Below are 72,089 nucleotides of genomic sequence, written 5' to 3' on the forward strand. Positions count from 1 at the left end.
CCCTCCTCTTCGCAGCCAGATATGTCAGACCCAGGGCTCAACTGTGGTGGGCTGAGGGAGACAGCTGACATGGAGCCGCTAACCTGGCTCCACTGTCCCCTTACTGATGCCTGAGTCTGACTAGATGCGGGTGTTTCTTGCCCAAAAACACCCGCACCACTTGGAAGGGATGTCTCTGGGGTACTAACAGCAGGTACCCCTTCCTCCTCCTCCTCCATTATCCCTTCCAAAAGGTCCTGAGCATCAGGACAGAACTGGATGTCTGCCTGACGCAGGGCCTCCCCCAAGATATCCCTCTCACTGTCGCTGTCAAACAGTAAGAGGCTTGACTCTTGGGGGCTGGGAGCAGGTCCTAAAGGCACCACCGGTGTACTGGTGGTGCTGCTGTGGGGGCTGCTGGGAGTCGGGACTGAGGACTCCGTGGCACTGCTGTGCCCCATAAACTCCACCACTATCCGAGCCCGAGAGGCTAAACAAAGACAAGGACACAGACAACAACTACTAAACTGGAACTAAAACTAAACTAACAGCTAAAACTAAACTTTTTTTTTTTTTTTTTTTTTTTAAGCTAACAGACAGACGCTGACACGGACGATGAAAACAAATACTAAACTAATATAAACTAAACAATAACTCTACTTACACAAACTAATATATGACTAAACAAAACTAAACCTAATTTTTTTCTTCTTTTTTTTTAACACAAAACACACAAACTAAACACACACTAAATTAACCTACCTTGAAGAAATTTACATGTAAACTAACTACACAGAAATCTAACACTAATCTACACTAACCTAGACAAAAAAACAAAGATATGGGCTTTGAAAAAAGCAGTTGGGGCTTTTGCTTTGAAAAAAGCAGTTGGGTCTAAGGTAGTACTATGAAGCACAAAGCTCAAAGGACGCTGGAAAAATGACAGAAGCCGCTCCACTCTCAAAACCACAATGTGAATCTGCAAGCAAATACTGCTGGGAGTGATCTTATATACTGGTCATGCCAGCAAGTTTCTATTGGTTGCTATGGAGGTTGCTAACCTCTGACAACTGTGGTTGCAGAACTATCATTGGCTCAGAGGCATAAGAAGGGCGTGGAAAATATTTGCAAATATTCGCAATACAAATATTCGCAATACGAATATTCGCATGCACAAACTAATCGCCTTAGATTCTCCCCCGATGGTCTCTAATCATACCAGCAATGCAATTATCTGTCGATGGAGATCACTATAATGTGATCTGTGTTTAAACAAGTTTGGGGAAAAAAGCGAATATTCGTAATCGCGAATATTATTCGCGATATTCTAAATATTCGCGAATTCTCGAATATGCTATATTCGCTACGAATATTCGCATTGCGAATATTCGTGAGCAACACTAATGCCCAGACAACCTTTGGCTGTCTGGGCAAGCTGAGAGTTGCAGTTTAACCTTCCTAGTGGTTGCCACAGTAAAGATCGTTTTACTTTCACTTTCAATTCCCCCCCCCACCAACGATTCCCTACCCGATCCAATATCCAGCAGGCTCCAGCAAAGATCCCAGGTCCCCAGGCATCTTCTCCTTCAGGTACGGTCTCCATCTTCTTCCCAGATCCCCTCGACATCCAGGGGCTGGCAGAACGGGAGGTTGCCATGGCAACCCCCTGTCCTGCGCTGCCATTGATCAGAACTCTGTTCTGACTAATGGCAGCGGATAGGAGGAGATCGCAGCTCTGCAACCTCACTCCTATCCCTTAGGCTGATCGGGGCTGTTGCTGACAACTCCGATCAGCCCTATTTTCCAGGTGACCCGATCAGCCCGGAATTGGAGAAAATCGCATATCTGAATTGACATGCGATTTTCTCCAATCGGAGACATGGGGGGGGGTCTCAGGACCCCCCTGGGCGATGTGCCAGGGTGCCTGCTGAATGATTTCAGCAGGCATCCGGCTCCGGTCCCCAACCGGCTAGCGGTGGGGACCAGATTTCCCACGGGCTGTGTCCTTAAGGACTCGGAATGCAGGGCGTATCCATACGCCCTGTGTCCTGAAGAGGTTAATGGGGTATCCAGGAAAAAACTTTATATATATATATATATATATATATATATATATCAACTGGCTCCTGAAAGTTAAACAGATTTGTAATTTACTTCTATTAAAAAATATTAATCCCTTCAGTACTTATGAGCTGCTGAAGTTGAGCTGTTCTTTTCTGTTTAAGTGCTCGCCCCCTCTTCTACTCTGTGCAGTTCCCGAGACCAGCAGAGAGCACTGTTGTCAGACAGAAAAGAACAACTCAACTTCAGCAGCTGATAATTATTGGAAGGATTTAGATTGTTTAATAGAAGTCATTTACAAATCTGTTTAACTTTCTGGAGCCAGTTGATATATATAAAAAAGTGCACTGTGTGGAATTGAAAGCCCCCAAAAGTTACAAAATGGTGTTTTGTTTTTAAATTTTGCCCCACAAATATATATATTTTTTGTTTCACCATAGATTTTGTGATGAAATAATTGATGTCATTACAAAGTAAAATTGGTGGCACAAAAAACAAGCCCTCATATGGGTCTGTAGGTGGAAAAAGCGTTATGATTTTTAGAAGGCGAGGAGGAAAAAACAAAGTGCAAAAATGGGCGAGTCCTCAAGAGGTTAAAGGGGTACTCCGCCCCTAGACATCTTATTCCCCTATCCAAAGGCTGTGACGCCTCCTCCAATAGACTTGCATTTAGGGGACGGGGCGTGACATCACGAGGGTGCGGAGTCATGACATCACGATACTCCGTCCCCTGCACCGCCCGTCATCAGCCACGGAGCAAACATGTACGGGGGTGCAGCAGGAGAGATTGTGGTGGTCCCCAGCGGCAAGATCCCCACAATCTAACATCTTATCCCTTATCCTTTTGGTAGCGGATAAGATGTTTAGTGCTGGAGTACGCCTTTAAGGCCAATTTCATTTTAACATTTTCGTTATTTCCTCCCCGCCTTCTAAAAATCATAACTTTTATATTTTCATCCACAGATGAGTATGAGGCTTGTTTTTTGCGCGACCAGATATACTTTGTAATGACATCACTCATTTTACCATAAAATGATGGCGCTACAAAAAAAAATACTATTTGTGTGGGGAAATTGATAAGAAAACCAACATTTTTAAAGTTTTGGAAGGTTTCGTTTTCATGCTGTACACTTAAAATATACATGTAAAATATACAGGTTTCTTTTTATTCTCTGGGTCAATACAATTAAAATGACACCCCTGATTACATACCTTTCTATTATTGTACAGATTTAAAAAAATCGCAAACTTTTTAACCAAATTAGTGCGTTTAAAATCCCTCTATTTTGCTGACCTATAACTTTTTTATTTTTATGTATAAGCTGCGGTATGATGGCTCATTTTTGTCGCCATGCTGCTGAACAGGTAGGGTCCTTGTGCCATTTCAATCCCCCCACACATGAATTTTATCTCTTCTATCACTTCCTGTGATGTCACGCATATATAATTCATTATGCAAATTAGCATGGCTGTTTTTTTTTTCAAGAATGGTGAAAACCCTAGCAGGCATCCCATTGCATTCTATCAGTGACCGCCTGTTGCTTTCAATGGTCATGATGAATGTGTGGTGCCACGGGTGTAGTGTAAGGTAGATGTGGTGCAGATGTTATGGCCCAAGGGGTAGATGGTATTAACCCCTTCTTGTCATGATGCCAATAGGCCATTGTGGTCTATGGGGATCTTATGCTATGCAAAACTGTAAGATAAGCAGGAGGGACTCGGCTGTACCGTGCGGTGGTCCAAGTCCCGGGGTGGGACGGAGTGTTACAGTGCTGTGGTTAAACTTTACTTACCTGGCAGGCGAAATACCATGATCACCAAGGCGCTCTGAAGAACTCCCAGCATTGTGGTAGAGATTTTGCGTAGTACGATTGCAGTACTTTTTGTTCTCATTAGAACCGCAATTCTCAAGAGCATACCACCTGAAGATCATTTCCTCCCTGCCTCGGAACATCTGAAGAAGATCTTGAAGACTGCAGCTCCGGAAGAAGCCGACGAAGAACTTGGAAGAAGGGAATCGGCGGTGAATTCCGGAACTTCGGCAAAGACGAAGGCGGCACAGAATCTTTTAGAAGAAACTCGCTGCCTCTGGAGAAGATTTGCATAGCTCCTCCCACCCGGGAAAGAGGACTTTGTGAAGACTCTCCACAAGCAAGGAAGCAGAAAAGAGCCTGCTGGAAGAAGCCATGGCCTCAACCAGCAAGTCCACCCAGGAGGCTGCAGGGCAAAGCCTGGAGGTCTAGCCCCAACCACAGCAAGACAGAAGGGCGGTAGAAGCTCCAGCCCTGGAGCCCTGGATGAGGCAGACTGTTGCCTTGAAGCTAAAGCCTGTGGACATTAGGGTGCCGGACATGTTCCACGACGTGTTCTGCAAGAAGATGCTGGCAGATCAAGGCTTCTCCTCGGCTGACACCCTCGGAATAGCAACATTCATGTCCGGAATCTTCTATATCACCTTTGCCACCATTGGAACCTGTAGAAGATACTGGGAGGCGGTGAAAGTGGCGAGTCCCGAATCCCCTTTCTCTCGCTTTGTGGGCAACTGCCCTATTCAAAGAGAGGAGAGGCGGGTGACGGCCTCAATGCGGAACCCACACACCCCAGGCACGGATATCTCGACCTTCCTGAAGCGCTTCTGCACCGTGGTGAGGGAGCCCACCCGCATCCTGAACTCCCTCGGATACTGGACCTGCAAGTGGTCTGTGGTCGTCAGACTGAACAAGAACCTTGCTTCTCCAGATGGACTACAGCACCTGCCACCGACATTCTCCTTGGGCAACTCCACAGGACTTATCTTCTACCCGGACCTGCAGGAGATGTGGCAAGATGGGCCACAAGGGCAAGGACTGTAAGGAGGATGCCTGCAGGTTTTGCCGTGTGACAGGTCACACAACCAAGGATTGCCCCAAGAGCAAGACCTGCAACCTCTGCGGATTGGCGACCCACAGCTACAAGGACTGCCCCCAGAGGGAGAGAACATGGGCATCTGTGGCAGCGAGAGCACCGAAGCCAGCCACAGCTCCGGAGCCAACGTCACGGATGGCCAAGCCGACCAAGGAGGGTAAGAAGGCGAAAGGGCTGGTTGGATCAAGACTTGGATGTAGGTTAGTGCTGGAGATGGATCGCTCGTTCAGAGCTGTAGATGCTATCCAGATGATATCTGTCCAGAGTCATTCACCAGTGGGTATATGGCAGTAAAAGTCCTTTTAGCAATAAGTAGAGTAAATTTAAAAGCAACTAGACGCATTTCAGGGTACTAGTGTTATCTGACCCTTTCTTCAGCAGTCATATTTTCAAATGACAGCAATGGTCTTTTTTATACACAACTCTTTTCAATTATCTAGATTAAAGGAGCAAGAAGCAGTAAAAATGTGACATAGATTTTTTTGTTGTTTTACTGTCTCTACCAATAATTGGGTAATATGGCAGGTAAACGCTTAGTGTGAATATCATATAGGTATAGTTAATGGCCACATAGGATTCAATGAAGAAATATATAGTATAAACATGACACAGTTCTAATGGATATCCATTGATACATATATTTTTAAACCAAGGGATCATATAGTGACAGTACGTTGGGGCGGTGTCAACATCCAATGTGAACACCGCCCGAACGCAAGGCCAGCACTCAGGAAATTTGAAATCAGAAGCCCTACAGACCAGAGCGCAGAAACCACATGTTCTCACAGCAGGTGCATGACTGCGGCGGCAACCGCACATTTGGTGTGAACACCGTCCCAGTGAGAACATGTGATTTCTGCGCTCTTGTCTGTAGGGCTTCTGATTTGAAATTTCCTGAGTGCTGTCACATTCATGTCACATTTTTACTGCTTCTTGCTCCTTTAATCTAGTTAATTGAAAAGAGTTGTGTATAAAAAGACCATTGCTGTCATTTGAAAATATGACTGCTGAAGAAAGGGTCAGATAACACTAATACCCTGAAGCGCGTCTAGTTGCTTTTAAATTTACGCTACTTATTGCTAAAAGGACTTTTACTGCCATATACCCACTGGTGAATGACTCTGGACAGTTATCATCTGGATAGCATCTACAGCTCTGAACAAGCGATCCATCTCCAGCACTTACCTACATCCAAGTCTTGATCCAACCAGTCCTGGCTCCTACAGTCCGCATCAGCTCTGACGTCAGGTTCTGCATACATCCCCTCGATTCCATCAGGCGGCATCACCCGGGCCCTGCGCCGTCAGGACCAGCCGCTGTTTGTGCACGCCAGCACCTACTCTCTGGAATGTATGCCGAATGTAACGGAGCATCAAAGGAATTGGTAAAAGAATTAATTCTGTTTATAATATCATTTGTTACAATTAATGTAGAAGGATCCAACCAGAGACATTATAGCAGTGCTGCGACTATTATTGTTACACTATCGAGGACTGTTTTATCCAACAAAGCCTTACTATTTTTCAATGAACATCACTTTGCATTATAACCAGTAATTATCATAGCAATTCAGTGGCGTATTGATTGTATAATACTTTATTTGTATTTTTGTATTTTTTTTTATTGTTTTTTTTTTTATATTGTCTTTATTCAAAGTTTTCAAGGTAAACAAAAAATTGCCAGTTACATTTATTTGTATATTTAATTAGTAATTTTTCTCTCCCACAAGGGCCCTGTGAGAGTGGAATTTGTTATTATATGTTTTCAATAAACCAGTAGAATAATTGAAGCACGGTCTTATTGTAAGTTTATTTAAACACTAACCTTGAGGTTGGGGAAATTTGCCAGATTTGTAAATTATTTCTATTTAAAAATATGAATCCTTCCAATACTTATCAGCTGCTGTATTCTACAGAGGAAGTTATTTTCTTTTTGGATTTCTTTCCAGTCTGACCACAGTGCTCTCTGCTGACACTCATTTTATTATAAAAATACAAAACTTATCCAATACAACAACAAAAAAAATCACAAGCTTAACCAGCTATAATATAAATCAAAAACAAAACCCTGCCTAACCGACCAGCCCAGCTTTACAAAGCAAAAAGAAAACAAACAAAAACACACTGACACACATACCAAAAATGAACATAAAAACAGCACAACTTGACTTAAACATAAACATAAAATTAGCACTACCTGGCTGTAACTCAAACCATCCATACTCGGGGAAAAATAATAATAATAATAATAAAAATAAATAAATAAATAAAAATAAATAAATAAAAATAAACAGCACAACTTGGTTTATCAAAACATAAAATTAGCACTACCCGACTGTGACTCAAAACCATCCATACTCGGGAAACAAAACAAAAGGGGAAAGTAAATAAAAAAATTTAAAATATAAATAAATAAACAAAAACACATAACACAACAACTGGTCCGACTGCCATAACTATAATATGAGACAATATAAAACAATGTAGATACAAAATCAAATAGATACAAAATCACATTAATAGAAATAAAATATAGTATATAAACATAAATATATGCACCCTATTTACAGAAACCTACAAAAAAAAAAAAAAAAAACAGGAAATCCCTACACTAGAACTGTGCCCTCACCCACACCACCCCTCCTGCACACCACCCCTCCTGCACATGGGTCAGAGTCCATACCGTTCCTCTACAGTTTACAAAGTCCTGTCCTTGTTACGCCGAGCGCTCCGGGTCCCTGCTCCTCCCCGGAGCACTCGCGGCGTTCCTCTCTCTGCAGCACTCCGGTCAGACCCGCTGACCGGGAGCGCTGCACTGACACTGCCGGCGGGGATGCGATTCGTAAAGCGGGACGCGCCCGCTCGCGAATCGCATTCCAAGTCACTCACCTGTCCCGGTCACCGGCTGTCACATCCTGGCATGCGCGGCTCCGCTCCTTAGGGCGCGCGCGGCTCCGCTCCTTAGGGCGCGCGCGCGCCAGCTCTCTAATATTTAAAGGGCCAGTGAACCAATGATTGGTGCCTAGTCCAATCAGTCTAATTAGCTTCCACCTGTGCACTTCCCTATATAACCTCACTTCCCCTTCCCTTCCTTGCCGGATCTTGTTGCCCTTGTGCCTAGAGAAAGCGTTTACAGTGTTTGCCTTACCAGTGTTCCTGACCTCTTGCTATCTCCATTGACTACGAACCTTGCCGCCTGCCCCGACCTTCTGCTACGTCTGACCTCGCCTCTGTCTAGTCCTTCTGTCCCACGCCTTCTCAGCAGTCAGCGAGGTTGAGCCGTTGCCGGTGGATACGACCTGGTTGCTACCGCCGCAGCAAGACCATCCCGCTTTGCGGCGGGCTCTGGTGAATACCAGTAGCAACCTAGAACCGGTCCACCGACACGGTCCACGCCAATCCCTCGCTGACACAGAGGATCCACATCCAGCCTGCCGAATCCTAACAGTAGATCCGGCCGTGGATCCCGCTGAGGTCCCGCTGCCAGTTGTCGCTGACCTTACCACGGTGGTTGCCCAGCAGTCTCAACAGATAGAGCAACTAGAACAACAGTTCGCCCAACAAGGACAGCAGCTGTCGCAGTTGACCGCCATGCTACAGCAACTTCTGCCACAGCTACAGCAGCAACCATCTCCTCCGCCAGCTCCTGCACCTCCTCCGCAGCGAGTGCCCGCTCCTGGTCTACGCTTGTCCCTGCCGGACAAATTTGATGGGGACTCTAGACTCTGCCGTGGTTTCCTGTCACAATGTTCCCTACATTTGGAGATGTTGTCGGACCAATTTCCTACAGAACGGTCGAAGGTGGCTTTCGTGACAAAGTTAAAAAATGAGGCATGGAATCAAAATGGAGAGGAGCTGTCCCCTGCATCCATTGCTATCAACACCCAGTTTAATGTTGATATACTAGTGGATAAGCTAATAAGAAATACAGAAAAAAAGAATAGAATATAAACATATTATGGCAAAGAGAAAGGTGTAAATCAGCTCATCCCAGGCCCACAACTCGAGCACAGAGAATGGTGTGGACTACACCCGAACAATCAGAAGCAAAAGGATGAGGGACTCCAGCTCGATTTGCAGATCAATATGCCACCTTTATTTCTGGACGCTACATGGATCACAGGTAAGACAGGATGTGACGCGTTTCAGCCAGGTGCTGGCCTTACTCATATGAGTAAGGCCAGCACCTGTCTGAAACGCGTCACATCCTGTCTTACCTGTGATCCATGTAGCGTCCAGAAATAAAGATGGCATATTGATCTGCAAATCGAGCTGGAGTCCCTCATCCTTTTGCCCAATAAACATATCATATATTGCAAGACTATGGCCGTGATTTACTAAAATCCAAGTGTTCTTTCTGGAGATTTTTAGTTCTCACTCCTCTTTTTTCCTCGGAGCTGATTTACTAATGTGTCAGCTCATCTTCTGTTGCACAATTTTTTTTTGTGTTGCATGGGAAAATGTGTTGTACATACTCTGAGTTAAAAAAAAAAAAAAACACAAAAAAAAACACATGGATATAGAATACAAATCATCAATAGCTTGTGCCAAGCCAAACAAGCAAGATTTAACGGGAATTAAGCAACAAAATAGAACTAAAAAAATTAAGTGGACTTAGACCATTTAATACAGGAGTTTAATGCCCCCACCTAAAAAAAAATTATGATAATACAATTAAAGGCATATTTTAAAGTTTAAAATGCATTGCATATTCTAAAAATTCTTGTGTATAACTGTAAAACAATGAAAAAAAAAAGAAAAGAAAATATTTTAAGCACTCCCCACCTTGTTACTCTGTGCCTTTTCCAAAATCACTCACTTTTGGTAGTTTTTACACATCCTCTTGGCTGTTGGTTTTTCAACAAACATAATTCACACAATTTACAGAGTGTTTTCCAACTTACTCGGAGTGGTTTTAGCATTCTGGCCCCTTTTAACAAAAACCATGCCAATTGGCACTGATTTACTATGAGTGGTGTGGAGGTTTCTTTGTGGGTTTTAATTCCCTACAATTTTTTTTCTCACTGTATTTACTAAGATTTCCCTCCATTTTGCACTTCTCCCTACATTTAGCTTTTTTTACACATGCTCTGATCTGTAGGGTTTTCTTTAGCTCTGTGACCACGCCCCCTTTTCCCAACAGACATGCCCCTTTTTTGGGTTTTCTCAGTAAAATGGAGAGTTGGTCGGGTTTTTCCTTTCTGGCGTAGACAGAATTCTGGTGCAGACAGAATTCTGGCACAATGAGACAGAATTCTGGTGCAAATTCCGGCGCAAACAGCATTTCTGGCGTAATGTGCCAGAATCTGGCGCACAACCCGACAAAACATTTCGGGATTACAATAGTAAATCAGGGCTATTTTCTCAGTTCAAAAGTGCTTGCAAAACTGTCAGTTTTGTGGTGTAAATTTTGGGCGCACATTTGGTCACACAGTCGCTGTGACAAAAATTTAGGTGGGAAGTCTTTAGTAAATGAGGGCCTATGTCTAAACCACACTATATTACATTCTAAGGGTGTGTTCACACGGAGTAAATCAAGAAGAATTCACACCGAAAAATTGACGGGCGGAAAAATTTATTTTTGCATGAAATTCAAGCGCAATTTGCGCGGAGAAATGGGGGAGAAAGAAGTAAAGGGTTTTTCAGCCATTTCCGTGCAAATTCACGGAAATTTTTTTGCCAATGACTTCTATTGATTTCTGCTAGCGGATTCCGCTGGAAGAATAAACATGCTCGTTCTTCAAGCAGAACGGAATTCAGCGTCGGAATTCCGCTAGCAGAATTTCCGCAGTGTGAACAGGACAGCGGAAAAAACATTAAAGTCAATGGGCAGAGGAGATGTGAATTAATTTGGAGCGGAGAATTCAAGAGGAATTACCCGAATAAATTCCTCTTGAATTACTCCGTGTGAACGCACGCTAAGACAGGGAATAACATAATACCATAAGGTTCTAACATGTTAAAATAAAATCTTGTCATAATTTAAACCATTTGGGTCCCTGGTTTCTAGTATTGAGGGGGCGGGTCGTGACTTCACGAGGGGGTGGAGCTGTGACGTCATGATGCTCTGGCCCCTGCATTGCCCGGCATTACGCACAGACCGAGTTCGCTCTGTGCAGTGATGACAGTAGGGTGCTTCAGATGAGATTGTGCAGGTCCCCAGGGGCAGATTCCCCAGTGGCGGGGTCCCCAGCAGTGGGACCCCGGCGATCAAACATCTTATCCCCTATCCTTTGGATAGGGGATAAAATGTCTAGAGGCAGAGCACCCCTTTAAAAGTAGGTATTAGGAGACTTATGTCCGATGTGCTAACACAGTTAACATATCTGCAGTTTCCAAACATTTTTTCAAACTACCATCACTATGACAATAATGGTTTGGATATTTATACTTGGAACAAAATACCTAATAGGTTTGAATCAAATATATAATTTTATGTATCAATATTGATAAGTCTTTTGATAATATATTTATATATATACAATACAGGAATATGGGTGCACTACTGTGGTAGATGTACACAATGACATTGGCTATCCCTCAACACTGATGTTAAAATTGAGACATTCGCCAGTGTATCCTTATATGAAGGACACACCAGAGCCCGCACACCAACGCCAAGGTTTCTCAAATTGGTGCGAGACCTAACGCTAATCCTACCTGTGCTTGATAAGCAAAACAGGGGCCAGTGGGCAATTACGGCAGCATTTGGTTGACTCACAACTTCCTCCCAGATACCCTCCAGCGTGACTGAGCACACATGCAATGGGAGGAGGGAGGCAAGCTGTAAGCCCCACCTGAGTTGGCTAATATGGGTGCCTGGCCTCACAGGTGCTACCTTAATGCTGCCTTGTAGATATTCAAGGCGCATTAATTTTGGAGTTTACACACCTCCAAATATAAAATTTAAACAAACAACAAAAAACGTGGTCTCAAGACCACGTTTTTTGTTGTTTGTTTATATATATATATATATATATATATATATATATATATATATATATACTACTATTTGTAGGCAGCCTGTCCTTTTTTAATTAAAGGAAATGTTTTCACTTGACTTCACTAGGGACGGTACATACAAAGGGAAGAGTACTTAATCTTGGTATTTTGCATATATGTTTATTATTATTAATCATCATTATCGTCTTTCATTTATTTTTTGCATACATATTTATTATTATTTATCATCATCATCATCATTCCTTTATATAGCTCCAACCAATTACACAGCACTTTACAGTTTTATGCAGCACTTTACTATTTTATGTTCAGACTTTGATTAAAATGACCGGTTTCAAGCATGGTAGTCTATAGCAGGATCTTTATGGAAGGTGATATTTGTATGCTTCAATAAAGTTTTTTTTTTTTCATTTTGCGATCTTTACCATGAAAGCTGATACTTTTTCATTATTTGGTCATACTAGTAACATCTGTCATATATCATAAGATCTGGGAGTGTCCACACATTTTTAAAGGGGTTATCAGGGAAACAAAACCTATCCCCTGCCCAGAGGATAGGGATAAGTGTCTGATCGCAGGGGAACCCCCCCTCCATGATCTAATGTATGGGAATAGAATCTCTCTGCCTAACTTACCATTCTCCTGAATGCTCTGGTCCCCACTTTCGGAAGTGACCCGCTTAACCAATCAGACAAGTTTTGTTCCTGGATAACCCCTTTAAATGGGTTGGGTTTCCTAAATTTGTGTGCCACTAAAAAATAGTCTATTAGGCATAGTTAAAGATCTCTAATAAGTATAGTTGCAAGAGCTATAGATTCCTGATTTTTTATACCTTGAAATCTTAATTACTTTATTGGAAGCTCCCAAGGTTCTTGTCTAACAGAGTACATTGAAATGGTGCAGGATTTCCTATCTACAGAGTCACTTATGTGGCAAGATGGAAACCTCAGTATTGTTATCACTATGAAGCGCTTGTTGAATGCCCTACCTGCGTTTGCTTTGATTTCTGCATAAGCTAGTTAGGTGTGTGTGGCTAATCGCGGCATCCCGAACAGCTGACAGGACAGCGGGAGGGCCCCTTCCTGCCTCCTCGCTGTCCGATCGCCGAATGACTGCTCAGTGCCTGAGATCCAGGCAGGAGCAGTCATGCGGCAGAATCGTTGATCACTGGTTTCTTATGAGAAACCAGTGATCAACATAGAAGATCAGTGTGTGCAGTGTTATAGGTCCCTATGGGACCTATAACACTGCAAAAAAAAAAGTGAAAAAAAAAGTGAATAAATATAATTTAACTCCTCCCCTATTAAAAGTTTGAATCACCCCCCTTTTCCAATAAAAAAAAAAAACAGTGTAAATAAAAATAAAAATAAACATATGTGGTATCACCGCGTGCGGAAATGTCCGAATTATAAAAATATATCATTAATTAAACCGCTCGGTCAATGGCGTGCGCGCAAAAAAATTCCAAAGTCCAAAATAGTGCATTTTTGGTCACTTTTTATATCATTTAAAAATGAATAAAAAGTGATCAATAAGTCCTATCAATGCAAAAATGGTACCGTTAAAAACTTCAGATCACGGCGCAAAAAATTAGCCCTCATACCGCCCCATACACGGAAAAATAAAAAAGTTATAGGGGTCAGAAGATGACAATTTTAAACGTATTAATTTTCCTGCATGTAGTTATGATTTTTTCCAGAAGTCCGACAAAATCAAACCTATATAAGTAGGGTATCATTTTAATCGTATGGACCTACAGAATACATATCAGGTGTCATTTTTACCGAAAAATGTACTACGTAGAAACGGAAGCCCCCAAAAGTTACAAAACAGCGTTTTTTTTCAATTTTGTCGCACAATGATTTTTTTTCCCGCTTCACCATAGATTTTTGGGCAAAATGACTGACATCATTACAAAGTAGAATTGGTGGCGCAAAAAATAAGCCATCATATGGATTTTTAGGTGTAAATTTGAAAGAGTTATGATTTTTTAAAGGCAAGGAGCAAAAAAAGAAAATGCAAAAACGGAAAAACCTCCGGTCCTTAAGGGGTTAAATACCCAGACTCATCTGATCTTGCCCCAATAATCAGCACCATGGGTTCTTCTAAGCAGTTGTTTAGAAATCTGAAACTGAAAATAGTTGACGCTCACAAAGCTGGAGAAGGCTGTAAGAAGATAGCAAAATGTTTTAAGATGTCAGTATCTTCTGTCCAGAATGAAATTAAGAAATGGCAGTCAACAGGAACAGTGGAAGTTAAAGCAAGATCTGAAAGACCAATAAAAATATCAGACAGAACAGCTCGCAGGATTGTGAGAAAACCAATTCAAAACCCATGTTTGACTGCACAATCCTTCCAGAAAGATCTGGCAGACACTCAAATTGTGGTACAATATTCCACTATAAAGAGATACTTGTACAAATATGGTCTTCATGGAAGAGTCATCAGAAGAAAACCTCTTCCATGTCCTCACCACAAAAATCAGCGTTTGAACTTTGCAAATGAGGTTAAAATTAAACTTTTTGAGCAAAGGTACATTTGGAGAAGAAGGGGAACAGAATTTCATGAAAAGAAATCTCCGTCAAACTGTTAAGCATGGGGGTGGATCAATCATGATTTGGGGGTTGTATTGCAGCCAGTGGCACAGGGAACATCTCACGAGTAGAAGGAAAAATTGATTCAATAAAATTTCAGCAAATTTTGGATGCTAACTTGATGCCATCTGTGAAAAAGCTAAAGTTAAAGAGAGGATGGCTTCTACAAATGGATAATGATCCTAAACACACCTCGAAATCCACGGGGGGTTACATCAAGAGGCGTAAACTGAAGGTTTTGCGATGGCCTTCACAATCTCCTGACCTCAACATAATTGGAAATCTATGGATAGACCTTAAAAGAGCAGTGTGTGACAGACTGCCTAGAAATCTCAAAGAACTGGAAGACTTTTGTAAGGAAGAATGGGCAAAGATATCTCAAACAAGAATTGAAAGACTCTTGGCTGGCTACAAAAAGTGTTTACAAGCTGTGATACTTGCTAAAGGGGGCAGTACAAGATATTAACTCTGCAGGGTGCCCAAACTTTTGCAGACAGCAATGATGGAAATAAAATCTAACTTTTGTTGACATATAAGAATGTCTAATCTGTAATTTGATGCCTTTTGGAGATTTTTCCATCTTTCCTTGGCTTCTTTATGCACATTAATACAAATTTTTACCTGGGGTGCCAAACTTTTAATCCCCACTACATGCCTAATTGTTTTAATAAAAAAAAAAAAAGCAAAAATAGTAACGTAAAAACGTTGCATTGATCAGTAGTGCAAGTGAGTATAAGAAACTTTGTACTATACAGTAACCCCCTGACATGCGATGGCCCCGACATATGATAAAATTGACATACGATGGCCTCTCATGTCGGGGCCATCGCATTAACTGCTATCCGACAGCGCAAAATGCTTAAGCTGCTGTCGGATAGCAGTTTAAGCATCCCTGGCAGGTTCGTTTACCTATTCCCGCTGCTCCGGTGTCTTCTTCGCGATCCTCCGATGTCTTGCGCATCTTCTCCAGGGTCGGGGCCTCGCTTTCCGGCGTCGTTATTATGTCACTACTCACGCCGCGCCGGCGCAGCAGAGTAATAACGTCACCAGAAAGCGAGGCCCGGACTCTGCAGAAGATGCGGAAGAAGCCGAATGATCGTGAAGAAGACACCGGAGCAGCGGGACAGCATCGGGAGCCCCTGGGACAGCATCGGGAGCGGTGAGGACCTGGTCCGGAGCGGCGGGGACAGGTGAGTACAGCTTCCTATACTTTACAATGCACGGATCCCTCAACATACGATGGATTCGACAAACGATGGGTCGTTTGGAACGAATTACCATCGTATGTTGAGGGACCACTGTATTGCTTCTACCTCCTTTTATCACCCTTATCAAGCTTAAGTTATTTCCCTTCCCCTAACATTAAATCTTCATTCACTCAGAAAAACAGTGCAACAGTTCAAACTAGATCCTCAGTGAGAGATCAGGTTACATGCTATCCATAAAAGGATATGGAGAGGGAAGGGGGAGAGGTAGATGGGAGGGGGAGTAAGTTCACAGACCAGAGGTAGACACAGAAAGACTGCAAATAGATTACAATGAAAGCAGCAGAAAAGAACAAAGTACAGTAACACAATTCCTAAATCTGACCTGAAGGTTCAGAATATTCATTATTTTATCATCAAAATGCTCCAAATCTGTCTCTCTATCTGTCTGTAAAAAGGGTGAAAAGAGGGATCACTGACCTTTATAAATGACTTCTCCCCATTTTGTGTGCTTGCATTGTAGAATACATTGCCTTGCTTTGTAATGTAAAGTTAATTGTGCAAACTACATTTGTATATTGCATTTCCTTTGTGAGAACTGGCTGCGGTTTCTGTGTAGCGAGGCAACAAGATGTTGGGGAATTCTGGCCTTGTTTGCAATGCTACTGCTAGTTATGTAGGAGGGGCTAGAGTGGGGTCCCATAGGAAGATCATGATTTGTGCATATAGTTTTTTCAAATAAAATAGAAGCAATTTTTCTGCACAATATACATTTGGTGTATATTGTCTTGCTCACTAACCATGTGAACATTTATGATGTGGGATTTGACCCTTAACAATCTCATTTATGCAATGTCTATGTGACACTCCTTTTAGTCTAAAGGTCCACTTATGTGCACAACCTGCATGTGACATCTCCATATATTTGTAAATGTTAGTATGACCTTACTGTCTTTACTGTGTTGATGCCTAAGAGTAATGCATTTAGTTACCTTAAATAGTCTTATAGTTATTGATGTTGGAAAAAGACAATAATGCCACAATGTGTTATTAATTCTAAATGTCTTATGTTGATCCAAAGCATTGCAGACTAGAACTCCTGGGAATTCTTTTCATCTATCATTCATACCTTAACAGGAGAGAGAACAATCTTTTCAAATGCTTTACAAGGCCATATGGGAGAAATTTTTTTCTTATTTCATGGTAATATTTATTTCTTGGTAATAAACCAACAACTAACAACATACTGTATAAGGTCAAGGATCTAAAGAAACTATTCAATGTGTCTAGGTGACTCCACACTGACTATTCCTTCAGGCTTATGTTCTCCTACATGAAATCTAATATTAGGCTTATGCTCCTCTATGTAAAATCTAATATCAGGCTTATGCTCCACTATGTAAAATGTAATATCAGGCTTATACTTTATTATGAAAAATGTAATATCAGGTTTATGCTTTACTATGTAAAATGTAATATCAGGCTTATGCTCCACTATGTAAAATGTAATATCAGGCTTATGCTCCACTATGTAAAATGTAATATCAGGCTTATGCTCCACTATGTAAAATCTAATATCAGGCTTATACTTTATTATGTAAAATGTAATATCAGGTTTATGCTTTATTATGTAAAATCGAATATCAGGCTTATACTTTATTATGTAAAATGTAATATCAGGTTTATGCTTTATTATGTAAAATCTAATATCAGGCTTATACTTTATTATGTAAAATGTAATATCAAGCTTATGCTCCACTATGTAAAATGTAATATCAGGCTTATGCTCCACTATGTAAAATGTAATATCAGGCTTATACTTTATTATGTAAAATGTAATATCAGGTTTATGCTTTACTATGTAAAATGTAATATCAGGCTTATACTTTATTATGAAAAATGTAATATCAGGTTTATGCTTTACTATGTAAAATGTAATATCAGGCTTATACTTTATTATGAAAAATGTAATATCAGGTTTATGCTTTACTATGTAAAATGCAATATCAGGCTTATGCTCCACTATGTAAAATCTAATATCAGGCTCATAGTTTATTACCGTATGTAAAATGTAATATCAGGTTTATGCTTTATTATGTAAAATGTAATATCAGGCTTATGCTCCACTATGTAAAATCTAATATCAGGCTTATACTTTATTATGTAAAATGTAATATCAGGTTTATGCTTTACTATGTAAAATGTAATATCAAGCTTATGCTTTATTATGTAAAATCTAATCTAAGGCTTATGCTGCACTTTGTAAAATCTAATATCAAGTTTATGCTCTACTATGTAAAATCTAATATCAGGCTTATGCTTTATTATGTAAAATATAATATCAGGCTTATGCTTTATTATGTAAAATCTAATATCAGGCTTATGCTTTACTATGTAAAATCTAATATCAGGTTTATGCTACACTATGTAAAATGTAATATCAGATTTATGTTATACTATGTAAAATCTAATATAAGGCATATCCTCCACTATGTAAAATCTAATATCATCAGGCTTATGCATTACTATGCAAAATCTAATATCAGGCTTATGTTTTACTATGCTAACTCTAATATTAGGCTTATGCTTTACTATGTAAAATGTAATATCAGGCTTATGCTTTACTATTCTGTGTTTTCTTTTGATGACTCTTTCATGAAGAGTTATCGCCTGTTGTAGTGATGTCGCAAACATAAAATTTTCCGTTTGCGAACGGCGAACGCGAACTTCCGCAAATGTTCGCGAACCAGCAAACCGGGCGAACTGCCATTGACTTCAATGGGCAGGTGAATTTTAAAACCCACAGGGACTCTTTCTGGCCACAATAGTGATTTAAAAGCTGTTTCAAGGGACTAATACCTGGACTGTGGCGTGCTGGAGGGGGATCCATGGCAAAACTCCCATGGAAAATTACATAGTTGATGCAGAGTCTGGTTTTAATCCATAAAGGGCATAAATCACCTATTATTCCTAAATTCTTTGGAATAACGTGCTTTAGGCAGCACATAGAGCCCCCCTTTAGGCATCACATAGATTCCCCCTTTAGGCAGCACATAGATTCCCCCATATTAGGCAGCACATAGTTAGAGCCCTCCTTTAGGTAGCACATAGATCCCCCTTTAGGCAGCACATAGATTCCCCCATATTAGGCAGCACATAGTTAGAGCCTCCCTTTAGGCAGCACATAGAGACCCCTTTAGGCAGCACATATTTAGATCCCGCTTTAGGCAACACATAGTTAGAGCCCCCCTTTAGGCAGCACATAGATCCCCCTTTAGGCAGCACATAGATTCCCCTATATTAGGCAGCACAAAGTTAGAGCCTCCCTTTAGGCAGCACATAGAGACCCCTTTAGGCAGCACATATTTAGATCCCCCCTTTAGGCAACACATAGTTAGAGCCCCCCTTTAGGCAGCACCTAGATACCTCCATATTAGGCAGCACATAATTAGAGCCCACCTTTAGGCAGCACATAGTTAGAGCCCCCCTTTAGGCAGCACATAGTGGGATTTAAACCCAAGGCCCCAGCGCTGCAAGTCAGCAGTGCTAACCTCTGATCCACCATGCTACCCTTACCATACATCTAATATGCACGGTTGATAAAATGGACAGAGATGTCAGCAGAGAGTACCAGGAAAATTAGGCATGTACACATGGCTCAAAAATTTGGTATTGTTGCAGCTGTAGAAGCACCCAGAAAAATTGCGGCAGCATAAAAAGTGCAGCACCAGAGGACAGAAAAATTAGGCATGTACACATGGCTGAAAAATAAGAACAAGCGCATATCCAAGAGTCCAGAAGACTCTATAATGCAGGATGGAGAAACAGACAAAGAAATTATTTTCTAAGTAAAATTTTTCATCAAATAAAGAAGTTCATCCCTCTCTGTATTTTATTTTTGAAAATTGAAGTTAAAAATCATACGCAACAAGCGTTCCTTGGTGTAATGGTTAGTACTCTGGAAAATTCAAGTTTAAATTATCAGAAAATCCAGAAGACTCTATGATGCAGGACGGTGAAAATCCTTTTCAAAATAAAATTTTTCATCAAATCAAGATGAAAGCAGCGGCCAGAAAAATATCAGCAGCAGAAAAAGTGCAGCACCAGAGGCCAGAAAAATGTGGCATGTACACATGGCTGGAAAATTTGGTATTGTCGCAGCCTCTGCTGTAGCAGCGGACAGAAAAATTGCAGCAGCAGAAAAAGTGCAGCACCAGAGGCCAGAAAAATTAGGCATGTACACATACCTGAAAAATTTTGTATTGTTGCAGCCGCTGCTGTAGCAGCGGCCAGAAAATTTTCTGTTTGTTTCGCCAGACAGAAAGTGCCCTAAAACATTGCGTCTTGAACCCTAGTTGGTGGCGGATAAGTCACACAAGTCATCCGGCATTCAGAGGTAAAATACAGCAGCGTGTGGACCATTTTTAGCCCAAGGCAGCTCATCTGATCAGGCCTTGTTCAATCAAATGTATCGCCCAGTGTCAGTCCCTTCGGGATCCATCCCTCATTCATCTTAATAAAGGTGAGGTAATCTAGACTTTTTGGACCTAGGCGACTTCTCTTCTCAGTGACAATACCTCCTGCTGCACTGAAGGTCCTTTCTGACAGGACACTTGAAGTGGGACAGGCCAGAAGTTCGAGCGCAAATTGCTATAGCTCAGGCCACAGGTCAAGCCGGCACACCCAGTAGTCAAGGGGTTCATCGCTCCTCAGATTGTCGATATCTGCGGTTAAGGCCAGGTAGTCTGCTACCTGTCGGTCAAGTCGTTCTCTGATGTTGGACCCCGAAGGGCTGTGGCGATGCGTAGGACTATAAAAGCTCTGCATGTCCTCCATCAACAGCATGTCTGTAAAGCATCCTGTCCTTAACGGCGTGTTCGTGGGAGGAGGATGATTACTTTCACCTCTTCCTCTGTTAGATTCCTGGTGTGCTGTGACATGACCCTTATACGCTGTGTACAGCATACTTCTTAATTTATTTTGGACCTGCTGAATCCTTTCTGCCTTGCAGTAATGCGGTAACATGTCAGGCACTTTATGTTTATACCGGGGGTCTAGTAGCGTGGACACCCAGTACAGGTCGTTCTCCTTCAGCCTTTTTATACGAGGGTCCCTCAACAGGCACGACAGCATGAAAGACCCCATTTGCACAAGGTTGGATGCCGAGCTACTCATGTCCCGTTCCTCATCCTCAGTGATGTCAGGGAAGGTGTAATCTTCTTCCCCCCAGCCACGTACAACACCACGGGAACCAGATAGGTGACAGGGAGCACCCTGGGATGCCTGTTGTGGTTGTTCTTCCTCCTCCTCTTCAAAGCCACATTCCTCCTCTGACTCACAATCCTCTTCCAGCGTTGCCACAGGTCCAGCAAGCGAAGCTGATAAGGCTGTTTCTGGTGGTGATGGTGACCACAACTCTTCCTCTTCACACTCATCTACTGCCTGATCCAGCACTCTTCGCAGGGCACGCTCTAGGAAGAAAACAAACGGTATGATGTAGCTGATGGTGCCTTCGGTGCGACTGACCAGGTTTGTCACCTCCTCAAAAGGACGCATGAGTCTACAGGCATTGCGCATGAGCTTCCAGTAACGTGGCAAAAAAATTCCCAGCTCCACAAATGATATCCTAGCACCCCAGTCATACAAATATTCATTGACGGCTTTTTCTTGTTGGAGCAGGCGGTCAAACATTAGGAGTGTTGAATTCCAACGTGTTGGGCTGTTGCAAATCAAGCGCCTCACTGGCATGTTGTTTCGCCGCTGGATATCTAACAAGTGCGCCATTGCCGTGTAGGAACGCCTGAAATGGGCACACACCTTCCTGGACTGCTTCAGGACATCCTGTAAGCCTGGGTACTTATGCACAAAGCATTGTACAATCAGATTACACACATGTGCCATGCACGGCACATGTGTCAACTTGCCCAACCTCAATGCCGCCAACCAATTTGTTCCATTGTCACAAACCACCTTGCCAATCTCCAGTTGGTGCGGAGTCAGCCACTGATCTACCTGTGCGTTCAGGGCCGACAGGAGCGCTGGTGCGGTGTGACGCTGCGCTTTGAGGCAAGTCAACCCCAAGATGGCGTGACACTGCCGTATCCGGGATGTGGAATAGCACCTGGGGAGCTGGGGGGGTGCCGGTGATGTGGAGCAAGACGCAGCAGTGAAAGAGGACTCGGCCGAGGAGGTTATGGAAGAGGATGGAGTAGGAGGAGTAGAGGAGGTGGCAGCAGGCCTGCCTGCAAGTTGTGGCAGTGTCACCAACTCCTCTGCAGAGCCACGCATTCCATGCTTGGCAGCCGTCACCAGGTTTACCCAATGTGCAGTGTAGGTGATATACCTGCCCTGACCATGCTTTGCAGACCAGGTATCAGTGGTCAGATGAACCCTTGCCCCTACACTGTGTGCCAGACATGCCATAATTTCCTTTTGCACAATGGAGTAAAGGTTAGGGATTGCCTTTTGTGCAAAAAAATTTCGGCCGGGTACCTTCCACTGCGATGTCCCAATGGCTACAAATTTTTAAAGGCCTCAGACTCCACCAGCTTGTATGGTAAAAGCTGGAGGGCAAGCAGTTCACAGGGGGACCGACCCAGCGGCCAGGCAGCCCCACTGCTGCCCGATCAAGCCCCTGGCTCTGGGCCGCATCACCCCACAGACAAAGCATCACAGAAACAATGGCCACCACAGAGAACCACACCGGTGTGAAACCTGCCATGTGCTCCCTGCCAGAGGGCTATGAGAATGTTAGAAGGAAACCCTTGTGCAGTCTCCTGCTAATTAAAAACGCCTGGGCCGAATGGGTGGAGTGGAGTGCTGGCCATGGAAGAAGGGAGAGACTACAAATGTAATACACAAATAGAGAAACATAGCCACACATCCACCATTTGTATTTTAATCTATTTGCTTCTCAGCATAATTAAAAAACTAACAGGTTGTTAGTATAAATTTTGATCAAAAAGTACAAGCCCACTCGCCACGTCAAGGCCATCTAGTCAGAGTGGGTCCCTAACCTAACACTGGCATAGCGCCGGGTGCACCACCCCACAGAGAAAGCATCACAGAAACAATGGCTGCCACAGAGGACCACACCAGTGTGAAACCTACCATGTGCTCCCTGCCAGAGGGCTAGGAGAATGTTAGAAGGAAACCCGTATGAAGTCTCTTGCATGTGGGCATGGTGTTGCGGTGGTAGTGGCCACCCCCCGGAGCTACGCCAGTTTTGGGTTAGGGACCCACTCTAAATAGGTGGCCTTGACGTGGCTGGTGGGCTTGTACTTTTGATCAAAATGTATACTAACAACCTGTTAGTGTTTCAATATATGCTGAGAAGCAAGTAATACAAATTGTGGATGTGCGGCTGTGCTTCTTTTTCTCTATTTTTGTTTTATAATTGTAGTCTGCCCCCTCTTTCATAGCCAGCACTCTACTCCACCCATTCGGCCCAGGCATTTTTAATTAGCAGGAGACTGCATAAGGGTTTCCTCCTAGCATTCTCTCAGCCCTCTGGCAAGGAGCACTTGGTAGGTATTCACATTGGTGTGGTTGCAATGCGGCGGTCATTGTTACTGTGATGCTTTGTCTGTGGGGTGGTGTGGCCCGGAGCCAGGGGCTTGGTTGGGCAGCAGTGGGGCTCCCCAGTTGCTCCCCCTGTGGGCATGGTGTTGAGGTGGTGGTGGCCGCCACCCGCCGCTACGCAGTGTAAGGTTAGGGACCCACTCTAAATAGGTGGCATGGATGTGGTGAGTGGGCTTGTACTTTTTGATCAAAATGTATACTAATAACCTTTTAGTGTTTGAATTTATGCTGAGAAGCAAGTAATACAAATTGTGGATGTGCACCTATGTTTATTTTGCTCTATTTTAGTTTTATAATATGGATATAGTTTGTAAATTTAAAGGTTTTCTGGTAGCTTCTGTAATGTCTGTAATATAAAACCTCACATTTATCTATAAAAAATTATAATAAAATAATTTTCCACTAATTTGCAGTTTCACAAGTACATAAGAAATGTAATCAGCTTCTTTTGTAAGACAAGGGCACTCCAGAGCGCGATTCATACAGTAACTGTGCAATCTTGGACACATTATGAATCTATGCAACCCTACACACATTTTTACTAGTTTATTCTAACCTTTCATGCCCCCAATTCCCACGGGTTTGACCTTTAAATAGTCAACTATATCACTTAATTTATTTTATTACTATTTTATGAAAGAGAAAGCCTAGCCACATTATTTAGATTATTCCTTTGTGCATGTAGCTCCCCAGCCCAGACTCGACTTCTGAAAGAACAAAAAGCAGGTTTAAAGGGATGTGTAATTGCAACTGTTTCCTTCAGGCAACCTTTGCTTATTCAAGGGAATGTGTATAGTTTTTGAATATTATACTTGCTGGGTATAATGCCAATTACAATGCCAAGGCACTTAAAAATAGAACAAGATTGCTAAGAAAACATATGTTATTTTTAAGTGTGAGTAATTCCTTTGCTTGACATACGCGGTGCCTTCCTAATGCTCTGTTCACACTGCTATCAGAATAAGCATAATCTGAAGCATTCACGTGCGTGCCCCGCTTGTGACATCATGGCCACTACCCCTCAATGCAAGTCTATGGGAGGGGGCGTGATGGCCGTCATGCCCCCTCCCATAGACTTGCATTGAGGGGGTATGGCCGTGACGTCACAAGCGGGGTGTGACCATGATATCACAAGCTCCACCCCTCATTGCCAGTCATCCTGCATGGAGCGAAGTTCGCTCCGTGCACCGGATGTCTGGGGTGCCGCAGCCGAGATCGTTGGGGTCCCCAGCGGTGGGACCCCGCGTTCAGACATCTTATCCTCTATCCTTTGGATAGGGGACAAGATTTCTAGGGGCAGAGTTCCCCTTTAACCCCTTAAGGACCAGACCAATTTTATTTTTGCATTTCCATTTTTTCCTCCTCACCTTCTAAAAATCACAACTCTTTTATATTTACATCCAGAGACCCATATGAGGGCTTGTGTTTTGCGACACCAATTGTACTTTGTAATTACATCACTTATTTTACTCTAAAATGTATGGCACAACCAAACAAGTATTATTTATGTGGGAAAATATAAACGAAAACCACAATTTAGAAAATTTTGGAAGGTTTTGTTTTCACACTGTACACTTTACGGTAAAAAAGACATGTTTTCTTTCTGCGGGCCAATACGATTAAAATGATATCCATGTTATATCCTTTTCTATAATTGTACCGCTTAAAAAAAAATCACAAACCATTTTAACAAAATTAGTATGTTTGAAATTGCCCTATTTTGACCACCTATAACTTTCAAATTTTTCCGTATATGGGGTAGTATGAGGGCTCGTTTTTTGTTCTATGATCTTTAGTTTTTATCAGTACCACTTTTGCCTAGGTTTTGCTTTTTATACATTTTTTATACATTTTTTTTGGAATACAATGTGACAAAAAAGCAGCAACTTTGGATTTATTTTTAATTTTTTACGTTTACACCGTTCACTGTATGGGATAATTTACAATATATTTTAATAGTTAAGACTTTTACGCACGCGGCAATACCAAATATGTGTATTAATTTTTTTTACGCTTTTTGGGGGGTAAAATGGGAAAAACTGACGTTTTACCGTTTTATTGGGGAGGGGATTTTTCAAATTTTTTTACTTTACATTTTTTTACTTTTATCTTTGCACTTTAATAGTCCCCATAGGGGACTATTTATAGCAATTATTTGATTGCTAATACTGTTCAGTGCTATGCATATTATATAGCACTGATCAGTATTATCGGTCATCTTCTGTTCTGGTCTGCTCGATCTCAAACCAGAGCAGAAGAGCCCGGGAAAGAGCGGGAGCTAGGTATGGGGACCTCCGGCTGCCATGCTGGATGATCAGATCCCCGGGGCAGCGCTGCCGCATATGCCGTGATCTGTATTGATCACGGCATCTGAGGGGTTAATGGTGGACATCTGTGCGATCGCGGATGTCCGCCATTACCGGCGGGTCCCTGGCTGCTGATAGCAGCCAGGACCTGCCGCGCATGACGCGAGCACCGGAACGGTGCTCGTGGTCATGGCGGAGCGTAAATGTACGTCATGGTGCGTTAAGTACCACGGCACCATGGCATACATTTACATCCATTGTCGTTAAGGGGTTAAGTTAATCTATTGGAAGTAAAAAAAAATAGGCAAACATAAGGATCTAATGGACTGTGACAAAGTTGTGATGGCTAGAAAACTGGGGCAGAACATTTCTAAAACAGCTGTTATTTTGGGTTCTGTCTTGTGTGCAGTGGTTACCTATCAAAAATGGTCCAAAGACCTAAATGGAAAAAATAAAATAAAATAAAAAAACAGCAGTCCAAGGAACGGCGTCTTGTGGATTATCCTAGGTTATTGAGACCCCTTGTTAGGGGATCACTGTTCACAAGCTGTGATGGTAATGCGCCCCCCTGAAGCATAAATACGTTATGAATATCATCTCTGTGGTGTAGAAGTTGGGATACTGCTGCCAGACTTGAGGGCACACGAGAAAGTTGTTTTCAATCCTATACAAGAATAGGTTAGTAGAAGCAAGAAGCCCCTTAAAGTAGGGCACTGTAGTAATCCCAAGGAAAATTCCAGAAGGCTTGTTTCAGCAAGAGTACAGATGAGTTTTATTCGTATTAAACATACATCCAGTTTTGAACCTTCGCCTGTATGTTCTGCACATGTTTTCCTGGAGGACTTTGAAAATGTTTTCTACACATGCTCAATTTCCGTGGGTGGTCCCCTAAATGGTTCCCTGGATGGTTGAATATACGTTTTCTTGGTTATATGTTCAAAGAAGTAGAATCTACTTGCCTACCTACTTCGTGCTTACAAATTACTGAACAGACTGCCATGTATTTCATCTGTCTTTGGGTGACTTTCTTATTTTACTGTATTGTTTTGCCTTTGTTTATGAATTAAAAAAATAAACAGTTGAAAAAAAAACATACATTTAATTTCCAACAATATGTTTCAAAGGTTGTATCCTCCTTTATCAGATTGGTATCAGTCTGATGATGGAGGTTTTACCCACAAAAAAGGGTCACTGGAAATAGGATGTGTTTTTCATATGCTTAAAACTTCTCTGTGCTTTTGGTGAAACACGCCTTATGGAATCTTCCTTGGGATTAAAGGGATGCTCCGCCCTAAACATCTTATCCCCTATCCAAAGCATAGGGATAAGATGTCTGATCGCTGGGGTCCCGCAGCTGAGGACCACCTACGATCTCTCTGTTGCACCCAGTGTTCATTTAGAGCATTGGGTGCAGCGCCGGAGTGCCAGAGGCTCATGATGTCATGGCCTTGCCGTCACGGGTCACGCCCCCTCCAATAGACTTGCACTGAGGGGGCATGGACGTGACGTCACGAGCGGGGCATGACTGTGACGTCATGAGCCTCTGCATTGCCAGTCATCCAGAAGTTTGCTCCGTGCACCAGATGTCTGTGATGCCACAGCCAAGCTCGCAGGGGTCCCCAGCGGCGGGACCCCCGCAATCAGACATCTTATTTCCTATCCTTCGGATAGGAGATAAGATGTCAGGGGCGGGGTACCCCTTTAATACTGTGCCTACTTCTAAGGGTCTTTTTGCTTCTACTTACCAAAATTGGGCCAAGAGAGGAAAACCAGTAAACCAAAAACATAGTCATGGGTGCCCAGGGCCCAATGATGCACGTGGGAAATAAAGGTCAGATTGTCTGGTCCAATCCCACACAGGAGCTATTGTAGCACAGATTGCTAAAAAAAAAAAAAAGTTACTGCTGGCTATGACTGAAAGGCATGAAGTTTGCTTTCGTTTTCAATAATGGTTCTGAATGCAGAGGGCCTGGCCCAGTGAATATAGTGAGTGGAAGCTGCAACGCATAAAACATGACCACTCACTAGTGTTGAGCGGCATAGGCCATATTCGAATTCGCGAAGCAGAGAGGGATGATCACTGTGATGTGTACTGTGAAAAAAAAAAAAAAAAAAAAACGAATATTCGTAATTACGAATATATAGCGCTATATTCGTGAATATTCGCGAATTCGCGAATATCCGATATTCACGAATAAAATTCGAATTGCGAATATTCGCGAGCAACACTACCACTCACCTCCGTGCTGCTCAGTGTACTGGAGAAGAATCCAAAATAAATCACCAAAAAGTATCAATTTCAAAGTATCTAACTTTTTTGAGAAATTCAAGTCAAATGAGATTTGTGCCAACTCATTTCACTCACATCTTAGCCAAATAAGACCAGTTTTGCAAGTTCGTATGACTCCTAGAATATCCTTGTGATTTCTAGATTTTGACTTCCTAGCTCCTTAGTTCTATAGATCAGATGCATGCATAGATAATAATAATTACTCATAAGTAGACACTGCCTATCAAGACTATGCATCACTTTATTCTACCCTTAACCTGTCCCTGCCATGATCTGTCCTAGGTAGCAGCCCACAACTTTCCTGACTAAGTGAGAAAGGAGAGGGATAGGGAAGACAGTAGGCTCAAAGTCAGCAAAGCAGGGTCAGTACCAGGATATTATGTCAAGGTCCACATCAGCATGCAGGTCCAAATCACAAAGACAGAAGGAATTATCCAGGTCACAAGCCAGAAAGTCAGAATCACAGCAATCCTATATGAAGCAAGAAGGGATGTGAGGCTCAAAGGACCAATCACAGGCATATGTGGCCAGCAGCTGCATGTTTCAATCTGGCAGTGGCCTGGCATTCGTGCTGCTTGCTGCCAGGGCAAACCAGGCCTGTTGAGTGAGGGGCTGGTAGTCATAGGAATGGAGCAATGCCATAGGTGCCGCAGAGAGAATGCCATGGAGAGAGAGAGAGAAGGGCAGGGAAGCCATTTGACCACGGTTAAGAAAGTTCCTTACAGTGCCTTACATTGCATTGCTCAAAAAACGTTCCTGAATCTACTTGTTCCTTAGTGAACGCCCCCATCATAACAAGCACAAGCTCCTAAGTGACCTGCCATCTAACAGACATAACTCCAGTTTATCCTTAACTTTGCTTCCATATTAATAAATTCATTTTAGCTTCTACCCATGATTGTTTCCCAGGGGACTCCAATACACGAATATGGTGTTTTTTACGATTGACACTGCATATTTGACAGTATAATCTATATATGGCAGTATAATCTTGACATAATTAAGAATGAAATACCAAGAAAAACTGTATCCAAATAGCTAACAGGGAAAATATCTGTTTTTTCTTGATCAGAGCTCCATGTTCTATAAAACCTGCCCTTCGCTGGTTTCCCATTGCCTAGTGAATACATATCTTACAGACACGTGATACTTAATTTGATTTAAGGGATATATTGAACGCATAAACAGATGGTTTGCAGCCATCAATTTATAGATTTGGTCAGCATGAGTGTTGAATTATTTTTAGCAGAGATTTAGAATCTAATAATAGGAGTTTTGACCCTGAATCACAAGGTTCGGCAGCTATATAAAACAGAATATTTGTATGTGAATCCAAAAGCGAGTTTATTTTATAAAAAAATGTATTTATATTCTGCTTGTTCTGTGAATAGAAAATGGTATAATATTCTGTTTACTGCAATATGTACGTATTGGTGTCAGAAGATGTAGTATATGTTAATGAAATCTATCAATATATATTTTTTATAAGATGTTTAGTTATACTATAGAAATATAGAGGAAAAAAAAATAAGAGGGAAGGATTGTATAACAATGGAAAAGTGAGAGAAATGAAGGGTAATGAGTTTGCATAAAGGCTTCCAGACTTAGAAAAATAGGTAGTTGATCTATCTAATTTAATGGGGCATCAAGGCAGGTAAGCAGGTACATCACCCGGGGGTATTTAAAAAATATTTCTGCCTAAAAAAACTCCCTTATTCTTGAAAGAAATTTATAATTGAAAATGTCCTGAAGGAGAGGTAATGGTGTAGGAATAAGGATCCTGTTAGTATCTTTAATCTGATATGTTTTGTGTATGTTTCAGAGAATCAAGAACTGGGAAATGTTGGTCAAATATAGGCTTTCTGGCCAGGATAGAAGAAACCAATGAAAAATGGGTAATGTAGAAAAACCAAAGGTGTATGTAATAAGCATTAATTGAGACACAGTAAACCCTTTCTGCTGCATGATCCCAAACTTGAAAATAGGAATATGGTGGAACTGATACTCGGTTACAGGAAATCTGGTCAGGATAATGGGGTGGTCTTCTCAAAGAGGGCGTCTTTTGTTTGTGATGTTACAGCATACGAATAGTAAGTGATGCCTTGACAAAGACTCAAAAGAAGACTGTCCCCTTTCTTGATAAGTGACCTATTGGACATTGAATGAAGAAAATTAGTGCTACATTGCAATGGTGTCTCTTTTACATTTCTCAGGTAAGAATTATAAAGAATGTCACAGTAATAGCCAAAGTGATGTCAGAAGACATAAATAGCGCACCTAATGATGACAAAATGATAATACAAGTTATGTCAAAGAACAGAAATAATGCTTAGTGATGTCACAGAACAAAAGATGTACTTAATAATGCCAAGAGAAAATGATAATACACCAACTGTCACGATGCCGGCTGGCAGGTAGTGGACCCTCTGTGCCAGAGAGGGATTGGCGTGGACCGTGCTAGTGGACCGGTTCTAAGCCACTACTGGTTTTCACCAGAGCCCGCCGCAAAGCGGGATGGTCTTGCTGCGGCGGTAGTGACCAGGTCGTATCCACCAGCAACGGCTCACCTCTCTGGCTGCTGAAGATAGGCGCGGTACAAGGGAGTAGGCAGAAGCAAGGTCGGACGTAGCAGAAGGTCGGGGCAGGCAGCAAGGATCGTAGTCAGGGGCAACGGCAGAAGGTCTGGAAACACAGGCAAGGAACACACAAGGAACGCTTTCACTGGCACTAAGGCAACAAGATCCGGCAAGGGAGTGCAAGGGAAGTGAGGTAATATAGGGAAGTGCACAGGTGAAAACCCTAATTGGAACCACTGCGCCAATCAGCGGCGCAGTGGCCCTTTAAATCGCAGAGACCCGGCGCGCGCGCGCCCTAGGGAGCGGGGCCGCGCGCGCCGGGACAGAACAGACGGGGAGCGAGTCAGGTAGGGGAGCCGGGGTGCGCATCGCGAGCGGGCGCTACCCGCATCGCGAATCGCATCCCGGCTGGCAGCAGGATCGCAGCGCCCCGGGTCAGAGGACGTGACCGGAGCGCTGCAGCGGAGGGAGTGAAGCGAGCGCTCCGGGGAGGAGCGGGGACCCGGAGCGCTCGGCGTAACAGTACCCCCCCCCTTGGGTCTCCCCCTCTTCTTGGAGCCTGAGAACCTGAGGAGCAGACTTTTGTCAAGGATGTTGTCCTCAGGTTCCCAGGATCTCTCTTCAGGACCACAACCCTCCCAGTCTACTAAAAAAAAATTTTTCCCTCTGACCTTTTTGGCAGCCAAAATTTCCTTGACCGAGAAGACGTCCGAGGAGCCGGAAACAGGAGTGGGAGGAACAGATTTGGGAGAAAAACGGTTGAGGATGAGTGGTTTGAGAAGAGAGACGTGAAAGGCATTAGGGATACGAAGAGAAGGAGGAAGAAGAAGTTTATAAGAGACAGGATTAATTTGACACAAAATTTTGAAAGGACCAAGATAGCGTGGTCCCAACTTGTAGCTAGGGACACGGAAGCGGACATATTTAGCGGAGAGCCATACCTTGTCTCCAGGGGAAAAAACGGGGGGAGCTCTTCTTTTCTTATCCGCGAACCTCTTCATGCGTGAAGAAGCCTGTAAGAGAGAATTTTGGGTCTCTCTCCATATAATGGAAAGGTCACGAGAAATTTCATCCACAGCGGGCAGACCAGAGGGCAAGGGGGTAGGGAGGGGGGGAAGAGGGTGACGGCCGTACACCACGAAAAATGGGGATTTGGAGGAAGATTCAGAGACCCTGAAGTTATACGAAAATTCGGCCCATGGAAGGAGATCTGCCCAGTCATCCTGGCGGGAGGAAACAAAATGTCGCAAATAATCACCCAGGATCTGGTTAATTCTTTCTACTTGTCCATTGGACTGGGGATGATATGCAGAGGAAAAATTTAATTTAATCTTGAGTTGTTTACAGAGAGCCCTCCAGAATTTAGACACGAATTGGACCCCTCTATCCGAGACAATCTGCGTAGGCAACCCGTGAAGACGAAAAATGTGTACAAAAAATTGTTTAGCCAACTGAGGCGCAGAAGGAAGACCAGGAAGAGGGATGAAATGTGCCATTTTGGAGAATCGATCAACGACCACCCAAATAACGGTGTTGCCACGGGAAGGGGGTAAATCAGTAATAAAATCCATACCAATCAGAGACCAAGGCTGTTCGGGGACAGGCAGAGGATGAAGAAAACCAGCGGGCTTCTGGCGAGGAGTCTTATCCCGGGCACAGATAGTGCAGGCTCGCACAAAGTCCCCAACATCCGTCTCCAGAGTCGGCCACCAATAGAAGCGGGAGATGAGTTGCACAGATTTCTTGATGCCCGCATGACCTGCGAGATGGGAGGAGTGACCCCATTTGAGGATTCCGAGGCGTTGGCGTGGAGAAACAAAGGTCTTTCCTGGAGGAGTCTGCCTGATGGAGGCAGGAGAAGTGGAGATCAGGCAGTCAGGTGGAATGATGTGTTGCGGAGGGAGATCAACTTCTGAGGCATCCGAGGAACGAGAGAGAGCATCGGCCCTAATGTTCTTATCGGCAGGACGAAAGTGAATCTCAAAATTAAATCGGGCAAAGAACAGAGACCACCGGGCCTGGCGAGGATTCAGCCGTTGGGCCGACTGGAGGTAGGAGAGGTTCTTGTGGTCGGTGTAGATAATAACAGGAAATCTTGATCCCTCCAGCAGATGCCTCCATTCCTCAAGTGCTAATTTAATGGCTAGAAGCTCTCGATCCCCGATGGAGTAGTTCCTCTCCGCTGGAGAGAAGGTCCTAGAGAAAAAACCACAAGTGACAGCATGCCCGGAAGGATTTTTTTGTAGAAGAACAGCTCCAGCTCCTACCGAGGAGGCATCAACCTCCAATAGGAAGGGTTTGGAAGGGTCAGGTCTGGAGAGCACGGGAGCCGAAGAAAAGGCAGACTTGAGTCGTTTAAAGGAGTCTTCTGCTTGAGGAGGCCAGGACTTGGGATCAGCATTTTTCTTGGTTAAAGCCACGATAGGAGCCACAATGGTAGAAAAATGTGGAATAAATTGCCTGTAATAATTGGCGAACCCCAAAAAGCGTTGGATAGCACGGAGTCCGGAGGGGCGTGGCCAATTTAAGACGGCAGAGAGTTTGTCTGGATCCATCTGTAGTCCCTGGCCAGAGACCAAATATCCTAGAAAAGGAAGAGATTGGCATTCAAACAGACATTTCTCAATTTTGGCATAGAGTTGGTTGTCACGAAGTCTCTGAAGAACCATACGGACATGCTGGCGGTGTTCTTCTAGATTGGCAGAAAAAATTAGGATATCGTCCAGATATACCACAACACAGGAGTATAACAGATCACGAAAAATTTCATTGACAAAGTCTTGGAAGACGGCAGGGGCATTGCACAGTCCAAAGGGCATGACCAGATACTCAAAGTGTCCATCTCTGGTGTTAAATGCCGTTTTCCACTCGTCCCCCTCTCTGATGCGGATGAGGTTATAGGCGCCTCTTAAGTCCAATTTAGTGAAGATGTGGGCACCTTGGAGGCGATCAAAGAGTTCAGAGATGAGGGGTAAGGGGTAGCGGTTCTTAACCGTGATTTTATTAAGACCGCGGTAGTCAATGCAAGGACGTAGGGAGCCATCTTTTTTGGACACAAAGAAAAATCCGGCTCCGGCAGGAGAGGAGGATTTACGGATAAAGCCCTTTTTTAGATTCTCCTGGACGTATTCGGACATGGCAAGAGTCTCTGGGGCAGAGAGAGGATAAATTCTGCCCCGGGGTGGAGTAGTACCCGGGAGGAGGTCGATAGGGCAATCATAAGGCCTGTGAGGAGGTAGAGTCTCAGCTTGTTTTTTGCAGAAAACATCCGCGAAGTCCATATAGGCCTTAGGGAGACCGGTTACTGGAGGAACCACAGAGTTACGGCAAGGGTTACTGGGAACCGGTTTTAGACAGTTCTTGGAACAAGAGGACCCCCAACTCTTGATCTCCCCAGTGGACCAATCCAGGGTTGGGGAATGAAGTTGAAGCCAGGGAAGTCCAAGAAGAATCTCCGAGGTGCAATTGGGGAGGACCAAAAGTTCAATCCTCTCATGATGAGATCCGATGCTCATAAGAAGGGGCTCCGTGCGGAAACGTATGGTACAGTCCAGTCTTTCATTATTTACACAATTGATGTAGAGGGGTCTGGCGAGACTGGTCACTGGGATGTTGAACCTGTTGACGAGAGAGGCCAAAATAAAATTTCCTGCAGATCCAGAGTCCAAGAAGGCCACTGTAGAGAAGGAGAAGGCAGAGGCAGACATCCGCACAGGCACAGTAAGACGTGGAGAAGCAGAGTAGACATCAAGGACTGTCTCACCTTTGTGCGGAGTCAGCGTACGTCTTTCCAGGCGGGGAGGACGGATAGGACAATCCCTCAGGAAGTGTTCGGTACTAGCACAGTACAGGCAGAGGTTCTCCATACGGCGTCGTGACCTCTCTTGAGGTGTCAGGCGAGACCGGTCGACCTGCATAGCCTCCACGGCGGGAGGCACAGGAACAGATTGCAGGGGACCAGAGGAGAGAGGAGCCGAGGAGACGAAACGCCTCGTGCGAACAGAGTCCATATCTTGGCGGAGTTCCTGACGCCTTTCAGAAAAACGCATGTCAATGCGAGTGGCTAGGTGAATAAGTTCATGTAGATTAGCAGGAATTTCTCGTGCGGCCAGAACATCTTTAATGTTGCTGGATAGGCCTTTTTTGAAGGTCGCGCAGAGGGCCTCATTATTCCAGGACAATTCTGAAGCAAGTGTACGGAATTGTACGGCATACTCGCCAACGGAAGAATTACCCTGGACCAGGTTCAACAGGGCAGTCTCAGCAGAAGAGGCTCGGGCAGGTTCCTCAAAGACACTTCGGATTTCCGAGAAGAAGGAGTGTACAGAGGCAGTGACGGGGTCATTGCGGTCCCAGAGCGGTGTGGCCCATGACAGGGCTTTTCCGGACAGAAGACTGACTACGAAAGCCACCTTAGACCTTTCAGTGGGAAACAGGTCCGACATCATCTCCAGATGCAGGGAACATTGGGAAAGAAAGCCACGGCAAAACTTAGAGTCCCCATCAAATTTATCCGGCAAGGATAAGCGTATCCCAGGAGCGGCCACTCGCTGCGGAGGAGGTGCAGGAGCTGGCGGAGGAGATGACTGCTGAAGCTGTGGTAGCAACTGTTGTAGCATAACGGTCAGTTGAGACAGCTGTTGGCCTTGTTGCGCTATCTGTTGTGACTGCTGGGCGACCACCGTGGTGAGGTCAGTGACAACTGGCAGAGGAACTTCAGCGGGATCCATGGCCGGATCTACTGTCACGATGCCGGCTGGCAGGTAGTGGACCCTCTGTGCCAGAGAGGGATTGGCGTGGACCGTGCTAGTGGACCGGTTCTAAGCCACTACTGGTTTTCACCAGAGCCCGCCGCAAAGCGGGATGGTCTTGCTGCGGCGGTAGTGACCAGGTCGTATCCACCAGCAACGGCTCACCTCTCTGGCTGCTGAAGATAGGCGCGGTACAAGGGAGTAGGCAGAAGCAAGGTCGGACGTAGCAGAAGGTCGGGGCAGGCAGCAAGGATCGTAGTCAGGGGCAACGGCAGAAGGTCTGGAAACACAGGCAAGGAACACACAAGGAACGCTTTCACTGGCACTAAGGCAACAAGATCCGGCAAGGGAGTGCAAGGGAAGTGAGGTAATATAGGGAAGTGCACAGGTGAAAACCCTAATTGGAACCACTGCGCCAATCAGCGGCGCAGTGGCCCTTTAAATCGCAGAGACCCGGCGCGCGCGCGCCGGGACAGAACAGACGGGGAGCGAGTCAGGTAGGGGAGCCGGGGTGCGCATCGCGAGCGGGCGCTACCCGCATCGCGAATCGCATCCCGGCTGGCAGCAGGATCGCAGCGCCCCGGGTCAGAGGACGTGACCGGAGCGCTGCAGCGGAGGGAGTGAAGCGAGCGCTCCGGGGAGGAGCGGGGACCCGGAGCGCTCGGCGTAACACCAACTTATGTCACAAAACAGAAATAATGCAGACAACGATGTCACAGAACAAAGGATGTACTTAATAATGCCACAAGAAAATGATAATACACCAAGTTATGTCACGGAACAGAAATAATGCAGTGAAATCATAGTATGGGATAATGTGTAAGATAACAGATAACATGAACAAGGATTATATGATAAACACAGGTATCTCAGCACAGGGAAACCACATAATGATGTCATCTTTGAGGTAAAATTCACAAAATGATATCACAATTGAGGGATAATAATGTCTATGCATAGTAACATTGACAATGAAAGCTGAAAATTAGGATAATGCACACAACATTAACCCCTTAAGAACCGGGGTTTTTTCCGTTTTTGCATTTTCGTTTTTTGTTCCTTGCCTTTAAAAAATCCTAACTCTTTCAATTTTGCACCTAAAAATCCATATGAATGCTTATTTTTTGCGCCACCAATTCTTCTTTGTAATGACGTCAGTCATTTTGCCCAAGAATCTACGGTGAAACGGAAAAAAAAATCATTGTGTGACAAAATTGAAAAAAAAATACGCGGTTTTGTAACTTTTGGGGGCTTCCGTTTCTACGTAGTACATTTTTCGGTAAAAATGACACCTTATCTTTATTCTGTAGGTCCACACAATTAAAATGATACCCTACTTATATAGGTTTGATTTTGTCTCACTTATGGAAAAAATCATAACTTCATGCAGGAAAAGTAATACGTTTAAAATTGTCATCTTCTGACCCCTATAACTTTTTATTCATTTTTAAATGATATAGAAAGTGACCAAAAATGCACAATTTTGGACTTTGGAAGAGTGAATAGTTTTGTATACTCATTAAGGGGGCTGGTCAGATGAGGAATATGGAGGAGGCAGGGGAGAGCGGCGAGCCAGTTCCCCACCTCCATTGCACAGAGCTGTGTACTGCAGCTAGAAGATTAAAGACCTCTAAAGCTGGAAATACTCAATTAATACAAGTAAGTGACCTCCCATTTTAATTCTGTTCACCTGCACTATAACCTTGTATATTGGGTTTAGTGCAGGTGAACAGCCTGTCAGTTCCCCTTTAACAATAGAGCTCCAAACTGAACTGGAAATGGGACTCCACCCCTATGCAACTTTTACAATGGTGATTGCTTTCAAGGCAGAAAAATGTACCTGATCTGATTTCTATAAAGATAAAAGCTTCTCTTCCTAAATATAGTTTAGAATAAATAGCAACATATCTCATCTAGTTCCTTGAACTGAAAAGTGTACCATATAATTGGCTCACCATCAATCCAATCCGGATTTTATTAGCCAGCAATCTCTTTGTTCATGTTTTGTAGGTGTCTTTTATTTGAAAATACTATATGGTATCAAGCTGCCAAACATTGCAATTTATAGAACAAGAGGTCATCTCTGGGGAGGTATAAAACTAGAACTTTTAAGGTGTTGCTATGTAAATAGAAACAAATGTGAGAGTACAAATTGAGTGATTTTCCCACAGCAACCAATCACAGCTCTGCTTTCACTTTACCAGAGCTCATTAGCTGAGCTGTGATTGGTTGTTGTGGAAAAATCACTAGGTTTTTCTCTCACAAAGTTTGATAAATCTAGGCCTTTGGCCCAGATTTATCAAACTTTGTGAGAGAAAAACTGTGGTGATTTTTCCACAACAACCAATCACAGCTCAGCTAATGAGCTCTGGTAAAGTGAAAGCAGAGCTGTGATTGGTTTTTGTGGGAAAATCACTCCACTTTCACTCTCACATAGTTTGATAAATCTGGGTCAAGGTCCCAGATCTATTAGTATAATGGTAACGGTTATGTGATGTATTTAGGCAGTGGTATCCAAACTGAGGACCTCCAGCTGTTGTAAAACTAAAAATCCCAGCAAGTTTTGCAACAACTGGAGGTACATTGTTTGGGAAAGGGGCATTTATTTTTTGATGCTTTATTTATTTATGTAAAAAAAACTTTTTTTAAAATACTTTTCACAGTTTACCTCTTATACTGTGCTGCAGTACATCTGTACTGCAGCACAGTATAAATGTCAGAATTACCTGAGACTCAGCCTGTGTGATCCAGCCTATGGCTGGGCCTCACAGGCTGCCTTACTGGGCAGACAGGAAGCCAATAATGGCAATCAATGGGACACCGCAATCGCATTGTGGGGTTGCCATTGGTGGACAAGGGGAGCCCCCTCTCAATGCTGTAGATGCAGTGATCAGGACTGAATACGGCATCTATGGGGTTAATTCTGCCAAGACCAGTGTGATCCCGGTCTCAGCAGCTGTGGTTCTCAGCCGGGTCCCGTCCCAATCTCCTGCAGCATTGTGCAGGAGAACGCTAGGAAGTATGCATTCATCCAGTTGGCGAACATGGCAGCAATTGGAATGCATGCATATGTCCTGGGGTGGGGAGGGGTTAATCAGCATTGATGTATGGCATTAAAGAGGTATTCCAGGAAACATTTTTATTTATTTTTTTATATCAACTGGCTCCAGAAATTTAAACAGATTTGTAAATTACTTCTATTAAAAAATCTTAATCCATTCAATAATTATCAGCTGCTGAAGTTGAAGTGCTGCTCTCTGCTGACACCTCTGCTTGTCTCGGGAACTGCACAAAGTAGAAGAGGTTTGCTATGGGGATTTGTTTGTAAACTGGGCGGTTCCCGAGACATGTGTCATCAGAGAGCACTAAGACAGAAAAGAACAACTCAATTTCAGCAGCTCATAAGTACTGAAAGGATTAAGATTTTTTAATAGAAGTAATTTACAAATCTCAATAGCAAAAATATTTACCCAAAACCTCAAGGAAAGTGTATATAATATTAATGGTTATAATGAATGGAATAGACCGTGCTTCAAATAACAGTAATATTTATTATAATATCACATCAATTATAAAAAGAGATTAAGATGATCCCCTCACAGGGCCCTATGGGGGGATCGAACAATAAAATAAAATACACTAAAATGATTCCTGATGCCTCTAATGTGCGTTCATATAGCAGATAAAAAATATCTTAGCAATATATGATTCCTTGTAAGGGTGTAATAAATCACAAAAAACTGTACTTTCAAAGAAGATGAATGGCAATTAGTATGAATGGCAGTTGTTATGGAACAATGTTGCAATATTATCCTTCTGGTATAAAAATATATCAGGATTGCGGTATTCACCAAAAGCAGAGATGTTAAAAGTTCCAGCACAGTTAGATGTAGTATAAAGTCTGTGGACTAGAATGCCGGTATAAGTCTGCCCTGGCAGGCGCTGACTAGAAGTATTGCCGGTGATAGTGGCAGCTGGTCCGGACCCGTTAGTTTAAGCAGCCCATCTGTATGCACAGAATTGTAAAAGCGCTTTAGGAGTAGAAGTGATGCGCTCACCGGTATCTGATGTTTAGGCAGTCCACGATAATGTCTGATCTGGGGCAAGGGCTGTTTGCCGGTTCTCTGATGCACTCCAGTAGTCGGCCTCGTGGAGTTGGCGTGTGACGTCACTGAGAGCTCTGCTGGAAGAACGGCCTCACCGGAGTGGAGATGGAGATGGAATAGGAGCCGTAGATGTTGACCGCAAAGATCCTCTGCAAGGTGTATTAGGTAAAACTGCAACTGGCAGGTATAAAGTCGCACATAAGAATGGCATCTGCTTCCTAGACGCGTTTCAGGGTACAGTAAAACTAGGATGTTAACAATTATTTCAATGTATCGTAAAGGATACATAGGTCACAAGGGCAAAAATATATCAATACGGGAATATATATCAATAGGACACATACATATAATAGAAATATAATGTATACCAAATAATGTGAAAAAATAAAATGAAGAACAAATAAGTGAAAAAGAATGCAAATAAGGATGATATAAATGTAAAAGTATAAAGACAGTAATAAATAAATATGGATGAAAGTCTAGATGGAGATGAAAAAGGGATAAAAAATGATAATAAATAGCAAAAATAACAATAAAAATAAAAATAAGTTAAAATAAAATAAAAATAAAAATAATAAAAATAGTAATGAAAAATAAAGGTAAAAGTAAAAAAATAATAATAATAAATAAAAAGAATAAATAAAAAATTAAAAAAATTATAAAAAAAATTATAAAATAATATAATAAAAAAATAAAGAAAAAATAAAATAAAAAAATAAAATATAAAGAATAAAAAATAAAAAATAAAAATAAGAAGAATGAAAAATCGAAATAAAAACTAATAAATCGAAATAAAAACTAATAAAGAAAAAAATAAAAAATATGAATGAGAATGAGACTGAAAGTGAAAAATAATAATGAAAAATAGAAATAAAGATTGAAATGAGGAAAAAAACATAGATATAAGATAAGAATCATACCTAGAATAAAGAGTAATCATAAATAAAAAACATACATTTCACAGAACCATGATGCTGATTGTGGTAGCGGAGTCGACCGTGGCCAGCGCCCCTAGATTTGACAGGGCGGTAGTCAGGGTCAAGTCCGCTCCCTACAAAAATCCAAACAGTTCAAAACTACAGTTAAGTCCTCCGGGTTCCAATGTGGCAAATTCAAAAATCTTTTCTCTCCACTCTTGACATTTTTATCATATAACTCCCTCCCCTCCAATCTTGTTTCACAACCTGAAGGCCAACAAAAGTGAATGAGTCCACACTGCTATTGTGATATGTGATGAAGTGTGCTGAAAGTGGGTGTTTAAGATTTTTATTTTTTATATTGTTGAGGTGTTCAGCAATTCTCATTTTTAATTGTCTTTTTGTACGCCCTATATAATGTTTCTTACATCCACATTCAATCAAATAGATGACTCCCTTTGTACTACACGTAATTAACTCATTTATTTTCCATTTAAATGAATTTGTATGGGAGTGTATTTCTACAGTTTTTTTAGGATCCTTTGTCTTAATACAATTGGCGCACATATTGCACCTAACAAAACCCTTTGTACTCAACCATGAGCTGGTACCTTTTTTCTGAATTGGTGGTTTAACTGTAGGGGCTATTGTTATCCCCAAATTTGGGGCTCTGGTAAACACTATAGATGAATGGGTTTGTAAGGACCAACCTATATCACGATCTTGTTTGAGTATTTGCCAATGTTTATTAAATATTCTTTCTACACTTTTATGGGAATTGTTAAATGGGATTACTATTTTCATGTTTGATTGGTCACTAGTCTCCTTTTCTTTTACTACAAATAAGTCCTTTCTACATAGATGTTACACATATTATAGTGATTCTTTTAAGAGCGGATCAGGATAGTCCTTATCTCTAAACTGGTTTGTTAGAGATGTTGCTTCTTCCAAAAATTTCTCATTAAGTGTACAATTTCTTTTTAATCGGCGAAGTTTTCCCCTAGGGACATTCGCCAACCATCTTGATAGATGGCAACTGTTACGCCAAGCGCTCCGGGTCCCCGCTCCTCCCCGGAGCGCTCGCTACACTCTCCTCACTGCAGCGCTCCGGTCAGATCCACTGACCCGGGGCGCTGCGATACCGCCTCCAGCCGGGATGCGATTCGCGATGCGGGTAGCGCCCGCTCGCGATGCGCACCCCGGCTCCCGTACCTGACTCGCTCTCCGTCAGTCCTGTCCCGGCGCGCGCGGCCCCGCTCCCTAGGGCGCGCGCGCGCCGGGTCTTTGCGATTTAAAGGGCCACTGCGCCGCTGATTGGCGCAGTGGTTCCAATTAGTGTTATCACCTGTGCACTTCCCTATATCACCTCACTTCCCCTGCACTTCCTTGCCGGATCTTGTTGCCATCGTGCCAGTGAAAGCGTTTCCTTGTATGTTCCTAGCCTGTGTTCCAGACCTCCTGCCGTTGCCCCTGACTACGATCCTTGCTGCCTGCCCCGACCTTCTGCTACGTCCGACCTTGCTTCTGTCTACTCCCTTGTACCGCGCCTATCTTCAGCAGCCAGAGAGGTTGAGCCGTTGCTAGTGGATACGACCTGGTCACTACCGCCGCAGCAAGACCATCCCGCTTTGCGGCGGGCTCTGGTGAAAACCAGTAGTGACTTAGAACCGATCCACTAGCACGGTCCACGCCAATCCCTCTCTGGCACAGAGGATCCACTACCTGCCAGCCGGCATCGTGACAGTAGATCCGGCCATGGATCCCGCTGAAGTTCCTCTGCCAGTTGTCGCTGACCTCACCACGGTGGTCACCCAGCAGTCGCAACAGATAGCGCAACAAGGCCAACAGCTGTCTCAACTGACCGTTATGCTTCAGCAGTTACTACCACAGCTTCAGCAATCATCTCCTCCGCCAGCTCCTGCATCTCCTCCGCAGCGAGTGGCCGCTTCTGGTCTACGACTATCCTTGCCGGATAAATTTGATGGGGACTCTAAGTTTTGCCGTGGCTTTCTTTCCCAATGTTCCCTGCACCTGGAGATGATGTCGGACCAGTTTCCCACTGAAAGGTCTAAGGTGGCTTTCGTAGTCAGCCTTCTGTCTGGAAAAGCCCTGTCTTGGGCCACACCGCTCTGGGACCGCAATGACCCCGTCACTGCCTCTGTACACTCCTTCTTCTCGGAAATCCGAAGTGTCTTTGAGGAACCTGCCCGAGCCTCTTCTGCTGAGACTGCCCTGTTGAACCTGGTCCAGGGTAATTCTTCCGTTGGCGAGTATGCCGTACAATTCCGTACTCTTGCTTCAGAATTATCCTGGAATAATGAGGCCCTCTGCGCGACCTTTAAAAAAGGCCTATCCAGCAACATTAAAGATGTTCTGGCCGCACGAGAAATCCCTGCTAATCTACATGAACTCATTCACCTAGCCACTCGCATTGACATGCGTTTTTCCGAAAGGCGTCAGGAGCTCCGCCAGGATATGGACTCTGTTCGCACGAGGCGTTTCTTCTCCCCGGCTCCTCTCTCCTCTGGTCCCCTGCAATCTGTTCCTGTGCCTCCCGCCGTGGAGGCTATGCAGGTCGACCGGTCTCGCCTGACACCTCAAGAGAGGACACGACGCCGCATGGAGAATCTCTGCCTGTACTGTGCTAGTACCGAACACTTCCTGAAGGATTGTCCTATCCGTCCTCCCCGCCTGGAAAGACGTACGCTGACTCCGCACAAAGGTGAGACAGTCCTTGATGTCTACTCTGCTTCTCCACGTCTTACTGTGCCTGTGCGGATGTCTGCCTCTGCCTTCTCCTTCTCTACTGTGGCCTTCTTGGACTCCGGATCTGCAGGAAATTTTATTTTGGCCTCTCTCGTCAACAGGTTCAACATCCCGGTGACCAGTCTCGCCAGACCCCTCTACATCAATTGTGTAAACAATGAAAGATTGGACTGTACCATACGTTTCCGCACGGAGCCCCTTCTAATGCACATCGGACCTCATCACGAGAGGATTGAACTTTTGGTCCTTCCCAATTGCACTTCTGAAATTCTCCTTGGACTTCCCTGGCTTCAACTTCACTCCCCAACCCTGGATTGGTCCACTGGGGAGATCAAGAGTTGGGGGCCCTCTTGTTCCAAGGACTGCCTAAAACCGGTTCCCAGTAACCCTTGCCGTGACTCTGTGGTTCCTCCCGTAACCGGTCTCCCTAAGGCCTATATGGACTTTGCGGATGTTTTTTGCAAAAAACAAGCTGAGACTCTACCTCCTCACAGGCCTTATGATTGTCCTATCGACCTCCTCCCGGGCACTACTCCACCCCGGGGCAGAATTTATCCTCTGTCCGCCCCAGAGACTCTTGCCATGTCTGAATACGTCCAGGAAAATTTAAAAAAGGGCTTTATCCGTAAATCCTCCTCTCCTGCCGGAGCCGGATTTTTCTTTGTGTCCAAAAAAGATGGCTCTCTACGCCCTTGCATTGACTACCGCGGTCTTAATAAAATCACGGTTAAGAACCGCTACCCCCTACCTCTCATCTCTGAACTCTTTGATCGCCTCCAAGGTGCCCACATCTTTACCAAACTGGACTTAAGAGGTGCTTATAATCTCATCCGCATCAGAGAGGGGGATGAATGGAAAACGGCATTTAACACCAGAGATGGACACTTTGAGTATCTGGTCATGCCCTTTGGCCTGTGCAACGCCCCTGCCGTCTTCCAAGACTTTGTTAATGAAATTTTTCGTGATCTTTTATACTCCTGTGTTGTTGTATATCTGGACGATATCCTGATTTTTTCTGCCAATCTAGAAGAACACCGCCAGCATGTCCGTATGGTTCTTCAGAGACTTCGTGACAATCAACTCTATGCCAAAATAGAGAAATGTCTGTTTGAATGCCAATCTCTTCCTTTCCTAGGATACTTGGTCTCTGGCCAGGGACTACAAATGGATCCAGACAAACTCTCTGCCGTCTTAGATTGGCCACGCCCCTCCGGACTCCGTGCTATCCAACGTTTTTTGGGGTTCGCCAATTATTACAGACAATTTATTCCACATTTTTCTACCGTTGTGGCTCCTATCGTGGCTTTAACCAAAAAAAATGCCGATCCCAAGTCTTGGCCTCCTCAAGCGGAAGACGCCTTTAAACGGCTCAAGTCTGCCTTTTCTTCGGCTCCCGTGCTCTCCAGACCTGACCCATCTAAACCCTTCCTATTGGAGGTTGATGCCTCCTCTGTGGGAGCTGGAGCTGTCCTTCTACAAAAAAATTCTTCCGGGCATGCTGTTACTTGTGGTTTTTTTTCTAGGACCTTCTCTCCGGCGGAGAGGAACTACTCCATCGGGGATCGAGAGCTTCTAGCCATTAAATTAGCACTTGAGGAATGGAGGCATCTGCTGGAGGGATCAAGATTTCCAGTTATTATTTACACCGATCACAAGAACCTCTCCTACCTCCAGTCTGCCCAACGGCTGAATCCTCGCCAGGCCAGGTGGTCTCTGTTCTTTGCCCGATTTAATTTTGAAATTCACTTTCGGCCTGCCGATAAGAACATTAGGGCCGATGCTCTCTCTCGTTCCTCGGATGCTTCTGAAGTTGAACTCTCTCCGCAACACATCATTCCTCCTGACTGCCTGATTTCCACTTCTCCAGCCTCCATCAGGCAAACTCCTCCAGGAAAGACCTTTGTTTCTCCACGCCAACGCCTCGGAATCCTCAAATGGGGCCACTCTTCCCATCTCGCAGGTCATGCGGGCATCAAGAAATCTGTGCAACTCATCTCTCGCTACTATTGGTGGCCGACTCTGGAGACGGATGTTGTGGACTTTGTGCGAGCCTGCACTATCTGTGCCCGGGATAAGACTCCTCGCCAGAAGCCCGCTGGTTTTCTTCATCCTCTGCCTGTCCCCGAACAGCCTTGGTCTCTGATTGGTATGGATTTTATTACTGACTTACCCCCATCCCATGGCAACACTGTTATTTGGGTGGTCGTTGATCGATTCTCCAAAATGGCACATTTCATCCCTCTTCCTGGTCTTCCTTCAGCGCCTCAGTTGGCTAAACAATTTTTTGTACACATTTTTCGTCTTCACGGGTTGCCCACGCAGATCGTCTCGGATAGAGGCGTCCAATTCGTGTCTAAATTCTGGAGGGCTCTCTGTAAACAACTCAAGATTAAATTAAATTTTTCTTCTGCATATCATCCTCAATCCAATGGACAAGTAGAAAGAATTAACCAGGTCTTGGGTGATTATTTACGACATTTTGTTTCCTCCCGCCAGGATGACTGGGCAGATCTTCTACCATGGGCCGAATTCTCGTATAACTTCAGAGTCTCTGAATCTTCCTCCAAATCCCCATTTTTCGTGGTGTACGGCCGTCACCCTCTTCCCCCCCTCCCTACCCCCTTGCCCTCTGGTCTGCCCGCTGTGGATGAAATTTCTCGTGATCTTTCCATCATATGGAGAGAGACCCAAAATTCTCTCTTACAGGCTTCATCACGCATGAAGAAGTTCGCGGATAAGAAAAAAAGAGCTCCTCCCATTTTTTCCCCTGGAGACAAGGTATGGCTCTCCGCTAAATATGTCCGCTTCCGTGTCCCTAGTTATAAGTTGGGACCACGCTATCTTGGTCCTTTCAAAATTTTGTGCCAGATTAATCCTGTCTCTTACAAACTTCTTCTTCCTCCTTCTCTTCGTATTCCTAATGCCTTTCACGTTTCTCTTCTTAAACCACTTATCATTAACCGTTTCTCTCCCAAATCTGTTCCTCCCACTCCTGTTTCCGGCTCCTCGGACATCTTCTCCGTCAAAGAGATTCTGGCATCTAAAAAGGTCAGAGGGAAAACCTTTTTTTTAGTGGATTGGGAGGGTTGTGGTCCAGAAGAGAGATCCTGGGAACCTGAGGACAACATCCTAGACAAAAGTCTGCTCCTCAGGTTCTCAGGCTCTAAGAAGAGGGGGAGACCCAAGGGGGGGGGTACTGTTACGCAAAGCGCTCCGGGTCCCCGCTCCTCCCCGGAGCGCTCGCTACACTCTCCTCACTGCAGCGCTCCGGTCAGATCCACTGACCCGGGGCGCTGCGATACCGCCTCCAGCCGGGATGCGATTCGCGATGCGGGTAGCGCCCGCTCGCGATGCGCACCCCGGCTCCCGTACCTGACTCGCTCTCCGTCAGTCCTGTCCCGGCGCGCGCGGCCCCGCTCCCTAGGGCGCGCGCGCGCCGGGTCTTTGCGATTTAAAGGGCCACTGCGCCGCTGATTGGCGCAGTGGTTCCAATTAGTGTTATCACCTGTGCACTTCCCTATATCACCTCACTTCCCCTGCACTTCCTTGCCGGATCTTGTTGCCATCGTGCCAGTGAAAGCGTTTCCTTGTATGTTCCTAGCCTGTGTTCCAGACCTCCTGCCGTTGCCCCTGACTACGATCCTTGCTGCCTGCCCCGACCTTCTGCTACGTCCGACCTTGCTTCTGTCTACTCCCTTGTACCGCGCCTATCTTCAGCAGCCAGAGAGGTTGAGCCGTTGCTAGTGGATACGACCTGGTCACTACCGCCGCAGCAAGACCATCCCGCTTTGCGGCGGGCTCTGGTGAAAACCAGTAGTGACTTAGAACCGATCCACTAGCACGGTCCACGCCAATCCCTCTCTGGCACAGAGGATCCACTACCTGCCAGCCGGCATCGTGACAGCAACTTGAATAGCCTATATAACTATTCTTTGCAGTGGGCTTTTGATATGAGTGGGTCTTGCCCCACCTTGGCGCAAACCTGGTGCTCTGAAAGCGGTACATAGACGATATTATTTTGATTTGGGATGGGAGCACAGTTGATTTAGAATAATTTATTTCTCACTTAAACACTAATCACATTAATCTTCACTTTAAGTCTACTATCAGTGAGTCGAGTATTCATTTTTTAGATTTGCAAATAAGAGCGGATCAGGGAAGACTTGTTTGTAACACCTATCAAAAGCCCACCGCAAAGAATAGTTATATAGGCTATTCAAGTTGCCATCTATCAAGATGGTTGGCGAATGTCCCTAGGGGACAATTTCGCCGTTTAAAAAGACGCTGGCAACGGTCGACTCCGCTACCACAATCAGCATCATGGTTCTGTGAAATGTATGTTTTTTATTTATGATTACTCTTTATTCTAGGTATGATTCTTATCTTATATCTATGTTTTTTTCTCATTTCAATCTTTATTTCTATTTTTCATTATTATTTTTCACTTTCAGTCTTATTCTCATTCATATTTTTTATTTTTTTATTTATTAGTTTTTATTTCGATTTATTAGTTTTTATTTCGATTTTTCATTCTTCTTATTTTTATTTTTATTTTTTATTCGTTATATTTTATATTTTATTTTTTATTTATTTTTAAATTTTTTAAATTATATTATTTTATTATTTTTATTTTTATTGTTATTTTTACTATTTATTATTATTTTTTATCCCTTTTTCATCTCCATCTAGACTTTCATCCATATTTATTTATTACCGTCTTTATACTTTTACATTTATATCATCCTTATTTGCATTCTTTTTCACTTATTTGTTCTTCATTTTATTTTTTCACATTATTTGGTATACATTATATTTCTATTATATGTATGTGTCCTATTGATATATATTCCCGTGGTTTTTGACCTTGTGACCTATGTATCCTTTACGATACATTGAAATAATTGTTAATATCCTAGTTTTACTGTACCCTGAAACGCGTCTAGTAAGCAGATGCCATTCTTATGTGTGACTTTATACCTGGCAGTTGCAGTTTTACCTAATACACCTTGCAGAGGATCTTTGCGGTCAACATCTACGGCTCCTATTCCATCTCCATCTCCACTCCGGTGAGGCCGTTCTTCCAGCAGAGCTCTCAGTGATGTCACACGCCAACTCCACGAGGCCGACTACTGGAGTGCATCAGAGAACCAGCAAACAGCCCTTGCCCCAGATCGGACATTAACGTGGACTGCCTAAACATCAGATACCGGTGAGCGCATCACTTCTACTCCTAAAGCGCTTTTACAATTCTGTATATACAGACGGGCAGCTTAAAATAACGGGTCCGGTGCTGTCCGGACCAGCTGCCACTATCACCGGCAATACTTCTAGTCAGCGCCTGCCAGCGCAGACTTATACCGGCATTCTAGTCCACAGACTTTATACTACATCTAACTGTGCTGGAACTTTTAACATCTCTGCTTTTGGTGAATACCGCAATCCTGATATATTTTTATACCAGAAGGATAATATTGCAACAATGTTCCATAACAACTGCCATTCATACTAATTGCCATTCATCTTCTTTGAAAGTACAGTTTTTTGTGATTTATTACACTCATACCCTTACAAGGAATCATATATTGCTAAGATATTTTTTATCTGCTATTTGAACGCACATTAGAGGCATCAAGAACCATTTTAGTGTATTTTATTTTATTGTTCGATCCCCCCATAGGGACCTGTGAGGGGATCATCTTAATCTCTTTTTATAATTGATGTGATATTATAATAAATATTACTGTTAATTGAAGCACGGTCTATTCCATTCATTATAACCATTAATATTATATACACTTTCCTTGAGGTTTTGGGTAAATATTTTTGCTATTGAAACTTTTTCCTTTTGCACCTAGGGTATAGGTGCCCACCCAATCTAACCTCGGATTAGTGTATTAATTGTGAGCTGCACTTATTCTTTTTCTTTTAATTTACAAATCTGTTTAACTTTCTGGAGCCAGTTGATATATATATATATATATATATATATATATATATATATATATATATATCTATATGAAACATTTCCTGGATATCCCCTTTTAATATATTCTTTGTTGCTCTTTCTTTTTCTTTTATAATCTGTTATGTAATTTTTTTTATTTATTTTTAAATCTACACAGAATCCAATAATTTACAAAATCAGCAATTCTAGCAATGCCCGGGTTTAATGTTTTTCATAATAAAAGTTCAATAATGGCTTTAATATGCACATTCCTTATTATAATCCTAAATACAAGAACAAATAAGGAGACATTTTATCTTTACACAATGCTTTTATTTCTTGCTTAATTAATCAGAAATTAAAATGAAAAAAAAAATTATCTTGGTAAAGAAAGTATAAAAAAAGAACATCTCCCGAAGGAAAGAGAGGAAATTGAGCAAAAAAAGATTTGTCAGAAATATAAAACTTATGGAAATACATTAGCTCCAGAGAAGAATACTGAGCTGTACGGGGGTATTAAATCTGTTGTAATGCATTCTGATCCAAAATGCATGAACACATTAGTATGCATGTATTAATGTCATGACTATGTTTGTCCAGCATATGAAGAAGAGAGCAATGGAGCAGACAATTAGATTAATGCTTCATATCCACACATTCTTTTTTACATTGTGTTGCCTTCACTTTAGGTTAATACATGAATCAATTGTGGTTGAGGAGGGCAATATATACTATATTCATATTATTTCTATTAAACTATAGCTTTGGACTAGAGCGAACTTACAGTAAATTCAATTCGTCACAAACTTCTCGGCTCGGCAGTTGATGACTTTTCCTTTGTAAATTAGTTCAGCCTTCAGGTGGTCCGGTGGGCTGGAAAAGGTGGATACATTCCTAGGAAAGAGTCTCCTAGGACTGTATCCACCTTTTCCAACCCACCGGAGCACCTGAAGGCTGAACTAATTTATGCAGGAAAAGTCATCAACTGCCGAGCGGAGAAGTTTGTGACGAATCGAATTTACTGTAAGTTCGCTCATCTCTACTTTGGGCCATATTAGGATACATTTTTTTTCTAGACGTGTATTCATATAAAAACTTTCTTAGGCTCTGGTTTCAAATCTGACCAAAAGCAGCATATATATGGGGGATTATATGATCTTTCCGTGTTTGCGTGGGTTTCCTCTGAGTAGTTTGGTTTCCTACTACACTCTAAAAATAGCGCCTGGTACATAGCGCACCAAGGTGTACGTTTATGCCCTGGGGTGTGTATAATCTAAAGAGCTATCAGCAGCTGGGGACTCCCTGCTATTGCAGACATCAATAATCACGCTGATGCCCGCCATTAACCCTTTAGAGGCTGTGATCAATAATGATCCTCTCATCTGCAGTGTGCCTTCTGGCAGGCTGTACAAGTCGATTACCGATGTCATTGATCAGTGCTATGCAAATGCATAGCACTGAACAGTAAACGCAATCGAGTGATTGATATGGAGACTTAAAGGGGTATTCCAGGAAAAAACTTTTTTTTTATATCAACTGGTTCCAGAAAGTTAAACAGATTTGTAAATTACTTCTATTAAAAAAATCTTAATCCTTTCAATAATTATCAGCTGCTGAAGTTGAGTTGTTGTTTTCTGTCTGGCAACAGTGCTCTCTGCTGACATCTCTGCTTGTCTTGGGAACTGCACAGAGTAGAAAAGGTTTGCTATGGCTATTTGCTTCTAAACTGGGTGGTTCCCGAGACATGTGTCATCAGAGAGCACTTAGACAGAAAAGAACAACTCAACTTCATCAGCTCATAAGTACTGAAAGGATTAAGATTTTTTTAATAGAAGTCATTTACATATCTGTTAAACTTTCTGGAGCCGGTTGATATATAAAGTTTTTTCCTGCATAACCCCTTTAAAAAAATGTAAATCTGTAATGTAAAAAAATGTGTTTTTTTAACCCCTTAAGGAATCAGCGTTTTTCCATTTTTGCATTTTGATTTTTTCCTCATCACCTTCTAAAAATCATAACGCTTTCAATTTTGCACATAAAATTCCATATCATGGCTTATTTTTTTGTGCCACCAATTCTACTTTGCAGTGACATCAGTCATTTTACAAAAAAAATCCACACGAAACAGAAAAAAAATTCATTGTGCGACAAAATTGAAGAAAAAATGTCATTTTTTTAATTTTGGGAGCTTCCATTTCTACGCAGTGCTTTTTTTCAGTAAAATTACACCTTATAATTATTCTGTAGGTCCATATGGTTAAAATGATACCCTACTTATATAGGTTTGATTTTGTCGTACTTCTGAAAAAAATCATAACTACATGAGGGAAAATTGATATGTTTAAAATTTTCATATTCAGACCCCTATTTTATTTTTCCGCGTACGGGCCGGTATGAGGACTCATTTTTTGCGCCGTGTTTTGAAGTTTTCATCGGTACCATTTTTGCATTGATTGGGCTTTTTGATCACTTTTTATAAATGTTTTTATGATATAAAAAGTGACCCAAAATACGCTATTTTGGACTTTGGATTTTTTTTGCGCGTGCGCCATTGGCCGTGTGGTTTAATTAATTATATATTTTTATAGTTCGGACATTTACGCACGCGGCGATACCACATATGTTTATTTTTATTTACACAGTTTTTTTTTTTTTGAAATGGGAAAAGGGGGGTGATTCAAACTTTTATTAGGGAAGGGGTTAAATGACCTTTATTAACTATTTTTTTTTTTTGCAGTGTTATAGCTCCCATAGGGGGCTATAACACTTCACACACTGATCTTTTACCCTGATCCCTGCAAAGCCATAACTTTGCATGGATCATCGTAATAGGGGGTTGATTGCTCAAGCCTGTAGCTCAGGCTTGGAGCAATCAAGCGCCAATCGAACGCGATGGAGCAAGGTAAGGGGGCCTCCGCTCGCGTCCTAGCTGATCGGAACATCGCGATTTTATCGCGAGAGTCCCGATCAGCCCAACTGAGCTGCCGGGAAGCTTTTACTTTCATTTTCTATGCGGCAATCAACTTTGATTGCCGTGTCTGAAGGGTTAATAGCACGCGGCACAACGATCTGTGTATTGGGGTTGGAAAGAAATCTTAATGTAAACATTGTTGGATGATATTGGGCATTTGTGGTGATGGGATGGCGCAGATGTTGTTTGCCCAGTGGAAAAGCCAAGTTCATCTTCCTTGGTCAGGGTGTATGTGCGTAGATGAATCTGTCTATATATTTTGTTTTTATGGCCAACATGTACAACTGAAACATATCTAGTGTCAAAACATAAATAAAAATCCTTTGTAGGCAGTGACATATGTTCTGCATATAAGATGCTTATAACTGTGCTGTTCGGGCAGGGTTTTCCTGGTATGCAGAACGTGGTGTGTTTTTGTTTGTCTTTTTTTATGATCCTTTCCCCACCCATTCATGACATGCAATCCCCCTACACCCCCCAAGAATAACTGCAGCTGTATCCCCCTCCTTCCCCATCCCCAGGAAAGAAAACTGCAGGCTGCATTCAAGTTTCAAAGACTCATTTGGTCACGGCTATCTTGAACTTCGGCTGAATAGTCAGAAAGGATGACAAAGTTGCAGGGGCACACCTCTTTCCCACACTGACCTGAGGGATGACGTGCAGGGCTCCATGCTGGGAGTGGATCAGGATGGGGAGATGCAGTCAGTTGGCTTCTCTGACTGTTTGACCAAAGTATAAGACAGCCACAATATAAGTATACAAGATTGCGGCTACGTAAACACAGGTACTGTCTGATACATTATGTCTTAACTGTTGGTGCCTGCACCTCCGTAATTCGTTCAAAATTATGTTTGGTAGAATAAAATAAAAAAAAAGTACACTAGATTTAAAAAAGTATATAAAGCAGTACGAATCCTCACTGCTGCCATTCTTATCATATTTGGGTCCCTGTTGACCTCTGTTTCCTCCCTGCCTCAACACAAGGAAATGTCCATTGAGACACTCAAAGGCTGAGGCTGGTCCCTGCTGGGGCCAGTGATGGAGACCACGAAGAGGAAGTCAAGAGGCACAAGAGCAATGTTTAAAAAAAAACAGTGGGGGGAATCAGTGAGGTGAGTACTACTATTTTTTTTTCCATTACACAGTTTGAAACCTTTTTTTATTTTACCTTGCTATAAAAGCCCTTTAAAAGGAACCTGTCTGATCCCCTAACCACTATAAGCCCTCCCTATTACATTGTAGATGAAGGACATAGCGTTTAAATGCTGTTCCCATAGGCTTTTCCTAATGCCGCACTATGGAAAAAAATTACTTCTTGGCACTTCTTGCAAAGCCAGTGTGTCAATCAAGCCTGAATAATTGGAAGGAGGGCAGGGACAGCATGCCTACATGTGCTGAAGCTCTGCGATAGTGCTTCCGTGCCTCCTTACCCTGTGACAGGGAGCAGGGATTAAAGTTTTTTTTCCATAGAGCAGCATCAAAGGAAGCTTATAGGTGCATTGTCGAAACTGTGTCCTTCTGAAAGGTACTAGGGATAACTTATAGGGGGTAGGGGACCTGATAGGTTCCCTTTGACCAAAGATGTTCACATTCAGTTGGGTCCCAATGGTTATCATATACATTTGATATTTCTAACAAAAGTCCTAGTAACCATAAAGAGATATTAGCGATCAGTTCCAGTCATCTGAGGGTTGTTCTGGCAGACATGGTTTTCTACAAGCTCCAATGAGATGACTGAGGCAGTTTCAGAAATATCTGCGAATCTGCCACTCAATGGCAAATAGATTCTTGTAAGTTTTGCATAAACTAGTATAAAGTTTTTACATATTGTAGATATAAAAAAAATACAAATAATATTTTGTACAATCAGTTCTCCCCTGCTCTGAGAGGAATGTAGAGTAACATCTGTGGGTTGTCAGTAAATGGATTCTATCTGGTGCTTTGGTACACATAGAAAAAGGACTTAGCAATGATTTTCACTCCCTTGAATAACATAACTTTGTTTTCCTGGATGTTGAATATTACAAACATCTGATCATGTTATGGGACATAAATTATTTAGCATTTATAATAATAATTTAATAAGAACAGAGAGAAACCCTTGAACCAAAATGGAAATCTATGGAATTGGTTTATATTTTAATTATAAGTTCAATGAGGAACAGATGGCAAACACTTCTTTGTGATTTCACTTGCTTCCTAAAAACAAAATATGTAACTTGGAATATAAATGTCTTAAACATTATATTTCTGAAAAGCATACAGAACTATTTCCAGCATATTAAACTTATTACGGTAGAACAGCTTGTGTGCATAGAAGTTGCATAGACAGATTTATCAAAACACCAATGTTACAAAGATGAGCCTCTTCGGTGATGGGATCCTTTAACTCCTTAATGACGAAGGACGTATATTTACATCAACGTCCGGGACCCGCGGCTAATAGAGGACATCACCGATCGCGGTGATGCCCTGTATTAATCCTTCAGACGCGTCCGTCAGCTTTGATCACCGCATATGAAGGGTTAATACAGGGCATCACAGCGATGAAAGTGAAACCATCCTGGCTGCTCAGTCAGGCTTTTCGGGACCGCTGCGGTGAAATCGTGGCATCCCGAACAGCTTACAGGATACCGGGAGGGACCTTACCTGCATCCTCGGTGTCCGATCGGCGAAGGACTGCTCCATGCCTGAGATCCAGGCAGGAGCAGTCAAGCGCCGATAACACTGATCACAGGCGTGTTAATACATGCCAGTGATCAGCATGAGAGATCAGTGTGTGCAGTGTTATAGGTCCCTATGGGAGCTATAACATTGCAAAAAAAAGTAAAAAAAAAAGTGTTAATAAAGATCATTTAACTCCTAATAAAAGTTTGAATCACCACCCTTTTCCCATAAAAAAAATAAAACAGTGTAAATAAAAATAAACATATGTGGTATCACCGCGTGCGTAAATGTCCGAACTATTAAACCGCACGGTCAATGGCGTACACTTAAAAACATTCCACAGTCCAAAAAAGCGTATTTTTGGTCACTTTTTATACCATTAAAAAATTAATAAAAAGTGATCAAAAAGTCAGATCAAAACAAAAATGGTACTGATAAAAACTTCAGATCATGACACAAAAAATTAGCCCTCATAACGCCCTGTAAAATAAAAAAGTTATAGGGGTCAGAAGAGGACATTTTTAAACGTATAAATTTTCCTGCATGTAGTTATGATTTTTTCCAGTAGTATGACCAAATCAAACCTATATAAGTAGGGTATCATTTTAACCTTATGGACCTACAGAATAATGATAAGGTGTAATTTTTACCGAAATATGAACTGCGTAGAAACGGAAGCCCCCAAAAGTTACAAAATGGCGTTTTTTCGTCGATTTTGTTGCACAATTATTTTTTTTACGTTTCACAGTGGATTTTTGGGTAAAATTAGTAATGTCACTGCAAAGTAGAATTGGTGATGCAATAAGCCATAATATGGATTTTTAGGTGGAAAATTGAAAGGGTTATGATTTTTAAAAGGTAAGGAGGAAAAAACGAAAATGCAAAAACTGAAAAACCATGCGTCCTTAAGGGGTTAAGTAAATTCTGTCTTTAAAGGGGTACTCTGGTGGAAAACTTTAAAAAAAAATCCTAATCCTACCAGTACTTATTAGCTGCTCAAAACTACAGAGGAAATGATTTTCTTTTTGGAACACAGTGCTCTCTGCTGACATCACGAGCACAGTGCTCTCTGCTGACATCTCTGTCCATTTTAGGAACTGTCCAGAGCAGCATATGTTTGCTATGGGGATTTTCTCCTATTCTGGATAGTTCTTAAAATGGACAAAGATGTCAGCAGAGAACACTGTGCTCGTAATGTCAGCAGAGAGCTCTGTGTTCCAAAAAGAAAATAATTTCCTCTGTAGTATTCAGTAGCTAATAAGTACGGGAAGGATTAAGAATTTTTAATAAAAGTAATTGTTACGCCTAGCGCTCCGGGTCCCCGCTCCTCCCCGGAGCGCTCACGGCGTCTTTCTCCCTGCAGCGCCCCGGTCAGTCCCGCTGACCGGGAGCGCTGCACTGTCATGGCCGTTGGGGATGCGATTCGCACAGCGGGACGCGCCCGCTCGCGAATCGCATCCCAGGTCACTTACCCGTTCCCGTCCCCTGCTGTCATGTGCTGGCGCGCGCGGCTCCGCTCTCTAGGGCGCGCGCGCGCCAGCTCCCTGAGACTTAAAGGGCCAGTGCACCAATGATTGGTGCCTGGCCCAATTTGCTTAATTGGCTTCCACCTGGTCCCTGACTATATCTAACCTCCTCCCATGCACTCCCTTGCCGGATCTTGTTGCCATTGTGCCAGTGAAAGCGTATTGTGTGTCTATAGCCTGTGTACCAGAACTTCTGCTATCCACCCTGACTACGAACCTTGCCGCCTGCCCCCGACCTTCTGCTACGTCCGACCTTGCTTCTGTCTACTCCCTTGTACCTCGCCTATCTTCAGCAGTCAGAGAGGTGACCCGTTGCTAGTGGATACGACCTGGTCACTACCGCCGCAGCAAGACCATCCCGCTTTGCGGCGGGCTCTGGTGAAAACCAGTAGTGACTTAGAACCGGTCCACTAGCGCGGTCCTCGCCAATCCCTCTCTGGCACAGAGGATCCACTACCTGCCAGCCGGCATCGTGACAGTAGATCCGGCCATGGATCCCGCTGACGTCCCTCTGCCTTATATCTCTGATATCACCACGGTGGTCGCCCAGCAATCCCGACAGATCGCCCATCTAACCCACCAGCTGTCGGAAGTATTCACCATTGTGCAGCAACTTCAGTCACAACTTCAGCAGCAATCATCTCCTCCGCCAGCTCCTGCACCTCTTCCGCAGCGAGTGGCCACTCCTAGCCTCCGCCTGTCCTTGCCGGACAAATTTAATGGGGACTCTAAGTTTTGCCGTGGCTTCCTTTCGCAATGTTCCCTGCACATGGAGATGATGTCGGACCAGTTTCCTACTGAAAGGTCTAAGGTGGCTTTCGTAGTCAGCCTTCTGTCTGGAAAAGCCCTGTCATGGGCCACACCGCTCTGGGACCGCAATGACCCCGTCACTGCCTCTGTACACTCCTTCTTCTCGGAAATTCGAAGTGTCTTTGAGGAACCTGCCCGAGCCTCTTCTGCTGAAACTGCCCTGCTGAACCTGGTCCAGGGTAATTCTTCCGTTGGCGAGTACGCCATACAATTCCGTACTCTTGCTTCTGAACTATCCTGGAATAATGAGGCCCTCTGCGCGACCTTTAAAAAAGGCCTATCCAGCAACATTAAAGATGTTCTGGCCGCACGAGAAACTCCTGCTAATCTACATGAACTCATTCATCTAGCCACTCGCATTGACATGCGTTTTTCTGAGAGACATCAAGAGCTCCGCCAGGAAAAAGACTTAGATCTCTGGACACCTCTCCCACAGTCTCCACTGCAATCTGCGCCTAGGCCTCCCGCCGAGGAAGCCATGCAAGTGGATCGGTCTCGCCTGACCCTGGAAGAGAGGAATCGCCGTAAGGAAGAGAATCTTTGTCTGTACTGTGCCAGTACCGAACATTTTTTGGTGGATTGCCCTATCCGTCCTCCACGTCTGGGAAACGCACGCTCGCACCCAGCTCTCGTGGGTGTGGCGTCTCTGGATGCTAAGTCGGCTTCTCCACGTCTCACGGTGCCTGTACGGATTTCTACTTCAGCCAGCTCTTCCCTCTCAGCCGTTGCCTGCCTGGACTCTGGTGCTTCTGGGAATTTTATTCGGGAGTCCTTGGTGAATAAATTCCGCATTCCGGTGACCCGTCTTGTCAAGCCACTCCACATTTCCGCGGTCAACGGAGCCAGGTTGGATTGCACCGTGCGTTACCGCACGGAGCCCCTCCTAATGTGCATCGGACCTCATCACGAGAAAATTGAATTTTTTGTCCTTCCCAATTGCACTTCCGAAGTTCTCCTTGGACTACCCTGGCTTCTACACCATTCCCCAACCCTGGACTGGTCCACTGGGGGGATCAAGAGTTGGGGTCCCTCTTGTTCCAAGGACTGCCTTAAACCAGTTCCCAGTACTCCCTGCCGTGACCCTGTGGTTCCTCCTGTATCCGGTCCCCCTAAAGTCGTTAGGGACTCTGCCTGCCACAGAAAATGCCTCTCCCCCCCTCCCAGTCCCTTCAGGCAAGCCTCTGTGTCCCCTCATGGCTCCCGTCCTTGTGTCTCCCTGCCCCGTGCCAAGCTTCACCCTCTGCCCTCCCTCCCCATTCCTACTCCTGCTGTACTGCCTGCCATTGAGGAAACCATCCATTCCTTCCCGGTGTCCTCATCCCAGGGGAGGCAGTCACCGGACAAAAAAAAGGGGAGACCTAAGGGGGGGGGGTACTGTTACGCCTAGCGCTCCGGGTCCCCGCTCCTCCCCGGAGCGCTCACGGCGTCTTTCTCCCTGCAGCGCCCCGGTCAGTCCCGCTGACCGGGAGCGCTGCACTGTCATGGCCGTTGGGGATGCGATTCGCACAGCGGGACGCGCCCGCTCGCGAATCGCATCCCAGGTCACTTACCCGTTCCCGTCCCCTGCTGTCATGTGCTGGCGCGCGCGGCTCCGCTCTCTAGGGCGCGCGCGCGCCAGCTCCCTGAGACTTAAAGGGCCAGTGCACCAATGATTGGTGCCTGGCCCAATTTGCTTAATTGGCTTCCACCTGGTCCCTGACTATATCTAACCTCCTCCCATGCACTCCCTTGCCGGATCTTGTTGCCATTGTGCCAGTGAAAGCGTATTGTGTGTCTATAGCCTGTGTACCAGAACTTCTGCTATCCACCCTGACTACGAACCTTGCCGCCTGCCCCCGACCTTCTGCTACGTCCGACCTTGCTTCTGTCTACTCCCTTGTACCTCGCCTATCTTCAGCAGTCAGAGAGGTGACCCGTTGCTAGTGGATACGACCTGGTCACTACCGCCGCAGCAAGACCATCCCGCTTTGCGGCGGGCTCTGGTGAAAACCAGTAGTGACTTAGAACCGGTCCACTAGCGCGGTCCTCGCCAATCCCTCTCTGGCACAGAGGATCCACTACCTGCCAGCCGGCATCGTGACAGTAATTCACAAATCAGTTTAACTTTCTGGCACCAGTTGATTAAAGATATTTTTTTTCCACCAGAGTACCCCTTTTAAGGGGTAAAAGTAGGAATAAATTTTCATTTATTTCCTTAAATGAGGCAAAGCATGGTTTTAACCCCTTCACGACCTCTCAAATTTTGATTAGTGGCATAAGTTCTTTCTTCTCCTCACCTTCTAAGATCCATAACTTTTTTTTTCCACTGACAAAGTTGTATAAAGGGCTTACTTTTTTGGAACAAGTTGGACTTTTTATTGGCACACTATATTTTATCATATAATGTAGGGCAAAACTGAAAAATGGCACAATTTTGTGGGGTAATTATTTTTTCAGAGTTAATAACAGAGTAAAACTGACATTCTCTCTTTATTCTCCGGGTGAGTACAATTCCAGTGATACCAAACTTACTACGTTTCGCTTTATGGTAAAAAAAAAAAAAAAAGGAAAACTTAAAAAAAAAAGAAAAAAACTGTTTATTGCTGTGTTGTGACCCTTGTAACCTTTTTTTATTTTTCCACCTATGGTACTATGTGAAGGTTAATTTTAAGTTGTAGTTTGTAATGCTACCACCTTTACGTAGTACAGGCTTTTTGATGACTTTTATTCCATTTATTTAACCCCTTAAGGACCAGGCCATTTTACACCTTAAGGACCAGAGCGTTTTTTTGCAATTCTGACCACTGTCACTTTAAACATTAATAACTCTGGAATGCTTTTAGTTATCATTCTGATTCCGTGACTGTTTTTTCGTGACATATTCTACTTTAACTTAGTGGTAACATTTTGTGGTAACTTGCATCCTTTCTTGGTGAAAAATCCCCAAATTTGATGAAAAAAATTAAAATTTAGCATTTTTCTAACTTTGAAGCTCTCTGCTTGTAAGGAAAATGGATATTCAAAATAAAAAATGTTTTGGTTCATATATACAATATGTCTACTTTATGTTTGCATCATAAAATTTATGAGTTTTTACTTTTGGAAGACACCAGAGGGCTTCAAAGTTCAGCAGCAATTTTGAAATTTTTCACAAAATTTTCAAACTCGCTATTTTTCATGGACCAGTTCAGGTTTGAAGTGGATTTGAAGAGTCTTCATATTAGAAATACCCCATGAATGATCCCATTATAAAAACTACACCCCCCAAAGTATTCAAAATGACATTCAATAAGTGTATTAACCCTTTAGGTGTTTCACAGGAATAGCAGCAAAGTGAAGGAGAAAATTCACAATCTTCATTTTTTACACTCGCATGTTCTTGTAGACCCAATTTTTGAATTTTTGCAAGGGGTAAAAAGGAGAAAATTTTTACTTGTATTTGAAACCCAATTTCTCTTGAGTAACACATACCTCATATGTCTATGTTAATTGTTCGGCGGGCGCAGTAGAGGGCTCAGAAGGGAAGGAGCGACAAATGGTTTTTGGGGGGCATGTCACCTTTAGGAAGCCCCTATGGTGCCAGGACAGCAAAAAAAAACACATGGCATAACATTTTGGAAACTAGACCCCTCGGGGAACGTAACAAGGGTTAAAGTGAACCTTAATACCCCACAGGTGATTCACGACTTTTGCATATGTAAAAAAAAAAAAATAATTTTTTTTACCTAAAATGCTTGGTTTCCCAAAATGTTTACATTTTTAAAAAGGGTAATAGCAGAAAATACCTCCCCAAAATTTGAAGCCCAATTTCTCCCAATTCAGAAAACACCCCATATGGGGGTGAAAAGTGCTCTGCTGGCGCACTACAGGTCTCAGAAGGGAAGGAGTCACATTTGGCTTTTTGAAAGCAAATTTTGCTCTGGGGGCATGCCGCATTTAGGAAGCCCCTATGGTGCCAGAAAAGCAAAAAAAAAACACATGGCATACCATTTTGGAAACTAGACCCCTCGGGGAACGTAACAAGGGGTGATGTGAACCTTAATACCCTACAGGTGTTTCACTACTTTTGCATATGTAAAAAAAAATAATAATTTTTACCTAAAATGCTTGGTTTCCCCAAATTTTTACATTTTTACAAAGGGTAATAGCAGAAAATACCCCCCAGAATTTGTAACACAATTTCTCCCGAGTACGGCGATACCCCATATGTGACCCTAAACTGTTGCCTTGAAATACAACAGGGCTCCAAAGTGAGAGCGCCATGCGCATTTGAGGCCTAAATTAGGGACTTGCATAGGGGTGGACATAAGGGTATTCTACGCTAGTGATTCCCAAACAGGGTGCCTCCAGATGTTGTAAAACTCCCAGCATGCCTGGACAGTCAACGGCTATCTGGCAATACTGGTTTTGCAACAGCTGGAGGCTCCGTTTTGGAAACAGTGGCGTACCAGACGTTTTTCATTTTTATTGGGGAGGGGGGCTGTGTAGGGGTATGTGCATATGTAGTGTTTTTTACTTTTTATTTTATTTTGTTGTAGTGTAGCGTAGTGTTTTTAGGGTACAGTCGCACGGGCGGGGGGTTCACAGTAGTTTCTCGCTGGCAGTTTGAGCTGCGGCAGAAAATTTGCCGCAGCTCAAACTTGCAGCTGGATACTTACTGTAATCCTCCGCCCATGTGAGTGTACCCTGTACGTTCACATTGTGGGGGGGGGGGAGAAACTTACAGCTGTTGCAAAACTACAACTCCCAGCATGTACGGTCTATCAGTGCATGCTGGGAGTTGTAGTTTTGCAACAGCTGGAGGCACACTGGTTGTGAAACACCGAGTTTGGTAACAAACTCAGTGTTTTGCAGCCAGTATGCCTTCAGCTGTTGCAAAAGCTACAACCCCCAGCATATACGGACAGCGAAGGGCATGCTGGGTCTTGTAGTTATGCAACAGCTGGAGGCATACTATTTTGGCTGGGGATGCTGGGGATTGTAGTTATGTAGTTATGCAACAGCTGGAGACACACTGGTTTGCTACTTAACTCAGTGTGCCTTCAGCTGTTGCAAAACTACAACTCTCAGCAGTCACCAACAGCCAACGGGCACGCTGGGAGTTGTAGTTATGCAACCACCAGATGCACCACTACAACTCCCAGCATGCACTTTAGCTGATTGCGCAAGCTGGGAGTTGTATTTATACAACAACTGAAGGTACACTTTTCCATAGAAAAAATGTGCCTCCAGCTGTTGCAAAACCATAAGTCCCAGCATGCCCATAAGCGAATGCTGGGAGTTGTGGTGGTCTGCCTCCTCCTGTTGCATAACTACAGCTCCCAGCATGCCCTTTTTGCATGCTGGGAGCTGTTGCTAAGCAACAGCAGGAGGCTGTCACTCACCTCCTACTGCTGCTTATCCACGCCGCGCAGGTCAGTCCCGCCGTCGCTCCTGGGGCCCCGATCCCAACATTAATGCCGGGGATCGGGGTCCCCAGCTCCCGGGGTGCACGTCCCGCACCCGCTCACGTCCTCCGGAAGAGGGGCGAAGCGGGTTGCGGGAGTGACACCCGCAGCAGGCGCCCTGATTGGTCGGCCGGGAAACCGGCCGACGAATCAGGGCGATCGTGAGGTGGCACCAGTGCCACCTCACCCCTGCTGGCTATGGCTGTTCGGGGCCATCTCTGACGGCCCCGATCAGCCAGTAATTCCGGGTCACCGGGTCACTGGAGACCCGATTGACCCGTAATCGCCGCAGATCGCTGGACTGAATTATCCAGCGATCTGTGGCCATCGCCGACATGGGGGGGCATAATGACCCCCCTGGGCAATATGCCGCGATGCCTACTGAACGATTTCAGCAGGCATCGGGCACCGGCTCCCCTCCGGCTAGCGGCGGGGGGCCGGGAATGGACAGGAGTCCTTAAGGACTCGGAAACGGGGGCGTACGTCTATTGTCCTTAAGGGGTTAAGGATGTGATTTGACCAAAAATCATAGTTTTGGCATTTGAAGTTATCTTGACGCCATTGACTGTGCTGGAACAGGAATGTAATAATTTAGTACGAAACCAAATACCTTTGTTATTCTTTTTTTTATGTTTTTTACTTATAAAAACATTTTTTATTTTTTATTTTGTGTTTTACACAAGGGACCTATGATAAGCCTTCAGTAGATAGCTTACATAGTTCAATGTAATGCTATTGCATTACAATGCTCTATGCTATCAATGCTCGTTTGCTAAGGCCCCAGGCTTAGCAAGCAATCAATCGGCACAGGGGTAATCACGGGGGTGCCGATGGGGGCACTAGACATCAGGGATTACCGGCATTTAATGTTTAGTGTGATCGCAGGATTAACCATTTAAATGACAGACATCAGAGCAATCTCTGAAGTCTGTCATTATGTCTGCCGCTGATAGGGGGAAGGGGTTAACTGAAGACATTTAAAATGCTCCTGTGCCTAGTTATGCTTGTTACATACTTATCATTATACCCCCTGGTGTTCTTTCCATTTTTCCACAGAATGTCCACATAATGTGTTCAGTGCTGGTGGTCACACATGCAAAGTAAGTCAGTTCCACTGTTGTAAATTCATATTTGATCATTGGACAACCCTTAATTAGTCTAGCATGTATTTTGGTGTTTTTTCTGGTGTTTTCTCCCATATTCTTTAATAGAAGCCCCATGAATACATTTTACATTACTTCAATAAAAAAAAGCATGTGACTTGTAATAAGAAGACCCAAGGGATAAAAACGCTAAATAAAAATTGTCCATACACAAAAAAAGCCACAATAACTTCATTATCTAGTCAAAAATGGGGGTGAAGTTTTTTGTGGCTTTTTTTTTGGACTGAAAAAAAGGGACTCATCCCCAGACATCTTAACCCCTATCCAAAGGATAGGGAATAAGATGTCTGATTGGGAGGAGTTCAGTAGTTGGGACCCCCGCAATCTCTGCACAGAAATCTCAACATTTCTGTTCAGAACGCTGGTTTTCAGGTGGCCGTGGTCATGACATCACGGCCCCTCCATTCATGTTTATGGGAGGAGTGTGACAGCTGTGGTCGCTCAACCTCAGCTGTCACGCCACCCCCTTCTATGACCACGACCGCCTGAAGCCAGTGTGCTGAACATAAATATTCAGAACGCTGGGGGGCCAGGCCAAGGATCATGGGGTTCCCAACAGCCGGACCCCTGTGATCATTATCCTTTGGATGTAGATAAGATGTCTAGGGGCGGAGTACTCCTTTAAAGCCAGCACTAGGCATAAAACAATGTATCACTTTTGCCTTGATTGTTCCTTTCAACAATACTTGCACTGTGGCATAGTCCCAAGAATGAACATTTTGAAACATAGCTTGTAATTGGATGGCACTTTAATATAAAACTACAATGAAATACTACAATTATTATTATCTTTTTTGGACATTAGCTTTCAATTCAAATAACATCTTACAAGTTGGAAAAAAATGCATTTGTATTATAATTTTAATGTTAGCATCTTTATGTTGTTAACCATATCTAAAACATTCATTTTAGAACATGTCAACCTTTCTACTGCTTGGCATTGTATTTCCATTTCAATATCACTGCATACTTGCCAGAGATTTGCTTTTCTGCTTTGAAGTTCCTTATGCAGAAAGTCAGCACCTCAGTTGTTACAGATGATGAGAACAGTCAAGCGAGCAAGGTGTATTATTCTGTATTTTTCTTACTAAGAAAGAAAAATATGAAAGGAAAAAAGTAAAATCTGTATCAAGTTGGAAACAGTGAAAAAGTTCTAGATTTTTATGTTGTTTTTTGAATAAATAATTCTAAAGCAAAACAGTGATTTAATTCCCTAATGACAGAGATAAGTAGAAATTGTGCAATTTCAGTGAGCCTGCACATACATATAAAAAGTTACTTTAAGCCTAACTCTACTTATAACTTGTAAATTCAGACTCACCTTGACAATTCGTGTCAAGTTCCATCTTCACATCATTGCCAGCAACTCGGATATGATAATCTTTGCAGAACTGCCCCTACCTGACATGAACTGCTGCCCCTACCTGACATGAAGGAGACACTGTTGTTGCAATGAACTTACCCGTCCAGACTCCACCTTCATCTCCACTCTTCTCTCAGGTAGCTGGCAGTGTTCATTATCGTTCTGAAGATGGCCCTGAATCTCTCAGTCCTATACCCTTGATTTGAGTTCCTTAATCCTTTTGTTGTTCTGAACTCCTGTGATTTTATCTTTTTCTTGTTCCCTGACTATTCTTCTGTCTGCAGATTTTGTATGGCACTGCTGTCTACATTTTTCCCATTGCTAGTCCTGACTTATTTTTGTCTCTGATTGTGTACTTCACTTACAGTCATGGCCATAAATGTTGGCACCCCAAAAATGTTTCTAGAAAATGACGTATTTCTCACAAAAAAGGATTGCAGTAACACATGTGTATTGCCTTTGTGTGTATTGGAACTAAACCAAAAAAGGAGGAAAAAAAGCTAATTGGACAATGTGATACCAAACTCCAAAAATGGTCTGGACAAAATGATTGGCACCCTTTCAAATTTGTGCAAAAATAAGATTGTTTCAAGCATGTGATGCTCCTTTAAACTCACCAGGGGCAAGTAAGAAGTGTGGGTAATATAAAAATCACACCTGAAAGGAAATAAAAAGGAGAGAAGTTCCCTTAGTCTTTGCATTTTGTGTCTGTATGTGCCACACTAAGCATGGACAACAGAAAGAGGAGAAGAGAACTGTCTGAGGACTTGAGAACAAAACTTGTGGAAAAATATCAATCTCAAGGTTACAAGTCCATCTCCAGAGATCTAGATTTGCCTTTGACCACAGTGCGCAACATTATCAAGAAGTTTGCAACCCATGGCACTGTAGCTTATCTCCCTGGTCATGGACAGAAGAGAAAAATTGATGAAAGGAGTCAATGAAGGATAGTCCGGAGGGTGGATAAGCAACCCCAAACATGTTCCAAAGATATTCAAGCTGTCCGGCAGGCTAAGGGAGCATCAGTGTCAGTGCGAACAACATTTTAATGAAATGAAACGCTATGGCAGGAGACACAGGAGAACCCCACTGCTGACACAGAGACATAACAAAAGTAAGACTAAATTTTGTTAAAATGAACTTGAGTAAGCCAAAATCCTTCTGGGAAAACATCTTGTGGACAGATGAGACCAACATAGAGCTTTTTGGTAAAGCACATCATTCTACTGTTTACCGAAAATTGAATGAGGCCTACAAAGAAAAGAACACAGTTCCTACAGTGAAATATGTTGGAGGTTCAATGTTTTGGGGTTGTTTTGCTGCCTCTGGCACTGGTTGCTTTGAATGTGTGCAAGGCATCATGAAATTACCAACGGATTTTGGGTCGGACTGTACAGCCTTAGTGTCAGAAAGCTGGGTTTGTGTGCAGGGAAGAGTCATATAATCATATTTATATTGATCTATCTCATATCAGCCTATGCCCTATAAATAACCTTTATAACAATGTATATAGAAATGTGGTACAAACAGGAATGTTTCTTACATTACTTGGGGCATGTCATAAAACACAATATAATGGCCTTTAGACCAGGGGCATATTTTGGGATGTTGTATAACATTCTGGAATGTTTCTTACATAGAGAAATTCAATACCGGCACCAGTAACCTATTTAAACGGCTTATATGTCAGAGTGCTATCAGAGGGGGATGCTCAGGTGTGTTCCTGCGGCTGTTGGTGTTCATGGTGCAAGCGTAAAAACAGAGAAGAGACAGTCCGTACTAGTATAGGAGAAATAATACGCTGCACTCTCCAGACTTCCAACAAAAGTGTCTTCTTTATTCATATAAGATAAAACACGCCAGCAGGTACAGCGGGAGAGCAGGCACACAGGCAAGCGTGGGGAGTGGCGACGGACCGTTGCTTGCTCGTAGCACTTCCTCAGGCCTACGTCATTCCGTCAGAAGGTGTGTTCTTATACCTGCCGGTGCAGGTATCACCATAGTGACCATAACAACAAACATGCTAAAATCACATATAAAGTGCAAACTACATTAAAACCAACATCCTAATGACGCTGTGAGTCTCAACTACTTTCTACAACCATTAGGTGGCTAAAAATGCCCCCATTTTGCATTTGTCATTTAGACCTAACTGGCCCAATGCGTCTGTCCGGAGGATCCATTTGGATTCTCTTCTCAGGAGTTCCTGGTTCCTATCTCTACCTTTCCCCGCATATTCCACTTTTTCTATTGCACTAAACTTAAAGGGGACGGGCTCTCCTGCATGGCACTCATTAATATGGGCTATAAACCTGGCAGCTCCTACTCCTGTACTCAGTGACCTACCATGCTCACGGATCCTGTGAAACAGTGGCCTAATGGTTTTGCCAATGTAAAACCTGCCACATGTGCAAATTAGGGTATACACGACGTAAGTGGTTCTGCAAGTAAAAAACTGTTTTATCTGTACATCGTGTCCCCCCAACATAACATATTTGGCTTTTGCATTATAATTATAGTAGGAGCATGTTGAGCAAGTAAAGTTCCCCCATACTGAGGGAGGGGGCGGAGACCTGCACAGTGAGGCCATGCCCCCTCCCTTTGAGAGGAATTCAGACTAGTGAGATAAATTCAAAGTGTAATAAAAAAAAATAAAGGTCCTAGACACATAAAAATTAGGTGTACATGGTCAGGATTAGGTACTGAGTGATATATATTTAAAAAAAAATGTTGTTGGATCTGACGGGTATGCTTTAAAATTGCTGTTGAGAAAAGGCGCCCTTCCAATTAGAGAGACCAGGAGCAGTTTGCAGAGGAAGAGTGGTCCAACATTCCGGCTGAGAGGTATAAGAATCTTATTGATGGTTATAGGAAGAAAATGATTTCAGTTATTTTTTCCAAAGGGTGTGCAACCAAATATTAAGTTAAGGATGCCAATAATTTTGTCCAGTCCATTGTTGGAGTTTGGTGTGACATAATTTCCAAATTGATTTTTTTCCTTCAGCCCCCTCCCATAGACTTGCATTGTGGGGGCATGGCCGGACATCATGAAGGGGCGTGGTCGGTCCCAGCAGTGTTCGCAGAGCGTTCGGAACTAAATGTTTTGAATGCAGCCAGAACACTGGCCAGTGGATTACCCCTTTATTGACCAAGCGCATACCTGTATGGCCTGATCCCGTTATCGGGGTTTGAAGCGTGCTCACGAGCTAAGCACGCTTCATACTTGGTGGGTCCCGGTTGCTATCAGCAGCCAGGACCCACGGTTAATGCCTGACATCAACGATCAGACCGATGTCCAACATTAACCTTTTAGACTCCACAATCTAAGCTGATTGCAGCATCTACATTCGGGTTAGATCAGCGGATCCTGATCAGCTGAGTGGACCGTGGGAGGCTCTTACCTGCCTCCTCGCCATCTGATCAGTGCTCTGAAGCTCTTTCCGGGCTTTGCAGGCTAGAGCAGCAGGGCATGGATGACACTGATCAATGCTGAGCCAAACCAAGATTGTATGGTACAGCCCCCTATGGGGCCGGAAAAATAAGTAAAAAAACAGGTTTATAAAAGTGTATTAACCCCTTCCATAATAAAAGTTTGAATCACTAAACTTTTCCCATTTTTTAAATAAAATAATGTAAAGAACATAAATAAATAAACATAATCATAAATATTTTTTTGTTTAGCAGTAGATTTTGCCATGAAAATGATTGATGTCATTACAATTGACAAGTACAATTGGTGATGCAAAAAACAAGCCCTTATATGGCCTGTAGGTGATTGAAATTGAAAGCATGATGATTTTTAGAAGGGAAGAAGGAAAAATGGAAAGTGCAAAATTGAAAATTGGCCTGGTCCTTAAGGGGTTAAACTTATAGTGTGTGAACCCAGCTTTATACTTGAGCTGGATCGATGCCAGCATACAGATATATAGAAGATAAAGGTGTCTGTTGGCTGGTAACTAAATACTACAGAAACTATATTTTGGGCTTTTTTTTTACACTCAAAAACGTTGTGCATTCAGAGCACACTTGTTGTGTATGATTTCTTCGAGGGCCCATGGCGCAATATTGATCACTGTTACAGTTTCATGGACATTACATCTCTAAGATTACTGAATAATTTAAAATGCTTTCAACGTTGTATTTTACATCAATATTTTTTGGCTGAATTGAATGATAACTAAACTTTAAGAAAAAGAAAAGTAGCCAAAAAAGATGCAACTAAAAAGGACCATTGTTGAATAAATTCCTCCACATTGCAACTGTTCTTGTACTGATTCATAATAGCAACCTGTTTTATACTCCAGAGCTGCATTCACAATTCAACAAACCACAATTTTTTTTTTTTATGTGTTCAATTGGGTTTTGGTGTTGCTTTAGAATTAATCATAGTTCTTTTAACCCCTTGCCACAAGGGGCTGCTCTTTAGATTGCCACTATCAGATATGACAATGCATCCAAAGGACATTTAAAGGGATGTTGGTGGTGAAGGGGTTTGCATTGGGCTAGCAGATAAGAACCATTTGGCCCATCTAGTCTGCCCAATATTCTGAATATGATATATAGTCTGGACCTATCTTATATGAAGAATAGCCTTATGCCTATCCTATGCATGCTGTAAGGAGTACTTTTCTGTTGCATCACCTATGGGCTGCCGGCATATGAAACAACTTAAACTCACCTGATCCTGCTTCCTCAGTGCTCCAGTATTGCCATTCCAGTCCTCCATTGCCATCTTCTTTCTGGTTGCCGGTGGTCAATGCGTCACACTGCTGATCAGCTATTCACCAGCCGGAGTGATGCCCTCCCCGACCGAGGCTGAGCTGAGGGGACACATTGATTACCTACACTGGTCTTCTTCCTGGTGTCGAGACTCAATGCCTCACACTGCATCAAGCCCCCGACCCAGATAAGCCCACCCCTACCTCTTAGCAACACAGCGCATGATAATTAGATGCATGCCCATCTGACGGATTTAGGAATTTGCCAGATGAAAATAAAACACCCCATAACTCTGAAACAAGTGTAGGAGTGGCAGTTGTCAGATCAACAAACTGTAAAAAGGTATGTGATCAGCCCCACTAAGAAATCTATACATACCAGTAAATTGCATTTTAATTTTTTTCATTTTAAAAGACCGCAGATCCTCTTTAAGGTCCTTTAAAGGGGTACTCCACCCCTAGACATCTTATCCCATATCCAAAGGATAGGGGATAAGATGTCTGATGGCGGGGTCCTGCCGCTGGGGACCCCCGCATTCTACCATGCGGCTCCCACCCGTAACGGCTTCCGGAACCGCTGGAGGCCCTCAGGCTAATACCATCCCGATCACGAGAATGGAAGATCGTGACATCACGACTCTGCCCCCGTGTGACGACACACCCGCCCCCTCAATGCAAGTCTATGGGAGGGGGCGTGACAGCTGCCACGCCCCCTCCCATAGACTTACATTGAGGGGCGGGTGTGATGTCACACAGGGGCGGAGTCGTGACGTCACGATCTTCCGGGGTGGAGTACCCCTTTATCCGTTCCTAGAATGTTTTACCCTGCAAAGTACTGTAATATGTCAGTCTGACTGCATGGTGAACAGCGTAACAATAAAGCTCACAAGCTTTTTACCTCACAAATAATTTTTCTTTGGATTGGTCCCACATAAAACAATTGAGAAGAAATGGATAGGATCTTTGATCCAAAAAAGATGGTGCCTTGGAGTGCTCCTTTCCAATCGGGAGGGTGTGGAATAGATGGCCACACAATCGGAAGGTAGGTGAAATCTAAAAGATTTATTAGGATAACGCGTTTCGAGGGGTGGGACTCCCTCTTCGTCAGATCCTGGGATCAGATAGGTTGATCCTCCTTTTATGCAAAAAAAGCCCGCGAAAATTCCAGCGGACAAATCAAAATACAATACATAAAAAAACAAAAGATATCCAACTCTTGCCACAGCGATTAATACATGAAACAAAAACAGTAATAATAACATAGATCCTATCACGGAACTGTTAAAACAAATTAATTTATCAGGAACGCATTTTGTCGAGACCCGTGTTGGATCTTAGGTGTTTGACTGTAGTAGTAGGGCTACCATTCCATATGGCACTCTCACTGGATACGTGGTTCTTGTGGGCATCTGCATTCATTCCCGGGATGATAGGGGGAAGTGCAGCAGGAATCCCCAAGACAGATGGAGGTATGGGAGACCTGCCTGCTTTCTGGATACCTCTCACTCATTTCGGCTGAAACAAAAGGAGACACGATCAAAAAATGCATTCTTTTAACGTAGGGAACAGGAATCAATTTCTCCCTCATCCCCTTGTATTTGGTGCAGTCCATTAGTTGTTTCATAAATGTTTCTAGCTGGGAACAAATCCCAGTGTTTAGGAACAGAATTCTGGAAGTAAAAACGATTACTTGTTGCATATTACGGGTTACAAAGATATGTAGTTCAGTTGCAAACTCTATTGGAATATGTAAAAATCTATATCCAAAGGTGATTGCAGAGCACTTCTCCTTTTCATTAAAGGGATCCTCTTCTTACTGTTTTGTAGAATTTCTTTCAGAAGCAATTAAAACCATCCTCCAATTTTTGGGATGGAGATGCCTAATTGCCAATAATATTTTTAATTTGTTTATTTTATAGTTGGTATTCCCAATCAGGAGATGCACAATTCTCTTAGGTAGCTGACAGAAGAGATAGTTAATGCATAACTTCTACCGCCTCACTTAGACCTCGCGGTTGTAATAATTCCAGTCTGTTTACCCAAAACATCTCCCTTTTTGCCAGCGCGTCCAGACGGTTTGTAGTGTGACTTGGGATGAAATCAATAGGAGTGATGGAAAAAGGATTATGGATTGATGTGCTTGGACAGACTATCTTTCATATACCCTTTTTTGATGTTACATCTATGCTGATTAGTTCTTTGATGTAATTTTTGTGATGTCCTGCCGACATATTGGATCCCGCAGCAACAGGTGATTAGATAGGTCACGAATTTTGATTGGCAGGTGAGGTGGAATTGTAAATCAAATATTTCACCTGTGTGGTGACTTGAAAATTGTGTGCTCTGATTGGTTAACATTTTACAACATAAACATCTTTTTTTGTTACATTTGTAGACCCCTTTTTTTATTGTGGTTTCTATGGTTTTGTTAGTTCTTTTTTTCTGTCTTTTTAAGCCGCTCGAGGATAGCATATTTCCCAGGGAAGGAGCTCTTTGGAAGGTC

The sequence above is a fragment of the Hyla sarda genome, chromosome 6 (genome assembly GCF_029499605.1).
Source record: "Hyla sarda isolate aHylSar1 chromosome 6, aHylSar1.hap1, whole genome shotgun sequence".
Classification (NCBI taxonomy): domain Eukaryota; kingdom Metazoa; phylum Chordata; class Amphibia; order Anura; family Hylidae; genus Hyla; species Hyla sarda.